Consider the following 72089-nt stretch of genomic DNA (forward strand, 5'->3'; position numbering starts at 1 on the left):
CTCGATCCGGTCCTAATAGGCATATGAAGCAGCGTTGGTAATCCTGGGTGGTGCCGTCGAATCACGAATAAGAGTGGTCTTTTAGCAGACATGGAAATAGATAAGTAGCGCACGTATTTGAAAGCATACTTGCACCCGAACGTGGTGCAAGTTAGGGTATCGTGGTTGTACGTGGGCTGGGATATTGCCAAGATTTCCGGACCTAGACTGGAGGACGATCAGAGTCCTCAGTGAAAGCCGTGAGGTTGTGGCTTTTGGCGAAAATGCCATACATTTTTAAGGAACAAGTCGCCACACATCCAACCGCCAGTCTTGGGGATTAGGAGACGGTATTGTTCAGGCCTCTAACTATTGACCTACCTGACCTGAGAGACTGCTGGTGTCGCACGGGCACTTCACAGTATGGCTCAGCGGGTCAGGTAGGCACACACCCTCACATCACTGTAAAGTCCAGTCTCATGACGGCAAATTGGCATACCCATGAATCTTAAGGGACATGTGTATCCGGCCATAGTACGGGCTGTTTTGTACGGCTGTGAGAATTGTCATCTGTAGGCGGCGGACCTCAGACGTCCTCAGGTTTTTCAACAACTGGTCTCTCAAAGCCATAGCTTGGGTGATCTGGTGCCGGATATCCCACAAAGATACAGTTTGGAAGCGAGTGTTCGGTTATTCAACGTGGACTTCAGTCGTAGTGTGTGACCAGCATCAAAGGCTGCTATGGTTTTTGGCTGCGTATTGCGCTTGCCAGTTCAGTGTTCGCCGGAAACAGCGCTGTCTTCCATTCCCATTTCAGACTGGTGCGAGCAGAGAGGGAATCAACTTTTTACCTGGAAAAGAAATATAAAAAGATTACGAAAACTGGGTGGTGTCGGTGTGACTGGCACTGTGGGATCTCCAATGTACCTGTTTGGAGACGCTTCTAGTCGGTGAAATGGCGTTCTTGTTGTCAGTTTGTATCCAGGTGGACTGTATGGGTGTAGGCATTTCGAAATGATTGTTGCAGGGGGACTGGAGGACACTGACCTCACCTCAATCAGGATTGGAGGCTATCCTTCTACAAACAGTCAATTTGAGTGGAGGACATCAGAACCTCATCGTCATCAGCATCATTGTCAACTGTAAGAACCGCGTACTTGTAGTGGTTGTAGCTGCCACAGCTTCGTTCACCGATGGTTTAGGGGGGTGGGGTAGATAGCTGCGCATTGGAGGCGGGAGTTGATAAATTGGTGCGTAAATACAGCACTGTCAGTGGACTGCCAAGTGGGGGAAGTGTGAAGGGAGCTATCCACTGAAGCCAATAGCTTGGATGCACGAGCGCCATTGAGGGCGCAACTGGGCCTTGTCTGACAATGTCTCCAGCCATTAATGTGCCCCGTCTCGGGGTACCCATCCAGGAAGACGGCAATGTACAGCGCAGCTGAGTTTGCTGACAATGGCTTTTATACTTCTTTGACCGCCTCTGGCTCGTTTCCACCCCTCGTGGTTGTGCGAAGATAGCCCTTGAAGGAAGTCGGCCGACTGGCATACGCAGCACGTGGCCAAGCCAGTGCAACCTATGCGGTGTGATCAGTTCGTCAGTCGAGCCTGAGTTGTTTCTCCTAGATACCATTTCATGTTTCCACCGGACTCGGGCAATGCTCCGAAGACATCGATGGAAAACCAATGGAAGTCTTTTGACGTCAAAGCGCGCAATAGCCAGGTTTCTGATCCGTATCGTAGTATGGAGCGCACCGCAACATTGTAAACTCGAACCTTGACGGATAAGCTGATATCACGCCTACGCCACAGGTGACGCAGATCCACAAAAGCTGCTCTGGTTTTCTCAATCCGGATGGAAATATCATCTTTCGCGAGACCACTGATACAGCTGCCCAGGTAAACATATTTGTCTACTACCTCAATTGGTTCATCCGCAAGCATGAGGCTAGGGTTCGAGCCCACCCAGTCTTGCAGTAGCACTTTACACTTTGCAAGTGTGAAGCGCATGCAAAACATGAGGCGGAATTATTCATTATTTAATGTTTGAATTACCGCTGGGTCAGCTCCGAGAAGAGCTATGTCCTCTGTGTACTCGACATCTGAGAGCACTTCGGTCCCACAGGCATTAAAGTCTTCCATGATCGTATCAGTGACGAAGTTAAAGAGGAACAGCCCTGTCTATCACCTTTTGATCTGGTGAACTCAGGTGAGAGCTTCCTGTAGACCGGGAATTGGCGTACAGTGCCTTAAGGGGGGTCAAGAATTTATGATGGACTGCTCCGCAGACACTGCCATAGTGACTGACGGTCCACAGAGTCAAAGACAATTTTCAGTTTAAGAAACACAACCATTGTTGGTTGCTGGAATCAGTGTCGTTCCAGAATTTGCCGGAGGGTAAAGATATGATCGATTCATCCTCTTGCAGGACGGAACCCAGCTTGGTTTTCACGGAGCTGCCTCTCCCTATGTTCAGTCAACCTTTGAAGGATAAGACCAGAGAGCACCTTAGATGCCACAGCTAATAGCCTGATGCCACGGTGGTTTTTACACAGCGTCCGCGTACTCTTTTTGAAGATTGGGACAACTGTTGGCACGCCCCATTTTGCAGGCAATTCCTCTTCGTTCCAAATAGGACCAATAAGCTTTGTCAGATAGATCGCCGAGGATTCTCCGACTTTGAAGAAGGCCGGCTATATACCGTCCGGTCCTGGTGCCTTCTCACGTTTTAGTACGAATATTTCGTACTTTATTAATTCTTACGAAGGGCGATCAATGTTTACATTCCATTCGTCTGTATGCACTATCTCTACAGGCTGTGTTGCAGAAGACCAGCTGAACTGTTCTTCGAAGTGCTCGGCCCATCTTTCCAGTCGACGTTTTTGCGAGTGAATTAATGAGCCATCTTTTTCACTTATCGTTTCGCTGACCGTTGCTTTCCTAGGGCCAGTCGATCGTATCACTTGATATAGGACACGGCTGTCTCCCGAAGCGGAAGCTTTCTCCATCTCCCGATCTTTCGATGTCCACCATAGCTCTCGGTCTTTCCTTAGACTCTTCACTATTAGGCGTTTAAGGGATTTGCGCGCACTGTCGTACTCGTTGCCTCCTGGTATGGCTTTCGTTACATCAACCATGCATAACAATCTCGTCGACATCCAGTGGTTATGTGGTCGAATCAGGGAGTTTGGACAGATAGCATGGAACGCCGAAACTTCGTCTCCATTTGCTGGCTCATGATAGACAAAGGCACGGAACACCTTCCTAGACCGTGTCATTATGTTGAAATGTTGATGCTTTTCGGAACTAATCAAGAAGCCGACTGCCTTGTGTCTTGGCTCTCACCGTCACTGGTACTTTAGAGTGACTAATTCCTGAGCGCCACCAGCTCAACCCAGTTAGTTTTCCTCCCAACTGCATGGCACAAGTTCCGGTTATCTGTGCTTGATTTATCCTATCCACCCTACCGGCGAACCAACTGTCGTACTGCATACGTTACTCATGGATTAGACAGTTCCAAACCCATTGGCCGTTTGACTACGCTTGTCATACGTTTCTTTCCCAGTGACGCTACTGTTCTTCAGATCCGATAACCAACAGGTCGAATGTAAACTTCCTCAGATCACACATTTGGCACCTCTTTTTCGCCAATTCCAGGGGAAGTCCGAACTCACGCCGCTCTCGTTTTTTATCAGTTCATGTCAACTGTAATTCACTTGTCAGGATCCCACTAGTGTGCCTCAAAATCGCCAATCATCACCATCATCTTCAGCTGTAAAAACCTCGTACATGTTGTACAATCGCTATAGCTGCCATGGTTTCGCCACCATCCTATCGTTCATTCAGTGCCTAGCTACCATGCCACCAGAAGGAAGCAGGAGGACGGGGGCGAGATGATTGGAAGTGGTTGGAGCGCAAATTTACTGACGGGAAGGTCCGTGGTTCGAACCCGACCTCTGCCTCTCGACTTCCCCTGTCTAGGCTTGGGCGACCTGGTAGTATCTCAGCCCTCGTGCTTCCTTCCTTCCAGCAGGAGGGCTGGGATACTGCCAGGTTGCCCAAGCCTAGCGGAAGTCGGGCTTGGGCGACCTGGTAGTATCTCAGCCCTCGTGCTTCCTTCCTTCCAGCAGGAGGGCTGGGATACTGCCAGGTTGCCCAAGCCTAGACGGAAGTCGGGAGGCAGAGGTCCGGTTCGAACCGCGGACCTTCCGGCCAGTGAATTCACGCCCTAAACACTGAGCCATCTCACTCAACCACCCTATATATTTCCGAAATTTGACCACCGTCGTAGCGTGACCCTTATTATCTTCCAGCTTCGACGGCATCCATCCCAAAGTCGCTGCCCTTAGCCTCCTTTATCAATCTCCTTTCCGTTCACTCTTCACATCCGGTGCTATTTCTTTATTCTGAAAACAGACCATTGTCCACCCCATGTATAAAAGGATATGTCAATACGACTCATCCGACTAGCATCCTATCGGCCCTTCCCAGGCTGGCGCAGAGAGCCCTCTGTAAGACTCTCCTCCCACCAAACAGCCTACTCCCTGCTTTTCATGGTTTCCGCCTATCGCACTGCCTTATAGCCAATCGACCTCGCGAACATGGCTGAATCAAATACACAGCATCCATTATATCATCAACTCTCCGAGGTCCCAAAGTTTTGAATAGCGTGACCGCTGGTTGTCAGCCTCCCCCACTTACCGGACTTCGCAAGTTCGAGTTGCTACTTCACTCCTTTTACCCCTTCTTTGTTCATGAATTTGATCAACTTCTTACACCTCTGTTGCCGCATGGGTGCTTAGCATTGTTGAATGCCGGTCATATCGGAATTTGGTGCATCAAGCCAGTCTTACAAAAAAGCCGTTAATGGCTGTTCAATTTGGGCTTCTGTCTTAGTTAACAAAGGTAATGCTGTATACATAGCGACCCTTCTGGACTAATTTAAATGGAAACAGGTTATATCCTAATCTGTGTAGCATTACGGCAACTAAAATCGTTCCATTCTCCCGGCGCTTTTCTTACCCAAGACGGCTGCCCCAGTTTAATTGCCCTCGCTATTCACATACCGGCACTTTTTTTAGCTGGCTCACGTATACTTTACGTGCCTTCCAGTACAGGTTCAACGGATTTCCCCGCCGTTCGTAATACCAATCTCCGTAGCCATAAGTTTAGTATTCCAGATTGGTCGCAGTTTTGTCTTGTCGGTTACAATCCCCTCTGAAACAGGTATCCTTGGTCGCTTGTCTATGCCACGAACACCCATACCCTAAAACAAACCTCGAATGGGCTGTTTCCCGAACCTTTCAACAAGAAAATGACCTCCAGTCGTTGCCGTAGGTCAAGTCTGTTTGGCTGCTCTTCTCAAACTCCACTCCAATATCTACATCCATTAGTCCATCGCCGCTCTTCAGTGCTTCCACACGTGTTATTTCTGTACCGGTATGCCATCAAAGTCCCGTAAACATATCTTGTATATCCTCGGTTAACACCTCTATTGTAGCCTGCCATAGTCCCATCGACCCGGAATGCATACACTTACACACACTTTTCTTGCATCTCAATTCTTCATAGTGTTTGTTCCCACTGTAACAGTCTTGAAAGTCGCAGTGTGACCGGTTTATTTGCCTCCCAGTACTGTTTCCCATGACACGACGTACCCGCCTACCCAACGTCATAGAAAGTTGGCTCATACTCTCTCACGTTTCCAGCGCCCATCCAATTCTAGACAGTTTTTTCTCTTATTCAGGTGCACTTCCATAATGTTCTCTCCGATATGTACCATAACACCGCTAATCTCGCTGCACCCGCTGCATCTAGTGGTGGGGACAATTGATCTACTTTCAGCTACGCATTCCGGAACGGCGAGCAATATCAAATACCTTGCAGTCCTAGTCTACGACTCTTCTACTTCCTAGTCGTGTGCACATCTGCCGAACTTACTAACTAGTTGGTTCACAAACTTCTTACCCCCGCGGACACAGACACCAGTTTACACGTGGACTAGCTCTTGTACTTGGAAATGATGGTAAGTCATAGTGCTTCCTCGGACTTTTCGAGGGCAATATCTAATGTATTTATTGTATCCTTCGAATACTCACTGCACAGCAGTCAGCTCAAGTCTAGCATTTGCATTGTGAATTCTTTTTTCGACAGACACTGAATATCACTGCGGAGATGATCCAACGTACGAGCACAAGCAGCCTGTATTCCTGCTGGCTTCAGGTTTTAACTATTGAAGATATCTTAGTCAACCGACTTTCGGGGTTATAAAATTGGTATAGAGGTTTAGGGCTGCTACCGAAGACGGACGCACAGAAGTTGCCTCTGAAGATAGTGCAAAGCGATCAATGCTGGGTCCTGTAGAGACAGGGAATACTCACAGTGAACTAGGTGAGATGCACTACTTGCAAGTGTAAAATTTTCACCCTGCATTGACTTCTGGAACACCGCGCTAAGTTCCAGCAGCGAACTACTGCCTGCTTCACCAACGGCGAACCAACCAAAAACTATTAAGTTATCTATGGTAGAAAGGCAGTTGGGGGGTATCTAATGGTCCTCCAGGCGTTTTCTTTCTAGAGGGTGCCAACTCACGAATCTTCCAACTCGGAGGCGGTGGGCTGCTCAGGGTACACCAGCACCTCCTTTCCAAACGAAGAACGATAGTAGAACTTCGTAAAGACTTTAGCAATCAGTAGCAAACACCCTTAATAAGCTACCAGTTGTCATAGAATTCCATTCGGACCGAGCCTTCAATGCCCGACGTAATGTTAAATGGGATTAACTATTGCTGGATCTAATATAGGAATGGTGCGCGCACGCCAAACTGTTAGGTACAATGCTCAGAATGTGGCTACAAACTCTTCTGCAGCCACCTGCCGGTTCTATCCGCGCTGGGATTCGTCAAATAAGCGTAGTCATCGAGGCTCCATCAACCTTGTCTTCTGCTTGAACACCAGATTTTACGCATAATTGACAAAACACTCGTTTGAAAACTAGTGTTTACGAGACAATTGCGTGAATTTCTCGTCTATGTTATCGTTTGTGAATAGTGTGCCAACTCGTATTTGAGGCGATCTTTGCGAAGCACATCAAGATGAAGAATAGTATCAACAAGAGGTTTATTTATCCCTCTTGGGCGTTTTGTTTGCAGCCGGCACCGGAATTCGTACTCAGCTAGTATACCTTCAGCTATCGGAACTGTATGGTGACTGGTGTTGATGAATTTCTGAATCCTTTGGTTATTGTCACTATGATTGGCAATATGAGATAAAACCTTCATTTTGCTTAACTCTGGACAAGTGGTTTGTCTGCCCCATGTGGAACATTTTGTTATCGGCACATCCGTTTGTTATACCCGATTTTCGCTTCTCCCTTTTAGTCTAGGGCACGCAGTAGCCAGTGTATGACTCATTCAGGGGCTATAAGTATACCAAGTGGGCGTGGCTCGCACTAAAGCTCTTCGATCTCCTACTATTCTTCATCTGAATGTTATGCACGATTTCTTTCATTCCCCACTTATCGTCCCATTTCTGACACAGCTCTAGTCTTCCAATGTTAGAATTAGACGATTATTCAGGTGCCCATTCCTCCACAATCGGGATACCATTGAATTTAATTAGATAACTGCAGGTACTGGGAACAACGGAAGCCTAACAAATCTCACGGTATTGTTGTGTTCGGTTGGTAACGAAAATACTAGTCGTTTAGATATAGAACCCTCCAGTGCCTAGTTGCCATGTCAAGCACGAGGGCAGAGTTCCTACCAGGTTGCCCAAGGCTAAACAGAAACAGTCAATACGCCGGGCTTGGGTTCGAGCCCCGGAACTTCCGTCAGTAAACCTGTGCCTTCGCTACTGGGCCATCTCGGTCGATTGTCCACCATAAGACAGAACTTTGTTTCCGACCTGAGTTGCAGTAATGGTGGCGAAGTGTTTGAACGATTTGCGGGACCGAAAACACACAAGGTGTTGTTAATATCAGTGATATGGAATTGGCACATGATCTGTCCTTCTTTGCAATCACGGAAACGTGCTCGCATATTGAAATCATCGATGAAACACTTCTCAATGTGTTTGTTGTGCGATGCAACCGCGGATCCCTTGGCGACAAGCTAACGCATTGCTATGCATCTCAATGTTTAATTCATAATCTCCGCTCTCCTGCCTTCAGTCACCCCCCAGCTCGCTCTTACCGATGCCTGTTTAACTATCGTCCTCCTGGCAAACTCCGTTTTGGACCGTGAACTTCCATTTCATCGGCGTGAAGGATTTTAATTCTCCGTTTTTATACTTGATTGCTCTCACGCTAGTGGTAGTTTTCAGTCAAAGTTGTTCTAGAGGGCTCTTTCACAACCATAACTCCAACCGGATATCGATCGAATGCTTCATTTCCCACATCCTGTTGGAACTGATCAATCCTGTTTATGGTTCCGTTATGTATAGTTTGTTTTTGCTCCGAAGCGGGACACGCCCCACTCTCGGGAGCATACCATCAATTGCCTCCATATCTCGGTAATGGCTAACGATTCCTCACCCATGATTTCTTCACCTCAAAATTTAACACAACATCACTCCTGTGATGTCATCACAGCGTCTTGCAGTACATTGAGCACTATACTATCTTTATGCTTTCTTCGGCGGATTCCACGTGATTCACCTTGCGCAGGACATGACACGTAGCCGGTCCCCGTAATGGGCTTGTTGTCACTCCGTAGCCGAGTTGCGTAGCTAACTCTGGTCTGCGGTGGTGCGTGCTATTTGTGTCGGATGAGGATGCTGTGCCCATCCCACTGAGCTGTCTATTTCGCCGGTTTCGGAAGGCGTTCTCTACCGTTTTGGCTAGGAATGTTTTTTTTACAGTGAATACCTCTTTTCATCCTTCTATTATTCTATGACGGTTGAGCACCAGTTTCCATTACTGGTGTATTGCTGTCCGTGGTGTCAGTAGTTCTGGTAATGATGATAATAAAGAGCACGAGAAACGAGAATGAGCTTACCGAACAGTTCATTAGATGGCAAATTACTTGTTCAACAACCCTCATTTGTTAGTTTCAGAAACTCTTGTCATGTTTTATTTAAATCTTGTCCTTTGACAACTATGGACTACACACGTGCAATTCGTGATTGTTTAGATTGGAAAAGATGTATTTCTGGTAGATAGGATGAACTGCTTTAACTGCGTGCGCTCAAGTTAGCTATGTCATCCGAAGATTCCAGCTGGAGGTTTACTCAATGTTCTCCTAGAAATTCCCACCTGCCGGTTGTTAATTCACTCTGTATCTGGCTCCTAGGACTACGTGGATGAAAACTCGACTAGTATCTATCACGATACGGTATCAATAGGTGGAGGCTCCGCGTTTCCCCAGATACAACCAACTTCCAGACCGAGAACCGAGTCGCTAGATATGAGTCCTGAATCATCACTGGTCGTCGATATTTCTGGTGCAATGAGCGACAAGGACAAAGTACTCTTCACTGTTCACACAAAGGTATGTTGCTTCATGTTTTCTTCCACGTCCTAAACGATATTCTCCATCGCATGATCCATAACTTGTCCTGTTGTTTTTAAGATTGTGCGACAAGTCAAGTGTATGATTTATACCATCACTTCTCTGAGTTTTATCCCAAGCAAATAATGAGATGGCTTCTGTAGTCTTTTGTTTGCTGTTTTATGAGTGAAAATTTTGACCATTTTGTGTGGCTGATGATTCATTTGGTTGATGACCCTTCCCCACCTATGTAGTTTGTACTGGAACAGATGCCGTGAGCATATCCCAGCCACCGCTTACCAGGTTTGTGTGTATTCCATATTGTTCAAGTCATAAATACCCACGCTATTTCCCCCCGTCTCTGATGTCTGCCTTCACGAAGGAAGCAAAACGCATCTGCCGAATCTGGACTGGTAAGCTATCCTTTAATTCAAGGTCAGATGGAAAATTGCACTTTTCCAGGGATTTACGATTTGTGCTCGTCCAACTCCAACACACAGTGCAACTAACGATAATCACTGGCTACTGCATTACAACAGTCCTCCCGAACAAAGGCCACTTACATGAAGCAGTTCAACTTATCTTGCTTGAGGGAGTGGCCTTTCTTGAAAGAGTCCCATTTACCGACGTCACGAGCAAGTGATAATACACGTGACTCAGTTTTCGATAACCAAGTCAAGACAAAACGGGTACTCTGTAGATCGAGCACTTCTTCGTAAACGCTACTTGTGCAACCCGGGGCAATCAGTACCAGGTAAATGAAAAGGCTGCTTAAGCTGAAACATCGTTGCTGATTTGGGTTCGGGTTAAATTTGATGGAATCCAATGATTGCTCTCAACGGGTATGTTTTCAGTATCTCAGAACCATAGCTCGTGTGGGTTTGTGTCGGCAAATCCATAGGAAAGCGCGTTTTCGGTTGTGCAACGGGTACTTCCATTGAAGAATGTGTCCAGCACTAGAAGCTGCGTTGGTTTGACATGTGTCGCGTCTGCCGAACTATCGTTTGCCAAAGAGAGTGCAGTTTTCCATGCCCAATTCAGAGTGGCGTAAACAGAGAGGTGGCCAACCCTTGACTTGGCAGAGGAGTATGAAGGAGATCAAGGAACGCTTGGGTGCTGTCGGTGCTACTCGCCTTCCAGGATGGGGACCGCGTGATCCTCACTGTGCCTGGTTGGTGACACTACAAGATATGGCTGCCAACCGATGTCGGTGGCGTTCTTGTTGTCAGTTTCTATCCAGATTGCCTAAGTGAATGTTTGGAGGTGTAGGCACCTCATAGTGATTGTGTTAAGCTATCACTAAGTCCCTTCCCCGTCCACCCTTACTCTTCTCCTTAAAACAAAGCTTTCAAATAAATGATGGTTGTACGGCATTGAAGCATCGATGTTGAACACTGATGTCATGTTGTCGATGATGCACAGCTTTGCAGCAATGCTAATCACAGTCCATATACCCTGGAATATACATTTGTGCACCAGTGACCTGACAATGTCATTTTGGCCCGTCCTAATGGCTATCTGGATACGTGCAACGTCCCAGAAAATAATGCTAGCCTTCGGGAACTTGGGGTACGCCAATCCATTTATATAGTTGTCTTCAGCACCCGTAAAACAACCGAGTGCGTTCATCTTGAGAGGTCTTTGTGGGTGAAAGGCTGTTGTATTTTAAATGGCCCGTCCTGAATGAAAAATACTCAGTCGCTGCAACTGAGCACATGAACCGATCACCCACAAATGGTTTTTTAAGTGATATCTTCCGGAAGGTGCTTAAATATCTGAACGCTGTCTCTGTAGAGAGTAAAAATGTATGCTAGCCAGTTGAAAAGTTGATGTGAGGCCTGTAAATATTTCGGAAGCACTATCCCGATATCCTCTCAGTGTTGGAATACACGAAAGCCTAGTGTGTGAATTTTGCATTCTGACTCTGTGAACCACTATGATACCTAGTATGGTCTTTGTTGGGAGTTGGACGCGTTCAGCTGTAACACCCTTTCGGTGCCGAACTGCCATGCCATCCGAAGGAATCACTAGGACTGGGATACTACCAGGTTGCCCAAGTTTGAACAGAAGTTGAGAGGCGGAGGTCGGGTTCGAATCATGGACCTTCCGGTCAGTAAATTTGCGCTCCTAACCACTGAGCCATCTCGGAGTTGGACACGTCACCTTAAAAAGGTTTAAATCTCATGGGATCGGAGTGAAGTATTTTTAGTGAAAGGGTTATCCCCTCTTTCGATGGAGCTTACTTGAAGGACTTTACTGTGTTCGACGGTCTGGTATAGATGACCGCGTAAGGCATTATTACTCATGGGATCGGAGTGAAGTATTTTTAGTGGAAGGGTTATCCCCTCTTTCGATGGAGCTTTATTGAAGGACTCTACTGTGTTCGACGGTCAGGTATAGATGGCCGCGTAAGGCATTATTACTCCGACAGACGAGTGGTATTTTAAAAAACGGGTGGATCGATATACGTAGGCCTGATATATAATAAAGGAATCTCAGTAGATCGCTGGCCACGCGTTTCAGTAAACGGGGTATCGTGAAAGATTTCCTAGTGTCTAATTACTTCACAGACATAGCTTTATAGCTGATGGCTTCAGAAGTTGATCTCTTCAGGCATCAGGTATCTTGCTTAGTTCCTACCATTACTTGGAGTCCTAGTGAATACCGCTTCCGCGTTCGATAATACCAATGGCTACTTTCTGCTTTGCGCCATTTTTATGGGATATTCGGCAAAGTGACATAATCATCTATAGTGGACTCGCACTGGTATATTCCAAGAATATAGGTGCATGTTGGCAACCTTTTGGAATATAGGTAGCTCGGGTGCACTGCTTGGTTGTTGGTCTGCCAAGCTCGGCGAACAGACCAACAACCAATAAGTGCATGTTTTGGGAATATTCGCACCCTATTCATGACGATCAGATTGTGAGTTGGGTTTGTCATGTGCTGCTTTGGTTACTAGTGCACAAAAACAATATGAACGAGAGATTCAGCTGGGCTACGGGCGAGTCCTGTCGTCGAAACCAAGTTGGTATGCAACTGGGTGTAGTTCACTAACGTTAGTCAACGTTTCGATCACTATGGATGAATGAATGAGTCGTTCAACTGTAGCACCCTTTCGGCACCTAACTGTCATGCCACCCGATGGAAGCACCAGGGCTTGGATACTGTCAAGTTGCCCAAGCCTAGACTGGGGAAGTCTAGAGGCAGAGGTCGGGTTCGAACCACGGACCTTCCAAGACAGTGAATTGGCGCTCTAACCACTGAGCGATCTCGCCCCCATCCATTACGGTGGATGGCCGTCGACAACCCAGTAATCGAGATCATAACAGAGACGAAGGAAGCAATGGCATTACTGGTGTCGGATAAAGATGTAAGATGTAAGAAAGTCACATGTGTAGGTTAAGCTGTGGGTCAGCTGCTCAGGCTATCACTTAAATGTTCATAAGCGCTAACCACACTGCAGATATGGACTGGCGATAGTTCCGATTGAGACTGGCTCCCCATATGACATGCGAAAGCTTCCGCGTGTGTGTTTGCATTGACAGGCCTGAACCCGGTCAAATAAGACGTGGTTCTGTCTATTAATGAATGTAGCATAATGGTTGAGTGTCTATCCAGTTTTTGGTATCTAGACTGATTTTAGGGTGGAGGATGTTTTTCCCATTTCGTAACGTGGATTTGCAGTTACTTGCTCGTCCCTGCTATGTGCACGAGGTCTGTACACGCAATCAGTTTGATCATCTGAATGTACCAAGTGTCTTCCAATGGTATTGTCAATTTTGAGCATGCTGCGTATGTTAGAGATTCTGGTGGAGTCGAACTAATTCGCATAGCTTTTTGTGTCCCTTAGGGATCTGAAAAACTGATAAGACGCTTCCGGTTTTTGAGTTCCGTCTTACCTGTGACTGATCGAGCGACTTCTCAACGAAAGATAATGGGTAGTTAGCTTTCTGTAGCGTCTTTTTGGTATTAACAGTCTCTGTAGGTTTCATCAAAACGTATCCTGTTAGTTCTATACGCCGGACAGTTTAAACTAACTCGTTCCGCGTTCAAGGAATCGCATACAGTCCAGAATGAGTCAGCTTATGATGCAAAGTTACATCAAGACCTGGTTCTTTGGCGATCACAGAACGGTTCAGAAGAAGTCAAATAACACAAGCTCACAAGTGAAGCTTACACCTTTGTATTGCAAGATTAGGAGATGTAACAAATCATCTGAAGTTTCTTGTCACCATCAACAAATGATGATGACAGTGGTGTTAGTGGTCTTTTGGGTTGACATTCCAGTTGTGTGGACGCCTGCAGGACCAAGTTTGACTTCTGGTAACCTGATGAAATGTTTCATTCACTCCCATTGTCTATGAAGGAGCTCGAGATAGCTAAGGCGCGAACTCACTGATCCGAAAGTCCGTGGTTCGAACTCAACCTCAGCATCTCGACTGTTCTTGTCTATGCCTGAGCAACCCGGCAGTATCTCAGCACTCGTGCTTCCTTCGGGTGTCATAGCATCTGAGTACCCAAAGGGCGCTCAACATTTATTATCATTGTCGTTATTGGATTATTCGTCATTATTCGATGAGCTGGTCCTCAGGTCCTGCCATCTGGGTCCTTACAAAGGAGCATTTCTTCCTGTCATATACTGGACACAAATAAACTCACCGAATAGAGATTTACAGGAGGAAGTGTTTAGAATTCAGTTCCTCTTAGTGTTTAAAGCCGTCGTTAATTTGCCCGAAAAATATAGCTTGGCGCAATGATCGTTCCACAGAAGTCCCGCTGGCAACAAAATTTCCCAACAGTGGACTGCTTAACTTGGTCTACAAACATTGTTCTTTTCGAAGTGCCTTATTTCTTCAATATTTCCTCGAAACTTTCTTGATTTCAATTACTTTCTATCCACATTGTATCGGAGTTGTGATGATCGACAATACTTGTGACTTTTTAGAGCTTCGCATAGCCTCCTATTTCTGTTTCATTGAACGAACGGTGGTATGAACTATCTAAATTTAGCGTTACTTAATATTCCCATACTTCTGGTTATAGTATACCAGCGGGTGGATAGCCGGACACTAGGTTCACTGTCATGGTCCATCCAAAGTATCCAACCATGCCTCGAGTTCCATACGACTGCCCCACCATCTGCGTGCCCTTCCTTGATCTCAATTTGTACACAAATGTCGTGAGGTTAACGGAGTAAAAAAAACCGTCGGAATGGAGCGAATGAATGATGTTGGTTGTCATAATACTCTCAGGTACTGGGAACTTCAGCGTCCTAGCGGTTCGTGGGGCAGTTTTATAATGTCATGTGTTGTCCACCTCGCACTTTGCGAGGTGGACAACGTATGGCTTGACAAAAGGGTGAAAAAGATTACGAAGTGTTTGAGTGTCTTTGGTACGGTGCGCTTTCCAGCATAGGCTCCCCGTCACGTCTCTTCGTTTGGCTGAACGAAATGGCGGCTAATCAATGTCCAGGGGGCATTCTGGCAGTTTCTCTCCACATTGTCTAGCCGATTGCTGGAGACTAGCACTAGGTCCCTCCTTTATCCGCTTTTTCTCTCTCTTTCACTTTTGGTGCTTGTAATATAATTAAATTTATAACCGTAGTTTTTCCTTGCGCTGTTGCACCTGACTTGATCCACTCTCCTGATAAACGACTCTTGATCAGTCACAATGTGTCCGTGGCATTTGTTGGATTGGTATGCATACAGTCACTTCGTTTCGTGTTCGACCGATGTAGGTTACACTGTTTGTTAGGCGGATGTTGTTTTCAACACGCCACGCGTGTTTTGTACTAAACGTGTGTTGTCACACCACTTGGGGTCATGACGCACGCAGGTGGGCAGACTATGTGCAGGTCTCGAGACGCCTGATCATATGATCGGCGCACAGCTTTGGCCATATTGGAGCCTATATTAGCATCTCTCTGGGCTGTCGTCAGGGCCTGAGTGTTTACTCCTCACGTTCGGTTTCTGAAGGCCAGGGATCCCCCGAATTCATGTACACTCTGTCCATCACGAGATGGCTCAGTGCTTAGAGCGCAAATTTACTGACCAGAAGGTCCGTGATTCGAACCATCCATCGCTTTTACCAGCATTCACGGTCTTCGCTATGTGCTCACTACTCACGTGACTGCAGCACACTTGTGTCAAATATCGTCAGCATTTTTCTGTTCCTCGTCCTGCAAGTTAAGGACAACAACGAGACCATCGATCGCGTTAAGTACCCCTCTTCTGCCAAAACATAGCTAACTAACGTAGCTTCCTTTGGAAAACACGAGTCCACACAGGACAGCTGTCCAAATACCACCCCCGTTGTCTGTATTATGTGAATATGGACGTCGCTTTATTGATACCAACCATGGTAACCGTCGCCTTGGACCATACCACTGTCTGACTGCCGCAACCGCGCAAGATCCTTGTTAAAAGTGCCGACAGTATCTGTTTTTGTACTTCAAATTTTCGTGGTTATTCAAACTGGCTAGTGGTCGTTGTTCTGACCGCTGTTATCAGGCATATTTGTTTCCTTTGTCAAGGTGCGCACATGTGGACGTATCAGTGTATAATTACCAAACCACTTTGTCCCCAAATCTCCTACATATATTGTCTAAATCGTGTAGGCTGACTGTCACTCATCTTCAATGAGTATCAGTGTGATCTACAGATCCACCGATTATTTGCCAAACCCTTTTTTAAAACTAACAATACTTCTTTTTCCGACAACCGAAGCGCATCTTGGCCACATTTGTAAGTGACTGGTAAATTTGTACGGGGTGTTAACAAACTTCAGTTGGAATATGTTTTGGAGTTTAACTCACCTCTTTCACTTGTTTCCGTGGGATCACCCGGTTTTGCTGCGTTCAATCACTCAACTATTTTCGAATAAGACCTCTACCAGTTCTACCGATCATTTGTAAAGCTTACCTCCTCCTACACTAAGGCTTGTCCATATTTGGGTAGGTAGATGAACTACGACGGTATGGTTTCGCTTGTATTCCGCGCACCGGCTTTGTTGGCCACACTGTACCAACTAATGTTTTATTGACGTGGCCCAGCGCTTGAAATTAGTGACTGAAGAACCGCATGGACAAGTTACGGAGCTGAAACAGAGTTTCCAGACACATTGAACGGGATTTTCAGTTGTTTTCAACTCTATTCCCCTCGTTCGTTTTTTTTGGAGCGTCGGTTCGAAATGGACCCTCTTCATTCGGATCTTACTATCCACTCAACTCTGGGTCGCCAGTTCATCCAGTTAGATAAGATCCATCCAACGTACACCTCCCCAGTTACGGTTATGTATATGAAGTGACGTGCTTGACTGTATACAGTACAAGATCCAGTGCCTGCTTTACCTGGGCAGGCAAATAATGCTTACGTCGGTCTCTTAACACCAGAACGCCGAAGTCGATTTTTTAAAAGTTAATTCACCATTCCGGTACCTGTTGTGATTGGTAGCCGGTGGTCCAACTTCCATGTTGGCGCTTGGTTTCCTGTTCTGTCCACTATGGTACATCGAAAGGCACGAGAGCTCAAAACAGTCCTTCATGGTGACAAACGGGAAATTATTAAAACTCTATTTCTTAGGTTCCGCAATGTCACGCTAAAATCCCCGTGAACATGCGAGAAGCGCTGTGCTAAAAATGTTCGGTTCTGATTGGCCCCTATTCTGACCAATCAGCGCATAACTTCGTATGGTCCGTAGCCAGCTCGTGACGTGTGTTCGATTATTTAGAGCAGCTTGCCTTCGGACAGTAGCTGTGTTCTCACACTAATGTGTTAGTCATCCCAAACTAGCTAATTTGCCGTTCTCTGAGCTCCTCGATTGTCGTTAGACTTGGTTCATAGACGAAAGCACAGCAACGATGGTACCCCGTCGCCAGTCACACAAACTGCCACAGAAGTGACATACAATCCTGCTTCGCAATATATGTTTAGACGTATCCGTTTAGGGTTGTAAAACGGGTCGCTTACTCGCAAGTTGATGCCGGGTTACAAATTGACTGTAGATCAAACGGGCCTCCGTCTCTCTGCTTGGTAGTACACTAGTTCGGAAATGTCAGTAAGCTAGCCAGACTTAGCTGTTGTTTCACCTCACAACTGTGTTTATTTCGGATGAGTCCACAGCATTGCGTAAGTGTATAGTATGTTCCAACTGTAGGGGAACTCACACATCATGAGCCAGTGGCTTGATGATCATAGCTGATTACGCACATGATAGCTCCGATTGAAATGCAGCGGGAATTCCTCTAGTCCCCGTTCAGCTGCCGCGGTAGGCTTCAGTTTGTTAATCCGGTACGTCAATGTGGAACGTACAATCGTTGATGCTCGTTCGATTAACACTCAAACTGGCAATGACTCTAAGTAGTAGTGGCAACTAGTGTGACGACCTGTTCATCTCCCTTTGGTGACACACGGAATTCGTATTCCGGCAGCTCATCTGCAGCCAACGTCTTCCCCATGTCACTCAGTGTGTAGAAGGACCATAGATTATCACATCACTAGAAGCGGAATAGAGCTGATCTCTATTGACATAGAGTCCGTTATCTGACATCAACAAAAGTTCATGTGACGAATAGCTGGGAGAATTTTTTTTGGATAGGGACACATTAGTCATTAGATGGGAGCCAATGATCTATGAGTAGCTCACGAGGAGTACAATTCACCCGATGCGTGAAACTTCCATCCGAGAAACCGCCGCATGAAAAGATAGTCAGCTCACATGACAACTTGATAGATATAGATGAGTGGCGCTGTGTCCTCTCTGACTGCGAGTTGATCACGATGCTGATTAGCCACTGGTAACAGAACGGTTAAGTGTTCACAGTACTAGCCGGGAGGTTGTGTATTCAAAACTCCTCGGACGTTCGTGAAGTGCGGAGGATTGATGATTCCCCATAGAGTTTAAAAAGTACAGTGTTTCCCGGCTTTTCAGCATAAAGACACTTCACTTGTGGGACGAGATCATCATTATGGAATCTTAGTTTTCGTGTCCCCGTTGAGTTGCGCAGCACCTATGCACAGAAAGGGTGCCCCTAGTGGACAATTATTATCATGTTTACACCAGTTCTGGAGTACAAGTCACCTGATAACTTGGTATTCCCCATTTTACAGTCCAGTCACTAGGTTGTTCATCAACAGCCATGTTTTGACGAGTGATACCAATGTACAGTTGCACCAAATAGTGAAAAGATGACCCCTTGCTTCCTTTTTACTAATTGATACGGCAAAGTTCAGTACCGAGTTTCGGAAATTCTCTTTCAAGCTAGAAACACGAAAGATCTCATACCTGGTACTGTTTATGGGCTTTCAAATGCGTTCTATCCCTGCAAGCCTTTGCCATCATGATTTATGGTACAGGTCAAGGAAAAAATTGAAGTGAGTCCTCATAGGGTATCTCTTCTTCGGCGTTCCAGTGCTCAGATTCTCTGCTTACCGTACATATCAGCGGCCAAGACACATTTTTGTATGTAAAATCTGTGGTGTTTTCGTGTCAGAGGACCGATACAATTGTGTTCCGTCTTATTAGAATCTGATGGTTTATCTTGTTGATAGATCATGTACTAGGCAGAATTCCGCACCAAAACCGCTTCACCGCTCGCAATAAGGCGCTGCTACGGCCCAGACGCTTGTCGCGCATTCCATTAGCCAAAAGATCGAGGCGCTTGCTGGTCCAGCATCAAGGCGAGCTCTCATTGGCCGATAGTGCGAACCCAACGGCCAATGATTATCCGGTGTCCACCGAATACCGGTTGCCGATGCAGCATCCAGAAGGCGCCAGAATGTTGTCTCCACACACTCCATATACGAGGCGTTGACCTGGTTTTAGCCGTTAATACACGTTGCGCACCTTTGGTGGCTATTTTGACGAGAACGCTAGCTTAGAATGAATGTTCCTATGGCTGAGCTTTCGCCATCTGGTCACTATGAGCTGACTTAAAAACTGAATCGGCGCGGCGTCATCTCCTTTGAAATATCGGTTCTCTTATCTCATTTGCGTACCTGCTCACGTTTTTCCAGGGGCCATCAGCAGGTGTTACTAATATCTAAGTCTTATAAATAGTCCCATTTGACGTCAGAGTTGCGAGCATGAAATGTACCTTATCTGATGGGATTTTGTCGGAAACCCTGGGCGCAACGATTACGTCCTTCCTTGTGTTCTCTATCTGACGACTCGTTCTAGAGTGTGTGTGTGTGTGTGTGAGTTACGATCCTCACATAAATTCTTCCACCTCCTCAGAGGGACTGAACCTAATCGTGATGTAGCGTTTTGTGTACCTCTATGGTCTGCTAACTTACGCCAGGTGGTTTCACTTTGACATCCACAGAATTTCTCCTATCAGGTCAGTCGATCGCTCGAAGTGATGTGACAAACTCAGTCTCCTGATCACCTAGGTTAGGAATCGGCTTATTCAATAGAACGCCGTACTACTGTGTCAATGTGGCGACTTTGGTTGAGAGTCTTGTTCGTTGTCCCCTCTAGAGTTGTTTTTACGTTAACAATGTAGTGGATCTCTACCAACCTACCATTTTATTTCATCGTCAAATCACCTTCCGAGGTAGTGGGGTTGGTTTCCTCAAGCTTTTTGAATGCCACACTGCCTAACCTACTCAGTCTTTTATTGAATTTGCGTCTAACCCTGTGGGTGTTATTCTTTTTTAATTTGCGATGCAGAAACAATTCCTTTTTTCGTGGTGCTTACCCTTTCCGTTGTTTCCATTCCGACAGACCACACTTCCGGAGTTCAAACAGACTGATTTCACTGTCAAACGGATGCACGAGGAGTTTGTGTGGTTGCATGACTACTTGGTGGAGCATGAGCCGTACGCAGGTCACATTGTGAGTGCCACTCATCACTAACGTTTCTCGTTTCTCCCGGGTAGTCCTGCTTTTGTGTTCAGTTGTTGCGCACAGTTTGAACTTTTTGTGACTGTGTTGATCAACAGCCGCGGATTGCGGCATAACAAGTTGAATTTACCCAAGACCTGAAATAAACTCTTACCATCCAAAGTTGGAAATGAGTACTACTTACTACGGAACAGAAGAAAGCAGAATCGGTTGCCGATAACGGAATATTTGAAAGTTGAAGTATGGGGCGAGATGGCTCGGCATTTGGAGACCAGATGTACTGACCGAAAGGTCGGTGGTTCGAACCCGACCTGTGCCCTTGATTTCCGACCAGATGTACTGACCGAAAGGTCGGTGGTTCGAACCCGACCTGTGCCTCTTGATTTCCCCTGTCTAGGCTTGGGCAACCTGGCAGTATCTCAGCCATCGGGCTTCCTTCGGGTAGCATGTCAGTTAGGCACCGAAAGGTTACTACAGCTGAACGATTGCGACTCTGTAAGTTGGTGCAGTTTCACCTCTAATTATGACGAACAAACCGCTTCTACAAACCGGCCATTTAGCCTTAGTCCAAAAGCATATCCATGCAGTTGCGCGACTATTCGGAACCAATGAAATAGAGAAAACCTTTACCTTAAAGAAATGCATCAAATCCTGGCAGTCATAAATTCACGGGCATTGTCTTGGGCGGACAATTAGTTTTGCTGCTTTACTTGTCCTTCCGAAGTTCGTCGTTTTTATCCGTTTTTTTTCCGTAGCTTCTTGAACTTTCTAGCGACGTTTGTAAATCCCTTTAAATGCATATGGCCATACATCGCAACAGAGAAACCGAAGACATGATCAATGTCTCTCGACTCAGTTTGACCTCACCGCGATTCCAGCCATGATTACTTTTGCTTGCCACATGTGACTATGACGCGACTAAACCTCGAATTGTGGTTTAACCTGGGGTATTATCTGATCTCCTGGTAATGATGATAGCTTAATGATTCCCCTCGAGTAACTCAGTCGTAGATTTGTGGTTGTCTCAGTCATCGGTTCGTTGTCACTCGTTGTCCAGAAGACTGCAATCGCACTTGAAGACCGTGTTTCCATTTTGGATGAATATCTCCGTTCAGTTACAGGAATCTATTCTCTGTCGCGAATATTCATGTTGTCTGGAAAGTTCATTACCCTTCAGGAAGACTGGTGTCTCTCACATTGCTGTATTTTATATTAAGAACTTGCCATTTGTATGAAAGAACGGAACCCGTCATCGATCGTTTACCTCCAGGAGGATTTTGGACGGCAACTGATGAGACGGTCATATGTCCTGCAAAATACTAAACGCTATCCGAACATATTGGACCGGATACAGGCCTCTGTCCTAGAAGTACTACTTAACAAGCCCCCAAAATGAGTGACCTAAATCATTTCATCCAACTGGAAAGGCCAGAAAACACCTAAAAGAACCGTCTGATTCTAATTGAGTGAGATTCCGGCCTTCGGTCTGTTGCCGGTTAGTCGTTCGTTTTCCTAATTGGTGCGAGTTGTGATCATTCCGTACGGTCTGTCTTTTGACAACTTGCTGGAGACATTACAAGATATGGCTGCCAACCGATGTCAGTGGAGTTCTTGTTGTCAGTTTCTATCCAGATTGCCTGAGTGAGTGTCTGGAGGTGTAGGCACCTCGGAATGATTGTGGCAAGCTAGCACCAAGTCCCTTCCCCGTCCACTCTTACTCTTTTCCTTACAATAAGGCTTTCAAGCAAATGATGGTTGTACGGCAGTGAAGCATCTGTGTTGAACACTGATGTCATGATGTCGATGATGATGATGATGACAACCGGCAGATAAATGCCGATCGGTCCGAAGATGCCATATTAGATGTGGAAACTATGGCAACTGCAGTTGCCGTGATCCGTCCTTGTGTAACATCTTCACGTACACATCTTTGAATTCGACCCCTCAGCTTGCTGGCTACCAAACTAATCACGTCCCTTATTTTGATTTGGTTATTCATCCTTGCATACAGAGCAGATGCCCAGCATAAATGATTAAGTTTCGTTGAGGAAATTGAATTTTCACTGTCCATTTTCTTCGTCACACCAGTGTGCGTATGACGCTCATCGTTGGGTGCGGTGCAGTAATTGCATTTATATTTTTACTACTGCTCTCCAGCCCAAACATATATCAACTAGTCCCATTCTGATCAAGCTGTCTACACTGTCTCTTGTTCAATTCCTGTTCTGGTTAGGTCCCCCCAGTTCCGCCCAAGCCAGATTTTGATGCTTCACGGGCGAAACTTCAACGACTTGGTGAGAGTGAGGGATCGATGCCCAAGGAGGATTTGCAAAAAATGAAAGCTGAGCTGGAGGCGTGAGTTCCCATACACCAGTTATTCTCCTATATTGTTTTGTACGTCTAATTATGTGTTGTTTTGAAATTGGTCGGTTCATTTCTATCTGTCAGTAGGCTGATTCTGCTCACTTTTTCTTCTTTTTTGCGGGTGTTTGAACGACGTTGTACCCATATTACTTGACTCAGTTCACTCACCTATAAGGAACATGGGTTTCATCACCAAGCGTTCGCTTCCGCACCACAGGATCAGCTTGTTATGCTAACCTTTTTCCCTTCATTGCTCTCGATCGCTAGTGTCCGAAGGTTCAAATGATGATAACTTCTATTTTGATGCGTGTGTAGTTCACTAGTTCGATTTGTACACCTCGGTTATTCCTATTTTGGTCACCTACAGATCCCGTCATTTTAGGAGCCACTGCTTCCTAGCTAAATCATGTATTTTTCGTACTTGTTACCGATTGTATCTGTATGAAACTGTATGGAAAATCTGAAATTCATGTTTGAATAGTAGAAAATCCACTAGTTGTCCGGCTTCAACATCCTGGCTGCATAGGTGCCATGCAAGCCTAGACTGGAGCAGTTAAGATGCATGGTCCGGGTTCGAACCACAAATGTTCCGTTCAGTAATAAAATTGTGTAGCTGTAGCACCCTTTCGGTGCCATTGCTGCCATGCCACACGAAGCAGGCACGAGGGCCGGGATCCTGCCAGGTTGCCCACGCCCAGACCGGGAAATTCATGAGGCAGAGTTCGGGATCGAACCACGGACTTTTCGGTCAGTGAATTCGCGCTCTAACCAATTGGTCCATCTCACAACTATGGAGCGAATCAGGTTGAGCTGAATAGAATAACTACACTGCGTCTTTGAAATTAGACAAACGAGACGGACAACTGCCGAGTAGTGTAAACTGAGTTTTTTTTCATGAATACGCAGAAAATCTCCGGACAAGGTGATTAGCTCGTATCCACACCAAGGCCTCAGTTGAAAAAAACGCACGTCTCAAACATTCATCCAGTGTGCTTGTGGTTTACTGTTTGAGAAAACCAGGCTGTGGAGCGGAGAATTTATGTTTGTGAGGCACGTGCACCAAACCGACGAACAGGTTAACAGGTTTTCGAGAAATACAGTCATTTGCAAATCAATTTGGTTTTCACGGGAGACTCAATTGAATTTCTCGTTTATGATGTCCTCCAGCTGAATGTGCTGCACACAGGCCGCCTCATGATTCAGTTGGCACGATATTCGAGATATAGCAGTATATCTTCATAAAGGAACCTACTGACAAGTCGAACGGTTTTCAGCGACCTTGTGAGTAGTTTCCCCTATGAGGTTAACAGGTTGTTCACCTTTAACGACAGTGTAGACGTATAGTAGACATAGAGACATACTGGGGCAGACTCTGAGACAACTAGTATGCGACCGGATTCAGCCCGTGGATGAAAGGTGTGGATCAAGAACACGGATAAGACAATGGAGGGGTTCGCGCCTGAACTATCACGAGCTCGATGATTCGAAGCCAGAGTGTGTTTGTGGTCAACCCTAGATTGCCTGAGGTCATTCTGTACCAACTACATCAATTAACCTGACAAAACTGGTTTGCTGAGCAATGCAAGTCCAGTTGTACGCGATACCGAATGGCCAGTTGTGGAAATACAGGATGACGGAACACGATTGTGACAGTATGAATGTGAACATCAGGAGGACGCGGTTGACTCTCCCTAGACATGATTATACCAACGCTATGTCACTTGCCTTGAGGCATTCCACGTAGGCGATTGTTGAACTTCTGAGTTTGATGAAGGGGCGAAATGGCTCAAGTGGTTAGAGTGCGAATTTACTGACCGGAAGGTCCGTGGTTCGAACCCGACCTCTGCCTCTAGACTTCCCCTGTCTAGGCCTGGGCAATCTGGCAGTAGCCCAGTCCTCGTGCTTCCTTCGGGTGGCATGGCATTTAGGCGCCGAAAGGGTGCTACAGCTGAACGATTTGATTTGCTTCGAGTTTGATAAACAGATATTCCTCGATATCATTATTGCAATCGACATCCTTTTGGTTATGGGGTTACTGATCACGGCGCGACAGACTACACGGTGTTATCCTACCAGTCCGCGACCCATGACAGCTAGGTTATGAAACATTAGGAGTAGATTTAACTTCTTCCCAACGGGAGAACACTTAGTGATTTCAAATGTGGGTAGTTGTGGGGCCACCTTGGAAGTGTGGTTGAATCCATATGGGCTGAAAATGGGTTTATGATGTAGTCGCAAATTGCCAGTAGAAAGAACGCCCGACTTCAAGGCCTCCACCAATCGGTCATTGGGCTTGTGATATCCGACCATGCTCTGCTCCTCAGCCTTGCATATGACGCAGAATTGACATGCTGAAGAGTTATGACAGTAGGGGTAAATCTTTAGTTCCGAGCCTCAATTACTGAGCTATCTCGAGCTAGTGACCGGAACATCCGTGGTTCGAACCCAACCCCGGCATCTTGACTGCTCTTGTTTAGACCTGTGCAACCTGGCAGTATCTCAACTCTTGTACTTCCTTTGAGCGGCATGGCTGCTGTGAATCAAAAGGGAACTATAGCTGAACGACTACTTTTACTTACCAGATGCCATCAATAGCATTTTTTATCGTATTTTAGTGAATACCTGGCCACCTTCAAAAAGACGGTTGCAATGCATGAGGTATTCCTCCAGCGTCTAGCCACTCACCCCACATTCCGACTTGATCACAACTTTCGAGTGTTCCTCGAATACGATCAGGAGTTGAGCGTTCGTACAAAAACCAAGAAGGAGAAAGTGAGTCACACCATTGACGGTTCCACTTTGTCAATTTTCTCTCTTTCATGATAGCCTGTGGATATGTTCAGCTCGCGACCAGAATGAAACGTAAGCTCGATTCGCCACGTGGTAAATTTTTTCCTGTGGCGGTATTTTTAGCGCATTTCTACTTCTCAGTTTCACTGTTTTTCTTTTGCTGATTGATTTCTGTTGAATCACGTCCGTCATTCGAACTGTACTAAATTTCACTCAGTACGGCAGTGAAGCATCGGTGGCAACACTGATGTTGCTGTCTTTGATGATGATGATGATGAAATTTCACTCTTTCCTCGTGGGACATCAGTTATCTAAAACATCGCTGTCATACTGATCTCTATGGACCTTCACAGTGCGGAGCATTGGACGCGGTCTTTACGGCAACACTTTTTACCACCTGATCTGTTTCTTGATCAATAGATAGATCGTACAAGGTAACTATGTGGTGCGTCTATTGAACTAGATGCAAATGTTTGATCAGTCAGCTTTATTGATGTGACTGACTGCGCCGTAACTACTCACACCCACTGCGCCGGAATTACCTTTACTTTCTCTTTAATCGATTGCCTGGTACCGGAATAGAAAATTACCAAGAAAATAAGATTTATTTTAGTAAAATGTGCAGCGTATGTACTTTTTACTTCTCAACGATATAGTTTTCAGGTTCTTACTTTTAGTGCACTGCTCTCGTCAGATGCGGGCAGCAATTCGTAAGCGGTTCTCCAGTCGGACAGCGAAGTAGGAAAGCACGGATCAATAAACTTGGTCGGGTCGACAACTGCTGCCTACCTGGATGGGGAACTCCAGGACTCAACTCACCAATGGCCCACTCGCGCAGTCAGTGGCGCTCGTGCATCAAAGCTATCACCCCCAAGGCTTGGTTCTATGTTCCACACTTTTCGGTGATCGAAGCTCCAGTAGCTGGAACCAATGTGCCCATGGTACACGGTCCTATAGCTGATAAATTGAGTGAATTGGATTAATTAATTGAGACTAATTGAGATTAATTAATTGAGACAGCACAGCGCAAACGAGGATGTTGCTCACATATCCTTCCAGTGATAAGTGACGGCAAACTGTGAGAGCTGTGTTGAATCGGCCGGAACGTTTATCTTCAAGAACAGTGGTACTGAGGCAACGATTTCTCCACAGCACGGAAAATGTCCCCACCGAGTTTGAGAATAGATGCAGGGGATGTCCAATCGGTGAATAGCTTCGCGGGGAGGGGTTGAGACCAGTGGTTCCAAATGTTGAGTCGCAAGTCAGAACTTTGGCTTTTACGTGTTCCACATATCTGGGTAGTTTGCCTGGGAATGATTCCACGCTGTTCACTGCTTGGTCCATTTTGTGTTTCATAGTTCATCCGCGTTGAGTAAAAGGTCGACAACGCCAGGTAGAACTTCCGTGAAAGTGTTCAGTCTGCGTAGTTTGTTGCAGTGGCTCTCAATTCCGTTTGTGCCCCTCTGTACATCTCGATGTTTCGTTCTACTACATTTTGTCTCGTAGATACCATCTCCGGAGATATTAAATCTTGGGGGCAAGAGTAATTTTCCCCCTTTCGAAAGAGGCTTCAGTTGACAGAACAGTGGTGATAGTTTTCTGGCTTTTTCGGTGATTCGCCCGGAGTACGTGATATGGTACCAAATCTGCCCCTTTTCTATTCATCACCTTAATCCATGAACGATTAAAAGAAGACCCGTCTCGCAGGGAATCTCCATACGATTGCCAGCAATACCCAGATGACCTTCTTTATTTCTTTCTGATGGGCAGCGCTTATCAAGGATGGAATCACTCGACCCCATGATTCAAAGCCGTGTCATCAAGGGGACCGAGAGAATATGAGTAGTAGTATTAAAACTCAATGGAAATAACCTCACGGCTGTGCCGCTTTTGCCTGGCAATGGTGTTCAAACCAATTTGCGCGCGGCAATTTTGGCGTCAAGTTTGCTGCCACTGCCTGAACTGCGCTGCAGCGTGGTACTCAGTATTCGCACAATGGAATCGAACTTTCGAAAGTTTTGACCTCTCCGTAATGGACTAAAGCAGTCGGACAATTGACTTGAGAGTACCAGCTCAAATTTAGGCATCCCGGGGTCTCAGCGATGCTGGGACACCATCCCACGGGACTTTTCAGCCAGAGGCATGGTTGCTTCAGTGAACAATCAAATTTGGTGAGCTGCAAAAATGTGAACATAGATTAGGACGCTTTTCGGTTTGAGCACATACGAAATAAAATGCAACATTTTGGCGTAGAAAGTTTCACTCCATTTGTAAACATTTTGCAGCTGAGAGCATTGTGCGGATAATGGGCACCCTGCAGCATGCATTAGGGAATAATCTCGTCTACCGTTGTTCTGCTCTGTGGGTGTTGTACTGACGAGAAGTGTTGCATCGGACTTAAATTTCCTCCCTGTTGTTATCCTCTAAAGAACGAGGCGGTTACCACGGTAACGTGCAGTCATGGATGGGACAGATCACGTGGACTTACACTAAGAAGGACCCTGACACTACACCCGTGAACAGCACGGACAGGTGACTCGCAAACAGTCGTCGCGTAGGCGGAGTGATACCGTAGAACGAGGTCGAATACCGCTGCACGACGATCCAAACAAGGGAGACGGTCAGGCCCTGCATCCACACTTCATTTTAGACCCGGCCTGAATAAATGACATGATTCGGTTGTTTTTTGTGGTATCCTCGAGTCTGCCCCGTCTATAGGGGAGATACGATCGATGAGGAATTGTCCTCTCTTTTTGGAGCTTTTTTGCTGGTCCTTTTGACTCCACGAACGTGTCAGAGTTCACACGTTCACCTGTGAATCCCCATATCTGACGAAAACGCAGATAGAACTTTTGCTCCACACTCACAAAGTGCAACCGGTTACTGCCGCGATTTCTTGCCGTCCAATCTCTGATTCGTTTCAATCTGGTTGCAGTTTGTCTTGCATTGCGATCACGACCGTCCTGGCGACACAACTGTCTTCAGTGACATGTGGAAGTAAATAGTGTGTACTCTAATCACACCCTTTGGCCTGAGCTTTTGGACAATTTCGCAAATTAGTTTGTACCTATTTTCCAGTGTTGCTTTCTGCATAGGTTAGCAAATAGGCTAGGTGGCTCAGTGACTAGAGCGCGGATTTCCTACCCGGAAGTCCCGCGGTTCGAACCCAACCTCTCGACTTCCCTCTTCTGGCAGTACCCAGCCCTCGTGTTAGCTTCGGTTAGCGCTGCAGTTAGGCGCACAAGGGGTGCTTCAGCTGAACGAATTTTCGGCAAACAGGTTTTCGATCCTCCAGCGTCCTCTAGCCTATATATATATATATATATATATATATATNNNCTTTCACTCTGTCTTACTGTTCATAAGTTTGGTAATGCATATGCTTCACGTTTTCATCATTCCTCTATTGACCTTAAATATTACATTGTACGTGTATTGGGTAATAACTCCTTTGCACACCCAACTGAAGTCGACCTTAGTTGCTCTATCTTCAAGTTAGATCACTCGTTTGTTAAATGAAGCTCCCAGCTTCTGTCCCGTGTGCACTGGGTCGAGCTGCTAATTGGTGTTGTGACATCTTTCATACTTTCAAGTAGTTCCAAGGAGAAGTGCATTAATGAGTGCTCCTTGAAGGCGATACTGGGAGTGCTTGGCTCAGGACCGAATGGTCTCCCCATCATGTGGCAAAATATATCCGGTTTTCCGGCTTATTCCTTTTCGATAGAAGGGGCTATCCTAAACTGAACTTCATATGTCAGCTCCGCCGTGAACACCCTGTGGGACGCATACTCGGCTGCGTCACATGAAGTCGATAGGATCGCGTTGAAATGTGTTGTGTGACCTCATGGTACTGGAGTCGCATCAAATCACTCGTGTTTAACTGTCTCCCTGCCAATGATTACGGAGGACTGATAGCAATGTGAGTATTTGGTCTATTTCAAGCGCTCCGTTGTCCTGTCCCACTGTCGTCCATTCCCTCACTTTAGGCAGCAGATTTCTTCAAGTCTGTATCTAAGAGTGCAGATGAAGCCCTTCGTCTTGCCAACCAACGAGACGAAGACCAGTTTTTCAGAGAGGAGAAGTGCATTCTCGCCTCGTACCACTCGGCAATCAAAGATGCCACCGCTGCCGCGGACTGTGCGAATCGAAATCGGAGATCAATGGCGGAAAATCTGCTGCGAGTCACCTTGTCCCTGGACAATTTGGTCCCAAAAGAGCGGATGTGCACACCGGAAGCGGAGTGAGTTTGTCACCGCCACGTTCCTTGTTTGAACTTATGTGAACTCTTGGGTTCCGTTGAATTTGAAGTTACTTTGAACAGTCAGATATCATTCTGGGGCGGTGACCGAGATGAATGCGATTCACCAAAAAGTCCTTCCCGAAACTATGTTTGAATGCATGACCTGTGACTCGGCGCTCATTCGACTGTTGAGTTGATTCGTACTGGCTTAACAGGCGAGGAACTATGACCGGTTTGGTAGACAAATTTGGTGGTGATTTGAAAATAGGCGACCAGTTGCTGTCACTTTAATTCAACTGAAGTACGCAGTCGTACACTACTGGATCCCCAGTTTTTTGTTAGAAAGTTAGTCATGGCACGCTCAGCACATGTAGTAGAATATGTTTTAATCCCAGTATTTCTGCGCGCCGTCTCGATGTACTTTTTAAAATGTTCAAATAAAAATTCAAGGCCCACTCAACTTCACATTTAAATGGACACAATCGGAGGGTTTAGATTTAATCTGAGATACTTAAATGCGCCTCCGAATTGACCTAAGAATTGTCATCAATACACCCCACACAGAGTGCCCGAACGTCATAACATGAAAAAAATGTCTTACCAAGTACGAATGCCTCTGCGATTGAGTAATTTCTTTCCTAGATTTTTTGGAAATCTAGTCAGTTAGCGCTGTGATTCCTCAGTTAATCTGCCTGTTCAATGCACTCCCATAGTGAGAAGCTCGTCTTTCACTTACTGCTTGACCAATCGACAGCTCATAATAGGTACTTGTAAATTCTGAAAATTCCACTCCATTTAATAAGGTCTCATCCTTCTGGCTTTATCAAAAAGACACTGCTCCAGTTCCCGTTTCAGTTTACTCCATCCTTTTCTACACACACACACACACGTTACGATAGGTCCCATAGAACTTTATACTTCCTTGTATTGGAGACACCTAACGGGGCTAGCTTTTTGATATTGAATCGCTTTAAGTGATCCTAACTTACACTACCCAGGTTGTGAGGAGTTGACATTTACAGCTTTCCTCTCAGGAGTACCTGCGTCATAACGAATCAATGTTCGGTTATCGTTACTGTTGATGTTGTTGTTGTAGACTTATGAATATATGCTGTACCTGATTTAAGGTAGCTCGATAAATTCGGCCCGAAACTTGAATGCCTTGCCGTACTTTCAATACCATTCATAGTTCCGGCGGAGATTTTAGTCAGTCATCAGCTAGAACTGCTCTCTGCTTTTCCGCCAATCTCATTGGTTACCTGAATACCAGATTGCACTAATTTATCGAAGACTAAGTTGAAACTCACCCGGATCTCTCTTGCTTATACTGCTCCTCTGTCTAGACCGTTCGGTTGGTCGGGGTCACGTTTTATTAATTTTGGTTAATCGGGGTGTAGGTGGGAGCTTCAGTAGTGTGAAAAGGCTCACTTCCAGTTCTTTCAGCATTCAATGCATTCTACTAATGGATGCAGCCTTTCGCTGGTCCTCACCGTACTGTTTTCCCTAACGTTCCACATGTTCTTTGTTCCAGCCTTGTCTCGGTGTTGAGCAGCTTTTTCGAAAACTATCAGGTACGTTCATTCTGAACAGCGCGCATACCCTTTTGAAAATTACGGACGCAAGTTGTGTAAATCTGACCTTTCTACGTATATATTTTACCAGAAAACCCAAGTACGCTTGGCGTCTGATGAGGATTTGAAATTCTCGGATACCCTTCGCTACTATGCAAGCGATGCAGGGGCTGCAAAAGATTTGCTTTATCGACGAAGTCGAGCTCTTGCAGACTACGAGGCAGCTAATCGGGCGCTGGACAAAGCTCGGGCAAAAATGAAAGATATTCAAGCAGCCGAAGATGCTCAATTCGCAGCCAACAATCGTTTCAAGGCCATTTCCGAGTCAGCTAGGCTCGGTAAGCTTCTCTCCTAAACGGTGTTCACGTGACGGCTTTATTCTTATTTCCAGCCTGTTTTATTGTTTCACTTGTCTAGTTCAGCTTTCAAACAGCAGTAGTGTTAAAAGCACGAGTTTGCCTCTCAACTCTGCAGGATCTTTTGTCTGTTACCCGTGGCACAAGAAACATTACATTGGACTTCATGAGGGCAGGAGCTGACTCCTAGTTTCTGGGATTTACTATACGTATCAGTAGAGTAATGCAGTGTATTCGAACGAGATGTTTCACACGCTAGAACGCTTGATGCGCAAAATCGTAGATTGACCTTAAGCCTAAAGATTTCTTTCTATTGCCAATACAGGTTTTGATTGTCGCATTCTGTAGGCCTTTCTCAAGCGTACATAAGGTTTTAACGGCGTTTTTCTTCCACTGTCCACTACGAAATTGTCCACTTGTGACACGTTCCGTATGGATAATTTTCTCAACATGTCGTTTTTCTAGAACAGGTTATGGGAAACCTGATGCCTGCTCTTAACCGCCCTGAACAAAAGTTACTAAGGCAACGCGACGTTTTTTCCGACAGGCTCTCAGCTGAGCCATTTTCAATATACTACTTATTTTTGTAAGTAGCCCATTCACAATGTGAAAATGAATTAGCCCGTATGAGACAGAAGGGGCTAGTCCTGCAATCCTTTGCATTCATGTTTGTTAAGTGCACTGGATTGTGCATGTCATATTCGGACTAAATAATTTTTCTTGATTTTTCTACCCCATGGATAAAACTAGGTTATTATGTGTACTAGTGTTCCCCTGAATGGTACGATAAGATTTCCATGGAAATACGGTCTCCGAAAGTATCCCCTGGACTCGCATGGTCCGTACAAACCTGCAGAAGTCTTTACATTTTCATTCCCATGTTTCTAAATTGTTTGTCTGTTTTGCCAGTGTCCGACAAAGGGTAATTTCGGTCATCCCTCATGACAAGTTGCGTGTTATTATTGCGTTTTTCTTGAATAGGGGAAATGCTGCTGGCTTTTGTAGGCTAGATTCGCAATGCCTCTGCAGCATATTCTCAACGGTCAACTAGAAGAAAATATTTAAAATAGTTCAGCTATAACACCCTTTCGGTGCCTAGCTGCCATGCTACCAGAAGGAAGCACGAGGCCAGGGATACAGCCATGTTGCCCAAGCCTAGACAGGGAAAGTCCAGAGGTAGAGATTGGGTTCGAACCACGCACCTTCCAGTGAGTCAATTCGCGCTCTAACCACTTGCTGCATAGCGCGTTCCGAAATGTGTAGGGACAATATCTAGGTTGTTTGTTCCTCTTTTTGACTAAATTTGACCCGAGTAACACATGTTCCACTGGACCAGTTTTTGACCCCTGTTATCAATTGGGATTCACGAAGTCAAAAGGCTGAACGACGAGACTTCGTGTGGATTGTGGATGATTTAAATGACTTGCAGTTTTTGGTCCAATGTTTTTGGCAATTTTGGAATAAACTCCGGCAATTTCCCAATTCCGCTACCTTTCCAAATTCTTCAATCTCTTTGTCGACCACTTTTTCCTGCGATCCAATCTTCTATTCGAATTTCTTCTTGCTGTTCGACTAGAGCTATTGAGTAGCCCACTGATAAGAGTGCGATTCCGGTCCATTGATTCCTTGCTGTGGCATGAACTCATAACAATATTTAAACCAAACAGATGAAAGTGATATGACTGCAGATTCTGACAGAACCCGGTTAGTCTGAGCTGGTCATTGACATTCGATCAAGCGGAACGTTTTCGGCTCATACTGGACACACTTCGCACACTACTGGGACCACAAGAACCCCGGAAAACAAAAACCTGGGAAAGCATGGTTTGGTCTAAGTTGTGGTAAGAGTTATTTTGGTAGCGGAGCTGTTTGCCAGACGGTGTACATCAGTATTCAGTGAAAAGCGCGTATAAACAAGAGAGGTCTGTCGGTCGACCTACTTGCCGTAGAGTACGGCGTAGAGTACTTGCCGCTACTTTGACGAAATTCCTTGGATTTAGAAGCTAATGTCCAGTTTTTGCTTCCACAAGTATTGGGTTAGGTATGGTGGCATAATTTATAGTGTGAAACAGTCAGAACCAGGAACTGATGACTGAAGGGAATCGCTTGTTTTGCCCACGCTACAAATGTTATTTACCGGCTGACCGGACCTAAGAAGGAGTTTGTTTGAGGTACCCCACCTTGTGACTTTGATTCCCACTTGGCGCAGGACTGAAGTTTTGTCTTTATCAGTAGTGTATACGTGTTATTTGAGCTAGCTTGTTAGCACGCTGGACGCACTTAAATCGAGTGAACAAAAAACCACGCTTTGGCGTTGACCGAGGCTTGTTCGATATTAACTTATTTGCTCTGATTCAGATTGAATCAGGATAATCGCGTCATGTTAGGATATTGACCGCCCAAACACTCCAGGCGTCGGACAGAAATCCGTCCCATACTTGTTTAATGTAGTGACCGTTCCTATCCATCGGTGTTTGTATCAGATCGGCGCAATTTATTCACTCCAGGCGTCGGACAGAAATCCGTCCCATACTTGTTTAATGTAGTGACCGTTCCTATCCATCGGTGTTTGTATCAGATCGGCGCCACGCAATTTATTGTCTTCTAATCACTCGTATCCCTTTACCGCGTTTTTAGAACTCGAGGATTTTAAAGTTCGCCGGATCAAGTACTTTCAAAAGAACCTTATTGAGCTGGCCGAATTGGAAATGAAGCACGCCAAAGTAAGTCGACTTCTTACGTATGCCTCTATACTATAAACCAATGATGTATACATTTCTAACGTCAACCATTTACTGTGTTAATTTTTCGATCACTATCTGTATCACGACTGGATACCCCCAGAATGTGAAGCTACCTTTATTATCAAACATGAAACTCCTATTGGCGGATTCTCCTCGTATTTTTTCTAGCTGTCGTCGAAACGAGTCCACGATCATCTGGTTCTCCAGCTGTTTGTTTGCTATGGAGAGCAACTCATTGGCTATATATGATGTACTAGATGGCCCAAGTGGTTTGGGTGTGAATTTACTGACCGGAAGATCTGTTGTCCGAACCCGATCTCTGTCTCTCGATTTTCCCTGTTTATCCTCGGGCAGCTGGACACTATCCTAGCCTTCGTGCAACTTTCGGGTGGTATGGCAGTTAGCCTCTCGATTTTCCCTGTTTATCCTCGGGCAACTGGACACTACCCTAGCCTTCGTGCAACCTTCGGGTGGTATGACAGTTAGCCACCGTGATTCGAACCCGACCTCTGCCTCTCGACTTCCCCTGTCTAGGCTTGGGCAACCTGGCAGTATGCTTCCTTCGAGCAGCATGGCAGCTGGGCACCGAAAGGGTATTACAGCTGGACGGTTTCGTTTTCTTTGAATGGCTGTTCACATAAGGCAACCTGGAAGCATAAATTATTGAACGAAAAGCGCTTTAGGTGAGGGGGCGCTTGTTTAAGGCTCTCAAGGAAAAAGCTGACCAAGCTTTCTAGGTTTCCCGACCCTGACCATACCACCAGTCATGGGGTCTGTGTGTACGCTTTTTACCCACCCCGTCATCTTCAATGACAGCAATACCAGTGTGAAAACACTTACTTAATGAGGGGGGTAAGAGAAAGGAAAAGGACACGGTGCTAACCCACCGCAAAACTTACATTCAGGCAATGTGGGTAGAGATTGGCAACACAAATGCCATCAACATCGACTAGCGGCCACAGCTTGCTACATCTCTACCCAGTCACAAGACTGATCACGTGAAACTCATTGTGGAAGTCACTCGTAACCTGTCGTACGTGATACTGTGGTCAAATCTCGGTTTGCACCACTCGGGTTTGATACAGAAGAAATTGTTCTTCTCACCAGTTGATAACTTGGCATGCGTAGAGCATGACTAGGTGCCAGAACTCTATGATTTCCGTAAATAAAGGGCCTCGTATTCTACCAACCACCTGTTCCCTGATCCATCGTTGCGAATTTTAATAGCACCAGGTTTACAAATTTTCCGTTACGCATCTCACTACCATATGGCACTTTTCAGGCCTAAACACTAACTGGGGTTGGCATAATTGTTGGAAGCCCGTCAAAGCCCGTATTTCAACAAGCTATCCGGTTTTATTTGGTCAAAGGCAACCTTCAGCGAGGTAGCCTGTCAACTACATGTGTTTTCAAATCCTCGTGAGAATGTGGCACTCACTTCCATCTGTATGCCGTGGTGCATTTTTTTGTTTCTTGCGTTTGGTTGCAAAATACTGAAACTATGCCATACATGAGAAGTTGAAATACGTCACGAATCAGATGTCGTACACTCTTCATCTGATAAACCGTCGGAATACGAAACTTAGCTTACTCTGATTTTCATCAGCTTCTTCAACTCCGGTTTTACCTACCTTTGCTATTTGTCCAAGCTATTTTTTAGGGTCTCTGGTGCGCAGCTTGGCTCCGCAGGACTTCTCTTGTGCATCTGAAGTTGTCTTCCCCAGGTCACCAAATGCGTTCTTCAAAACCACCCAGATCGGTTTTCACGACTACCGAATGCTCGTGCTTATCTGCGCGTCTTCACCGCTTGATCTGTCTGACTGACTCTTCCCTGCATTGATACAGGTGGCTCGCGCTCCACATCTTTTTTATACAAGTTCACTAAGCAGGTTTTGTGGTGTCGATGAACTCATGATAGTTTTCGAAAAAGTTTGGTGACAATCGGTAGGTTTATTGCTGGGCAACGTTTCGCTTTTGACGCAAAAGCTTCGTCAGGCCAAGTGACTAGGTTCCGAGGTTGGTCGAGATTTAAGGCGGAAGGAGAACCAATTTACTAAACCAAGCTCAATCTCTGCTGGGTGTCGGCCGAGGGATTTTAGTGTGTTAGAGTGGTTGAACAAGTGTTGGGTCGGTGGGGAAACCTACATGTGTTTGGGTCCTGCCTAGGGTCTAGTTCTTCTGGTTCGGTTCATTTGATGGTTCCTCTTGAACTTCGTTTGAACCTTCTGTTAGTCTGTGTGGGTGAGCTAGTGCTAAGAAAGTTGTGTAGGAGGGATGCTGTGACCTTTGGTCGGTTGGGGTTTCCACCCCTACCCCCCGGTTTTTTCTAATGATCCTAAGTGGATTGACAACCACACCGTCACGTGTCAACTCGGCTTATCTAAGACCGCTTTCCATACGCTCGCTAGCTCCACACCCTCGATTCTATTCACGCTGTGATGCTTAGTGATTTCCACCGCCTCGGCTATCAGCCGTTGTGGTGTGAATCGCAGTCCCCGTCTTAAGACTTCCACATTCTCCAGATCTATTCTATGTCCCGTGTCTAAGGCATGTACCGCCATCGCTGAGTCTTTGACCAGCGTTTGGTATTCTTCTGCATTCCTTGGTGGCTTGTTAATCCTTCTTTTATGCTCACCAATTCTGGTGTGCAATTCCCTGGCAGTTTGTCCTATATAAACCTTAGCACAATCGTTGCAGTTAATTTTGTACACACAGTCCCTAGTCCTTTCAGCCGGCAGGGGATCTTTCAATTGCACCAAAACTGAGCGTAGCGTTTTTCCCTTCTGAAAAGCTACTCTAATGTTGGCTAAGTTCAACAATCTTCGAATAACCTCCGATGTTCCTGCTTTATATGGAATGACTGCTGTGCCAATCCATTCTTTACTGGGTCTAGATACTGGAACCAATATCTTCCTTAGTTGTCGCCTAATCAAACTCACTGGGTATCCTATTTCTTGAAGTTTGTTGGCAATCTCGATTTGAGCTGCCGTCCGGTCGATCTCTTCTGTGCACAGCGCTCTAACTCGACGAAACATCGATGAGACAATGCTGGCGTACACGGACTTTGGGTGTGCTGATGAATAGCTTAAGACGGTTCCCGTGTCTGTTGGTTTCTGGTAGACAGTCGTTTTCAATTTCCCACCAACCTTATGTGTTATACAGTCCAGAAAGGGTAATGTGCCCGATGTGGACTCTATCTCCATGCTAAACTTAATGTGTGGGTTTAAACTATTGAGATAGTCGTGGAAGCTGTTTACGTTGTCTCGTTTGATCACAACAAACGTGTCGTCAACATAACGCCAAAAACTTTGGGTGGACAATGATATCCGGCCAAAGCTATTTGTTCGAAGTCCTGCATGTAAATACTGGCTAAAACTGGGGATATTGGAGATCCCATTGCAAGGCCTTGTTCTTGTGAGTAAACAGTTGTGTCAAAAACAAACTTATCAAGATTCAAACACACTCTTATGCCCTCAACTATTTCATCCACCGAGAGCTGTGTCCGTTCCCCGAGTGTTGTGTCTGTCAGTAACAACCTCTTAGTTACCTCCAGAGCATCTGCCCTAGGGGTGTTTGTGTACATTTATATTACGTCAAAACTCACGAGGACTTCGTCCATCTCCAAAGGAAGCCCTGCGACCTTGTTGGCAAAGTCATACGAATGCCTAATGAAGGTGCTTGATTTCCCCGTGAGCGGTTTTAGTATACTAGCTAAGAATCTGGCCAGTTCATGCGGCGGCGCGCCTATACCATCCACTATTGGCCTTATCGGTACATCTGCCTTGTGGATTTTTGGCAGTCCGTAGAGTCGCGGTTGAATCGCACTTTTTGGATACAACCGATACCACTTACATTGCCCCAAATGGTTTATTACGCATCTTAAATATCTCCCAACTTCAACCTTACTCTTATTCATTATTGAAGTAATACTGCTACCGGTAGTTTGTCGGTAGGGTCCATCGGCGAGGTGTTGCCTGACCTTTTGAAGATAGTCGCTCTTATTCATCACTACTGTGGCTTTACCCTTATCGGCCGTCGTAATGACAATACTACCTACCTGTCTCAGTGTGTTCAACGCTCTCCGCTCTGATGGTGCAATATTTGGAGCTCCCGGCTGCTGGAATAGTTTAGTTTTATCTTAGTGTTATCATAGTGTTATCTTCATCAGCTTTTCATCGCTTTTTTATTAGTTCACCTGAACCGTGTTTGTCCCTCCTCATATTTGGAGCTCCCGGCTGTTGGGATTTCATAGTTTTATCTTAGTGTTATCATAGTGTTATCTTCATCAGCTTTTCATCGCTTTTTTATTAGTTCACCTGAACCGTGTTTGTTCTCTCCCTCCTCAGACACATATTGATCTGATTAAGTCCACCCTGGATCGGCTTAAAGATGTGCAGCCAGGAACCTGTGGAGGTCTTTCAAAACTATCCGCAAACGTACCATCGGCGCAGTCAATCACGACTTCCTCACCGGACGCTTTCGGCGAGTAGCGTTGCTTATCACACAGCAGTGCATTCGGATTGTCAATGCACAAATAAACTCCCGCGTGATTTTCATGAATTGGCCCCATGTTTACCTCGCTAACACTGAGCATCAATCATCTGTAACCATGTCTGCGTATAGCAACTTAATCTTATGTGATAATTATGCAACTTGTCCGGGCGAACAACGCCGAACGTGTTTTGGGGTCGACCACCCGGTAACCCGTTCCTGCCCCATAAAAACGCCAAAATATCGGTTGATCAATCTGATTACGTTGGAATCTCTTTTGCACTCGCATATGCACACTATCTTACTTCCCTATCCGTATCACAATCATCGGCTGTGTTCAAACCAGGTCTCTTTTCTCCCTTCGTGAGCTCCATTTTTTGATTGCCCTCGCTTCATGATGACGTTCGTGATTTGCCGTCCATTTGTTTTGCGCAGTTCTCGTGTGTGTGTGTGTGTGTGTGTGTGTGTGTGGATTCAATGAAATGTTTCGCCAAACCGATTCAATATTCCAGCTTGAGCTTGTTTTCTGCTGTACAATACAACTTACCATTTTGACCATCCGACTTTTCACTTGGGTTCAAGATTTTTGGGTGCCACTCTTGAATGGGACCTGTACGAGGCTATCAAAAGCACTTACTGAATCCTCTTCGTCACTTACGATCCCTTCATTCAGGATCAGAAAACGTGTCCTATCAGTATGTACGCTACATGTCCCATTAGTTAGGCTAATCGTAGAGTTCGCGACTTCTTGGGGGGATAGTGGCCATGAGTGACCTCGTACATATTCGCTCTTGAGCAGCACCAAGTCTCTTCAAAGCTGATTTATTCATCCAGCATCTGAAACCGAATCTACTCATACCGTTTGTGGGCGTTTAGAAATCGAGGATTCTCAGTCTCTGTGACTAGAACGTCCGTATACGCCTCTCCGTTTAAAAAGGAATTGCTAACAGGACGGAGGTTGTAGAATACTCGTCGCTTGGGATATTGTCGAGTGGATGGAGAAATCTGCCTTCTCTCATGTTGATGGGCTTGAATTCGCTGGTGGTTTACTTGAAAACACACTTGATCCGTTTATCCGATTCCTGTGCTTCAGACCCAGCTTTCGTAGCCCACGATATGAGCAGCGAAGAAACTCTTGAGTGGATAGACTTCCGTCTATTGCGCTTACCATTCGGCGTGAAACAGCTGAGTAAATCATACCATTGAACGGATCTGACGTATTGGACTCAGAACTCCCAAAATCCACAGAGAACATAGATCACCTGAAGCCCTAATGAATACTTGGTGCTTGATAGCCTGATTCCCCTAGCCAAACCAAAACGCCAATGAACATGCGAATCAGCTGATCTATTGAAGATTGATGCGTACAGTCCGAAAACGGGCTGTTTATGAAGCTCACGTGGAAAGTTCTAGAACTCATCTGTCAAGGGCAAATGAGGAACAACCAATCAGATCTACCTCGACGGCAACGGTTATCCCATTGGCAGTTGTGTCCAGTTGCCTTCGGGGCTGGTTTTCCTGATATCTCCCCTTTGAATTTGACTAGTTTAAGTCTCCTGTCTCGGATTAACTTGAATCATTGTCACCGACGTCGGTCTGTGTGTCGTCCTTCGTGATTTTTTATACACAGGCACTTCACTTAGCTGCTCCTCCACCTAGGTGTCTGCTGTCCTTCCTCTGTCCATATCCAAATGTTCTATGAAAATGTTCACAGGCAACGCATTCAACCTCTCGGTCGTGAATAAAGAAGTGAAAAGAATATTGTTGCACAGCACAGAACATGAGAGCACACCGGTCAACTGTAGTTTTCCACCAGAAGCGTTTGGAGAAACACGATTTGTGGGGTAGAAAGGGGGTCTACCCATCATTTTCCAGGTATCTTTTGGGATGATTGTGATGTCGGAGGCGGTATCGAGTTGCACACATACGAGTGTGTCATTTAGGACAACTGACACAGATTTCCTCTGACATTTCCATTCCGGGTTGAAAGTGACCAGTACTGGTTTGGTGTGTGGCTTTAAACGACGCACTGTTCGCTTGAACGGTTTATTGCCTTGTTGAGAGAAGGTTGTGCGGCAACACTCTTCTTTGTGTCCCTTTTTTGTGGCACTTCTGACACTGGTGCTTCTTGAAAGGGCAGAAGCGGACCAAGTGCCATTCATGGCGCTGCCAGAAGGGCGTAGGTGGCTTACTGAACTCCACCGACGGCTTCTTCGCACCTGACCTTTGAATAATGTTCGAAACGGTGTGCACATGGCGGGACTGAGATAGATTATTGCGTTGTATCGTGCTTTAGATAAAACAAGCGTTAACACCCTGTGGTAACCGTTTGGGAGCTCATTAGTGGATCGTGCTCAATCTCGCTTAGCAATCTCGTGGTGACTGTAGCCCACAGATAAAGATGAGACATTTAAATTGATCCTGTCATTTCTTTGGGCTTGCATCTTTTACACTGAGGGTTCACTACGCTTGCATACGTAAGATAGTCATCCCTATTCGATTTGACCAGCTCCAAACTCTTGTGGAGAACGTCCAGTAAAGAAGGCGATTCGAAAAAAATATCATTGAAAAGTTATACAAGTTAATCAGAAGAAAATTCCTTCAGAGATTTCGGGGGAATAAAATTAATCAATTTGTCATTCAACTGTGTAAACTTCGTCCGAAAACGTCTTCGTATCTTCGGAACCATGATTCGAAAGTGGAATTGGATTCTGCATTTTAGTGAAACTCAACTTTACTGTTCGCAACAGCGTCAACAGAAGACTTCTTCGTTTCAGTTGTAGCTGGGCTTCGAATTTCCAATTTGTGAAGGATTGCTTCGACCAACCTCAACTGAGACTCTCGAAATTTTGCCTGCTGTTGCGAAATCAAAATCAGTTTTTAATGTGAAAGTGGCATTGTGGAGTTTGATTTTCAATTGTTCCGTCGCCAACTTGCTGTGGACCACAGTCCCTTAATGCCTTCTTATTATCGTGAACCCCGGTCTGGATAGCCGCTTGATCGCCCGGTTTGCTTGACCAAGTCAGAAACCCAAGTGGCCAAAAAGTGGTGCTAAAAATATAACTCATCTGTCAAGGGTAAGTGAAGGACAACCAATGAAATCTGTCTCGACGGAAATGGTTATTCCACTGACAGTTGTGTAGTCCGGTTACCTACAGAGTTGGTTCTCCTATTAGAGTGCACTGCTAATAGGCCCTTTAATCTTTTAAGCCTTCTTCCGAGAACAGGCAGTTGGAGTAATCAGGGATCTCCGTTGCTCCGAGGTTTCCCCTAACAATACATGATACCGGAATTTCCAGATGAAACTCGACACAACACGCTAGATCATCTGATGTTGGAATACCTAGAAGCACATTAAAACTTTTTCATCTTTGTACATAATCGTCAGCAGGACGCCCCTCGTGGACCTCGGACGATTTCGCCATGGCTAGCCGGTCAGTAGCATCGATTGACTTCACCTTGGGAGTATAATTCCTGTTGAAACTCTGGGATAGTTCCACTGCCTAAAAATCATGAGTGAACAATGTAGGAGAAACCAGTATCTCGTATTGCCTCTCCCAAGGCGAAGTCGTCAACAATGCCATCAAGTTCGTTTGAAGGACAGACGCTCTGTATGTTGTCGAGTTTCCAGGCAACCACGTAGCTGGTCAGAGATCCGTAGCAGAATGGTGTGTGACCCAGTAACCAGTTCGAATCGCCCGGGAAATTCGAGGTTTCGATAGTAGCCACCAACACGTACCAAATAGTTGTAAAGTGTTTCCAAGATTATCATGGTTGGGCCTTAGTTGCACGATGCAGTTTTCTTTGAAACTTCAAAATCTTCTCGCTACCCACGCACTACATCTCCGTGTGTCTGGTGCGGCCAGGCCAACATGATGGCTTCCGCAACAGCAATCGGTTTCAGTGCTTCTTCACTAGTATTCAGTTTTGCTAGGAGACGACGTATTAGGTTAGCCAGTAAGCCATCAAAGGTAAGAACTATGTTTTTGTAGGACTGCATAATTTGCCCTACATCGTTCCTCGGATCGTATTGTGCTGTATTGAATGTCGGCCTCTTCACTATCCTCTTTTTATACACATGCATGAATCCGACCACTGTGGATGAGACAGGGTTCATCGTGGCGGGCTTCCTGCTACTTTTCCTCACAAGGGTGATAGTCGGCGCTCAGTATTCGCACAATGGAACTGAATTTTCAAAAGCTACGATGTGTCCTGTTGGACTAGAAGAGACAGCCAATTGAGTTCAGAGTATGAGTCCATACTTTTGAGCCCCATCTAGGCATCCCTGGTTGTCAGCGATGCCAGGAAGGTATTCCACCAGACTTTTTCTGTCAGAGGTATGATTGCTCAAGTGGACAATGAAATTCGGCGAGCTGAAAAGATATGAACGTAGACTGGGATGGATTTTGGTTTGAGCACAGACGCAACAAAATGCAATATTTTGGCGCAGAAAGTTTTATTTCACTCGCGAAGGTTCTGCAGCTAAGGTCATTGTGCAGCCGATGGGCACCGTGATTGCCCTCGGTTGTCCCTTCACATGAAAAGATCTACCTCGCCCAAAGGCGGTTAAAACAGTCTCGGACAGTGGTTTTTTTACAGAGGGAGTACTGCATGTTATCCACCACAACCCAGAAATCTTCCGAGATGAATGGCAACCTTGCGTTGTAGGCTTGCTATATATGGTCAACGTCAAACTATTCAGCTAGCACTTTCAAACATAAGTGTGCTTCGTGATGCACTACTCATAAGGTTGCTGAAAATTATTCGACAGCCCACGACCGGTTTCGCTCTTCTTGGAGCTCATCAGGTAGTCACAGTCAGAGGGTTTGGGTTTACACCAATGAACTTAGTGGTATCCAACTGAGCTTTGGATAGTTCCCTCCTGCCACTCTACTTTCGGATTGGTGACGAAATCAGAGCATTCAGACATCGGAATCAAAAGAACAGTCTAAGTGTCTTTCAAATTAGGCATAAATTGGGCTATTCAAGAGAAGCGAGTTGGGGAGTCACCGAGCAAGACTGATATTTCACGCTACTGATGCTTGTCTCAGTAGTACATGCTCATCCTACTATTTTCAAAAGTAGGGAAGCACAATTTTCCACTTGGTTCCAGGCAGTTCCAGGCAGCACATATGAATCATTAGTTAGTGAGCACTCAAATATACACACTTTCTTTATTTGTTTAAAACGCCTATCGAAAGGCGCCTACTAGTTTGTGAGATCTGATCAAGAACACCCTGTTTCATGCACTGCGACGTGAGGTTCTTTGGTTCCTGAAGACAGATTATTGGGATGTAATTGGGTGCTGATTGATCGAGAATCGACCATCCATCACTGGTCTTTATCAGTAAAGTCGACAAAACACCTTGACTCAATGAATCGACAGAAGTAAAACCTACCAGACACTACGCAATTTCAAGTAACTGGCAAAAATACAACAAGTGGAGTCATGTGACCCCTGGACTCATTTCGGCCACTATATTTTGCCATACCTAAGTTCTACATGGGTGATACACATCTTCGATTTTTGGGCCTAGAGATCTGAAAAATCGTTGATTGAGCCTCATTGTGGAAAGTGATATAGCTGTACGTATATTCCAGGAAGAAAAGCGCTTCCCAATTTATCCGCGGCCTAACAAATAACACATGGAGTTTATCTCCAAATGAACATCCTTCTAGAGCACAGTTTTTAGTCCGGGAGTCTGGTTTATGGAAACAAACCATCTGGTATGTTTACGACTGTGGAACTTTATGCGCTCTCGGATCTTTCGTGAGTGATTTGGTAGAATACTCAGGCAGAATTTTTCAGTACTTTTATTTTGTCATAAAACACAATGGAATCATCAACTTTTTCTTGTTTTGTACCTCATCATGTCTATTTACATTTAAAAAGTACGATTTTTTGAAAAATTCCATGGTGACTGGTGTGGGGAAGTGAATTCTAGTTCGCAGATTTTAAAATAATCGGGCTCTTCTAGATTCCAGCTGCGTCTGCCGTTGAAGCCAAACCATACCCATGGATTATGTACAGAGTTGTGAAACGCGTCAGGCTCCATCTGTTATCTCCTGATAAAAGAATCAGCCGTTTTCCTTCCTTCTCCCAGCGCACAAGCAGAACCGTTCGACACTGTTGCTGGAAATCCTCAGCTGCGGTCAGACTGAGCGCGGGCGGAATAAAAAGCGCAGCCATTGTAAATTCCATCATTTTATTTACTAAATGTATCCAGTTCAGACGGTCAGTATTTAGCATAATTATTCTGCTTGGTTGCTGCGGTAACCTTGGAAGCCGCTAACTGTTGGATCTTTTCGGCATGTTCTACCTTTTTTCAAAAAGACCGCGCTTCTCTCCTCAGCATGCGTCATAGCGCATCTATCGTTCTCCGAGATCGTTCAAAATATGTATATTCCACGTTGCTCAGACTGTCCTTTGCCCTTGGTTGAGGTAGTAAAAGCCCCCCAGACGTTCCGACCTTCTTTCAGCATGAGGAATGATCGGGCTCGCGTCCTAGATGCAGATCTGTGCGCTCGTTCTCACGTCTCTGATCACGTCCTTCCAGCTCATAACAGCGGTCTCATTCTAATCTGACACCAACATCTAGGGTGGATTATGACAAGAATCGGTACACACACGTCGCATCACTGTAAAAGCTCATAATCATACGCAGTTGTGTACGTTTCTTGTACACCCTTGTTGCATCCAATATTTTCCTTATATTTACTCTAACGTTCTTCTGTCATATATCTTTACGCCCTACAGCAAATGGGATGGATAAAATTAAGCAACCTGTCCCGATCATCATTATGAAAGTTGGCGTGGTTGCATGGCTGTTATAATATTATAATATTATATAATATATTGGCATTATTATATTATATAATGGCATAGTATTATAGTTGCGGGGACTGCGGGGTAGCATCTGAATAACAGTACTACTGTCGGCCAGAGTGATTCGATTAAAAGTACATTGATATTCAGGCAATTAGACAGAGTTTTAGCGAGCCAGCATAGACTTGATGTGATGAGTATTGATTAGTGACCTATCGATCAACTGGTTCATCATGATCATTTGGGCATCATTTCTGGATCCGGGAATACAGCAGTAAGGTAAACAATTTTTACAGAGAAATGTAGCACTTCTTTGTATCTGCAAGTAGACTCCAGGTTCCTCTGAAATGTCAGCGTTTTAGTATACGTTTTCTGCACCGTATGTTTGGAGAGCAGTTTAAGTGCAAACAAATTTATCCTTGGTTTTTGCCTAGTGTTGTGTCTTGCTGTATGGTCGTACAACTCTGTCACGGTCCCTTGGCTTCCTGCACCGACCTTTATGGTAGCTTCAGACAGTCCTTTATGAAGACAAAGAAAAAAATATCACAACTGTGTTTATACGGTAATCACAGTGTTCCACAAGGTCGTGCTAGAATCTCCGTGAGGAAATGAGAAGCTTCGAGCTGAAGATGCTCTAATCAGGTCAATCAGGGCATGCCTTCGTTCGGTCCGTAGCTCGCACGTGACACATCCGTCAGATTGACGTGCTGTTCGATTTGTTAGAGGTGGCTGACCTCCGGACACGCCTAGAATCACATTGGGTTCACTGGTGGTATTCAAATTCAATTTTCTAAAAGTAGTTTTTGCGAAGCACAAAACTAATTTGCCGAACAGAAATTCCATGTTTTAACTACGGAAAGTTCTTTCCTTACAGAAATTTTAAGTTTGTTGTTCTGCGATTGCCTTGTCAATTAGACTGACGTTTCCGCGCTGAATTTCTTGGCTACTTATCAGTTTGTCGGAAACCGCATGCACTTATATCGTACGACCAGCGTGACTATTACGGTTTACGACTTACCGGGACATGACAGTTCCATTTGCAACAATTAACCCACCGTTCTCACAATGAATTTGTGAAGCACATCTTGAACACGTCCCAAACAAGCCTCTCTAAGGAGGCCGGGAACTAGGAGATCCGCACTTTTTTGGAGTGCTTTCTCGAAGACAGCTACCGATATTGAATGTCGAATGAATTAAATACAATCTACTGACAATATTTCAGTAGCCGAGAAAATGAAGCATGCATCGTTGCAAACAAGAGAATTTTACCACAATTACTTTCCGGGGGGAAGGGGGTAGTCTCTCGTCAGTGGAACTTTAACTGCAGCTGAACAAACATCCCGTATTTCGTCGACGTTGTTAAGCTGCGAATAGCCGCCGCTCCACCGTTGTGTTCGAATTTGGTTTATTCTTCAGGTACAGGAAACGAAATGTTTCCTGCTCGAAGAAACCGGCCATATCCAAGTTTTTATTGTGAACATTGTTTTCACGATGATAGTGATGCTCTGTGGTATCTTGGACTACGGTCTCTGGCAACCGGGATAAGGAGGGGGAGATGATAGAATGTGGGAAACTGAGGAGGGGGACGTCAGCAGTAACCCGCTTTCGCCCACCAGTTTTGCGGCATTCAGCAAGTAAGACGACATCATTTATGGCACAGCTCGATGGCCGATGTGACGTAAGATTTTTTATTGTGCGGTTTATGGTTATACACTGGTTGGAATACTATCATGGCGCCCAGGGCCAGACCGGAGGACCATCGAAGGCCTCAATCAAGGATTGTTGACTCAAAAGCCCAGCCGCAAGGTCTCAGTTGTTGGAATGAGAACACCAGAGAGATCCATCCGTATTTTAAAGAACCCCCAATCTGGAGGACTGGGAGACTGTATCATTCAGGTTCATATCCGCTTATCAACCTGGTATGAGAGGCTCTGTGAGCATTACACGTGCACTATCCTGCACATTTTATTGGGTTTTAGACGGGCATAAACCGCCACACTGCGGCAAGATTCGTTTTCCTTGTACAATCCTTTGTCCATGCTGTTATCTTATTAGGCTGTGTATATTATCTTAACACAGCTTTCTAATGCAAAACAGTAGGTGCTTTAATAAGAATCATGGCAGAAAGATAATACCAAGATATATATCGACCAAGAGAGAAAGCATTAGGCATTACTGCCTTACTTTCTACCCACAGAGATATCGCTTTCTAGCCTAAAATCACTGTCAGTGGCATATTGCCTGGATAGAGACACTCAGTAAAGGGTATTTCACTGGCAATACTCGGTTCCAGATGTGAATTTGTAACTGGTATACTTGAGCGTATACAATCTTTGTGTGTAATTCTTTCAAACAAGTATTTGCGTCCAATAATTTCCGACCGAATGTTTACCATGGACAATAAGAAAGTTGTAATTATCATTCTATATCAGAAAGAAAGTTGGGGTGCTTTAATTCTGGGTTTCTCATTGCTGCAGGAAGGTTGAGATAATATCACCAACCCTTTTTCCGATTCAAGGTGTTTTGTGACCTTGAAGATGTTCGCATTTAAACAAATATCTACTAAAGAGAAAACGGCCAAATGCATAGTCGAATTATGCTCAACACATAAAGTTGTTCAAATATGAATATCCATATTTCTGGTTTGCCCTAGCTATCAACCGTGGCTACTCTCATACGGTGCTTTAGGTGTACCGCGCTCAGGAAGTAGACATTCGGACCTCATCCCGGTACTTTGTTTTTTCACGCTAAGAATTCACCGGAGGACCACGTTCAGTAGCTACCAGACTGACATTTCCATCCTTTAAGTTAGAGTTCTCTTACTTGAAGGTGTAGAGAGCGATCGGTTATGCAGCAATGTATACGTATAATAAAACTCCAACTCAGTTTTTGTCTCCACAGTATCTGTTTCCTTGTTGATTGATTGATTTCGGAAAAGTTAGTTCCGCTCTTTCACTAACGGCAATAAATTTGGACGCATAGGCAAATTCCAACATGAATCCACTGGTGAGACCCAGCCAGACACAATCAACCTCTGAACCTCGCTTGCCATATGAACCGTTAGACATTAATCTGTAAATTAAGATGACGTCAACAAAATACTCAAGTGTATCTCCCGTTTTTTCTATTCTTCGTCTGAATGGACTGCATACAGGCCACCTCACTTAGAACGAACGCTAATCGAGAAGATACAGGACAAAGATTATGCTAAGGTTGCATCTACCTGATAGGCCCCAGAAAGTGTGGAACCTTCGTGCAAGACCGAAAAGTGATTGATGAGGATTCAAAAGTTAGATTTTTCTGATTGGTCGACAGTGGGTTGTCAAACAGCCTTGGTAAATCTTACAAATGCTGTCGTATGAGTGTGCGTGATTTAAGTTTCATAATCAACGGAGTGAAAGTAATGATCTTATAGATATTGTTGTAGTTTCGCCTTTCGAGTTGGACAGAGCCTCACCAATCTTGTCACTTAGGCCAGGATGTACAATTCGGTGGCACAACTCAGGGGCCATTATCGATACTTTGTCGTACAGTGATAGGCGCTAAAGTCTCCTAACAAGCCAGGTTCTAGCGTTTCACCAACTAATATCATTCCAACTATCACCATTGAAATAGCGAATCCAACCCGAAGCAAAACTCCAACTATTCCAGCCAGGTTGTCAAGAACGTGTGGTGAGAAAATAGAAAGGAATGGAGAAAGAGAACGTCCATGTCTGCTCGTTAATTTAATCAACTGAATAATATGCCTAATTAGACTTTTTTAGGTCAACCATGGATGGCACTGTACCTCGTTAGTTGAGATCAGATTCCGGTGGGCTCATTAACGCGTCCATAGTGTGATCACGTCTTGTAGGCGAGCGGATCGCCTGAGCAAAGTTTTCGGCCGAAATATGTTGGCATCTATTAGGCACCTTGTTTCCCAACCTTTTTTGCATTCATTGACAGTGCGGAATTTCAATGAAGTTTCACTGAAGCAACCACCGATGTAAGCTACCGACCAACTTATGGTTTGTCTCGCCGATATTGACCATGTCCGGGTTGACGATAAGGATGGAAATTTATCCCACACTATTACTGTGCGCTGAGAAATTCGATTGCAGATGTTTCACTTACAATCGACGCGACCAATTCAGTACGCAGTATCTTAGCTAACCTAAAACGTAATGAAGATATCTTCTTGGTTTGAACGCAAATCACTCACCTGAGCGAACAAAACGATGGTCATCTAGACAAACTGAGAAAATCTCATCCTACGTTGTACTTTTGTGTTCACTACAGAGGCTGAAGACCTCTGTAGTTTGTCACCGTAAATCCTGCGTGTGGAACGCGTTCTATAAATTTCTTGATGTAATCGATTGGAAGCAGCGATGACTCCCAACCTGTGTGTCAAAAAAGGTCTGTTAATGACTGGCGAAAAGTTGTTTACATCATCGTGTGATGAACTGCTCTAGTCTGGCAAGATATCCTTCTTATCGCTAGACCGTTGTATTCGCTTCGTTGGTTGATTCGCTCTGTTGCACCTCTCAGACACTGGTTTCTTGAAATCACGCCCTAAACCCTGCTCAGTGTGTCGCATGAGGGTAAGGAAAAAACCTGGAATAAAATACCCCTCGAGAAGAAGCCCCTTGTCCCGGGCAAAACTTTTAGTTTCATATTTTTGAAATTCTTTTTAAAAAAGTTCCAGGCACTTTAATGAGCTAAACGAGTGACTTTAAACAGATCTGTAAGGTCAAAATGTCGCTCCCAACAGGATACTGGATCACTAAGTGACTGAACTGATTTGTACGACCACCTTAGCTCAATTAGTTAGGGCGTGATTTTACTGGCCGGGAGGTCCGTGGTTCGAACCCGACTTCTGCTTCTCGACTTACCCTGTCTAGGCTTGGGCAACCTGGTAGTATCTCAGCCCTCATACTGCCTTCGGGTTGCATGGCAGATAGGCGCCGAAAGGGTGATACAGCTGAACGCTTTTTTCTGGCTACTCAGACTGGGAAAAGGGCCATCTGGTGAACACCACTCACACTTCCAAAAGGCCCACGTTATCTGAGGTCGGTTGGTTTGGGAAGTCTCAGTAAACTCGCTTTGTGACCAACCGTCAGTACTACAAGAATGAGGTCTGTCTTTGCAGACGAGGACCAGTGCGCGATGCTCCATTACTGAGGTTTGTTTTGTCCTGACCTTTAAGAGCAGACACCCTTTCCGATATCCAGTGCCTAAACTACTCGCCGTATTCCGTGTGTTAGGATATCCACAAAGCAGTGAAGTCAGCAGACGCACAGTCACACGCTTTGGAGGAACCACACATGTTCATATTGGTTACCATACAATAGACGATAAAGAACAATGAGGTTTGAAAAGAAATCTGCTCTCTTGTTAGACAGAAAGCCACACTCATTCTCGCTGTGAATATATATGCGACATTTTCAGAATCAGTAGGTTACTGAAAAATTGCGCACAGCTCATTCATCTGGATCTCTTAGGTGGTGATCGACTCGATACTGACGAAAGTAGATAATTTGTTCGAATGACGGTTGGTACAGGATCCGGTGAATTTCTTGAAACAACTCTTTCACTCTTCATCAGGTATCCCTTGGAAAGAAGCCCGAATATATGGTGATCAAAACTTATTCTGGATGTCAAATGTTCACATGTTTAAAAATCAAGAGCCAAGATTTAATTAACTGGAAGGTCAAAACTTCATTTCTTTTATGCCTTTTGGATTTGTCAGATCGAGTTCGCCTAGAATAAGTGCACTGGATGTCATCGGGAATTTATACGTATGTCCACAGAGCCCATGATTTACTTGGAAAGCTCTGGGTTTTCCAAATGAACGACACTTATTCATGCGTTCCATTGCGCTACTGCAGTTTTGCCTCTATCAATCCGTACCGCTGATTTCGACGCCGCCTACTGACGGCGATGACTGCAGACCGATTAATGGAATAACAATTGGGATAGGATGGTCAAAGATTTAGTCCAATAGGCTTTGTTCCGAATCCCTCGGCTCTCTGTGGACGTTGCTTTATTTTCCGTCAAATAAAACGTGCGGTCAGGTAGTTTTGAGAGCAGGTCTCCGTCCGGATTCGAAGTCACTTCAGCTTGTCCCCTTAACCTGAACACAATTTTGTCATGACGAATAGAGCTGAGATGGCAGACGACGGATACAGTGTTGTCTTTCACAAAAAGTCCAAGAGATTTGGCGTGTTCGTAGAGTTTTTCTGTCTTCATTACGTCGGACAGCAATTGGAATCCGAACACCCACTCAAGCCACGCTAAGTTCCATCGCTTGCGAAATAACCAGGTGGCAAATTGGTATGTCGGCAAATAAGCGGTGTCGATTTGACCGGAATTATCGGGGTTCCTAACTCTGCTTATTGAGATAGAGGGTAGCAAGTAGTATAACCATACAGGGTAAGTGGTTCTACTCTAGGAACTTGCCTAATGAAATCGATTTTACACGGATAAGATATCCTTAAATGTTGGTAAGAATCATTGACAATTTTCAGATGATCCATAGGCTTGTTTGCTGATTGGTTCTTCCAGTAACCCTATTTTCTTCGATGAGATATGTGTGGATGGCTTGAACTCCAAAGGAAGCTTGATCCTCCTGCGCTGTACTCGACAGCTTTTACTGATGTTTAAATACCGATGCACTTGCAGATGGCGGTTTTATTAAGGTGTACTACAAGTCTCTTCGACAGCCCACGACCGGTTTCACCCTTCTTGGGGCTCATCAGGTAGGCGCAGGTGAAAACCAAATTGATTTGAAAATGAGTGTATTTCTCGAAAACAGTGCGGTTTGGGTTCAGGTAGAACATAAGGTTGATGGACACTCGGGGACTGCGCCTACCTGCTGAGCCCCAAGAAGGGTGAAACCAGTCGCGGGCTGTAGAAGAGATTTCAGCAACCTTGTGAGTAGTTTCCCTTATGAAAATATACTGTGATTTTTCGAATATCGTGCTAACAGAATCACGAGGCGGCCTGTGTGCTGTAGAACACCATAAACGAGAGATTCAGTTGAGTCTTTTATGAAAACCAAATCAATTTGCAAATGGGTATATTTCTCATCTCACTATCTTCAGATCAACAGTATCATTGAATACTATAAGAGTGCAATTTAGTGATACCAAGCTGAGTATAAATGTGGGGGGAATAGTTACTCCACCTGTCGATTCGGGTCCGTGTTGCGCAAGGAGGAGAAATGCCTTTGTAACTCTTCCAGCATGTGTTACGCCTTATCTTTGTTGGAACAAAAGGTTGGTCTCCTCCGAATGATAAATTTGGGTGTCAGATTGGCTGTCCACTTAACAACAAAAACGGTTGTGGATAACCTCACTTGACCACCTATCGAGGGCGAAGTTGTAAATCTAATCCTCCACAACTTAGAAAGAACACGCGAGTTTCACACTAACACGTTACTATGGCTGCGAGTACCGGAAAATGAGACAAATTGGAAATAAACAGTATTGGGACTTAGTCGATCTGTTTTGCTGTTCTTTGCCCGTGTATACCAAGGTCTTACAGAGCCTACGTGTGCGAGTATTACAGACCGATCAGTTTGGCTCTCCTAAGGCAAGTTTGTTTAGACCACTTGTCAGAAAATGGTTCGAAAGCGATGACGCTTTCTAGGAATCTGATGACTGAGTTGTACGTCAGGCGTGTGATAAAGTTTTCCTATCTTTCAACAGCGTTGTTGCTGCTGCTGAGTTTCGAGAATAAACATTTGTATGTTAGGCACAGAAAGATTACACAAATACCCAGTTTACCGGTTCAAAGTTTGACTGCACGCCACAATGTGGCATGAAGGTTTCGGCTGAACGTGTTGGCAAAAATAAACTGCAGATGATTGACAAGAATTCCGACCAGGAAGTGTGTTGTGATACTCTGCAGTGTGGACAGTTGGTTTGGTGTTTTCGGTGGTCTTCTTGTCCGGTCGGCTGATATACCAAACCAAATCAGGTGTCATAATATCCGGTTATATCCTGCCATATCAACACTGACAGGAGGTCATCTCATATATCTGACCGCAGTTCCCGCTCCAGCGCCAGAGAAAAAACTCACCAACAAAGAACATAACAGCTTTATTGCAACAAGCAAGTGCGTATTAGTGCAAAGGTTACAACGGCCCGGCGCTATTCAAAGGAAACCTTTTGACATTGATCCAGACTGTCTGATCGTGCGTTTAGTGAACACTGTTCAACATCGACCATGCTCCTATGAACTGCGTGATCACTGATCGTAGTCAGTTGTGCCAGAACACTCATCGGCTTTTGCTGAATGTACTGAATGATTGACTGGCCTGGATTTGCGCCGGTTTCCCTATTGAGATTTTGATGGAGTTTTAGATTCCAAGCATTCTGGATTACGTTCAGGAATCTGACCTTCCTGATATGTCCAAAGGGAACAAAGTGACTTTATTTTAGAGATAGAACTTTTAGAATGTTGGTCTCCCTTCGGCTCAATTAATTTTGCTTTGGAGAGAAAATAATCCACAAAAAATCAACTTGAGTAAATAAGATAGTCTAGTTTAACTGACTAGATGGACCTGTGAGCAGTCCAAGCATCCGCGGCAAATCCAATTCAGCAAAGAACAATGGAGAGTCTCTTGTTATTCAGCAGGGTCGAACCAAATTAGCACCGGTTGGAAGTGACTTCAAAGCACAGTGAATAAGGGCTTTTGTTTATATTGCTTGTTCCTAGAATGCTTTCTCGATGACCTTAGGAGGAAATGAACACTTCAATCCTCAGTCCTGCTGTCTTCACCCACGCAGGCTAGCTTAAGACAGTAAGTGATATCAGGCACTACACGGTAGGCAAAAGTGAACGAAATTTTAATCCACGTGACCAAGGTCCTTAGAAGATAAAACTGGTTGGATCTTATTCCTTCTTTGAAAGGAATGGTTCAGCGGGGTTAATCAAAAACCCATGTACAACCTCTAACATAAGCCTATCGATTGCCCCAGGAGCTGGTGAATACATGCATTTGGCCAGTTCTCACCGGCCGGTATAACTGCGATCGATACGAGAGAGATCGGGTTTCTGGTACATAAGAGCATTTCCTGTTTCGCCCAACCGTCTTTTTCCTATGCCAAACAAAGAATGATGTTCCTATTAGCAGAATAATTTAGTTTTGACAATAGACTCGACCGAATCCAACTGCATCTCCCGTTTATGATGGTCTGCTTCAACTGAATGCGCTGCACGCTACGTGATTTCAACGCGCGCGTACTGGAAAATTCCAGGGCGAACGGCGAATACAACCTGCGCAGGTAAAATAATCGTAAAATCGGTATTCAGGAGCTCTTTAGCCAGCTGTGAACGCGACTGGAAAGAGGTCGTTCCGTTCCAGTGAGGAAATTTTAAATTTTTGTGGGATGAAAAAATACGACTGGTTGAACGAATAGATCCACTGAATCGTAGTGCTCCAAACCTCATAATAAATGATTATTCAATTATAAGTGAACCGTCAGTGAAACTAATTTAAGCTTGACCAATTGTTGTGGACGGATTTCGAAGAGATCGACCACACACAGACCTCTATACTCATAGGCACAGAAGACCGCAGCCTCAGATTCGCTAACAACATTCTGTAAAATGCAGATCCATTGCTTCCGAAGATAAATAACTAAGTTAGACAACGCTTTCCGATTGTAGTAGTCAGCTGATGGTATACCTTATTTAGTTCGTAGTTAAAACAAGTCCCACGCAACTCATCGCTGACTAATTTCACCCCGAACTGAAATCAAGTCTTTTAACTGTTTCTTAATATGGTTCACGGGACAATAAAATGGACATTGGTCACTCGAAAAAGGCATCGATGCGATATCAAGAAATCCGCTCAAGCTCGTAAATGGCAATGAGTGGTAAATATACTCTGCGATTTTTCTGATACTTTTTATTGCTCCATGGGACGGTCAAGATATCCCGAGACCTCTCCGAATCGGCGTGATTCAGAACTTGTCCGAGGGAAACGAAAATTCACCAAGCGGGTTGTGAGCACGCCAGTGGCTGGCCAAACCCTCTTAGGGCTTCCACAGGTTTCACGTGAGAATGTGTCAACCTGATGCAGTTCGGCTATGACTATTTGGTGGACTTCCGTCACGTCCGGGACACACACGCACGCACGCACTCCTAAACTCCCATCGAACAAGCATGTAGATGGAGGTAGAACACGTGAGAAGAGTCCTATGGGCAACTCCATACCAACACTTGGGTCATTTATACGGTGGTCCGATAGACGATTTATTTTCAAATGTGCACTAAAACTGTTCTGGACAAAGCTTGCAGTTTTGTGCTTGCTGGTTAGCTCATCCCCCGCCTGACCGTCCATCTCCTAAACAGTGAACAGAACAGAGAATGGAGCTGCTGACACCTGCCGTTAATTTTGGTAACTGACCTTCTACGCAGTCTGCCCAAGTCATCCACAGTCGTCGCTCTCAAAGTGGCCACTGTTGAAGCCTCGTCACTTCTCCAAGTAAAACAAAACCAAAATCTTGTTGTTCGGACGTAACATACAACTCATAAGTTTTCTGAAGGCAGTCCTTCAGCCCTCCTTCAGGTAGACGCAGTCCCCGACAACGTGTTGGAATATTGGTTGCTCGGATGTACTCATCGTTAATTGATCAGACAGCTGTTGACCTGCTAGCGTAGGTTGACATTTGACTTGCAGACGTTTTGTTACCATTGGCAGACACATTTTCAGTGAGCTGTTGACGATGACGTTGGTGACGAATGGTGACGAAACATCTTCAAGTCAATTGCCAAGCGCGGTAGCAGCCTGCTAAACTAGGAGTAATTCGACAACTACTCTCAGTTGCACGTAGATGTGACTTTTCGACAGGATACTCAACTGAATCTAGCTGAATCTCCCGTTTGTGACTGTCTACTTCAAGTGATGTCCGATGGTATCCAAGGTGACCGAGTGATGTGAAGCGAACACTGAAGGCTCTATACAAGCAGTCCGTCGTGTCTGCCTCCTTCTCGTTTTCATCAGATATTCTCATAGATTCTCAGAATACCTTTCGTTTTTCCTTCCTTAATTCCCGATCGTTTCACTTACAACAGACGGGTTGGCGGACTTTCATTTTATGCGGTTCCATCTCATTGAAAAACTTTTTAAAGTAAGATGGGCGATAAAGTTGGAGGTTTCCCCAGCATATGGGGAAGGAGACCAGCCTGTTTTTCGAAGATTTTTTGATCGCAAAGCTTCTGGATAGCCAGTAAAAGTTTGCTCAATTAATCATCCATCCAAAAACTACATTGTTTTCACATCAAGTGAATAGAAAAGAATAACTTGGCGCAAGACCTCAACGGTGGTGTAAGATGGATATATCGTTCGGCTGTAACACCCTTCTCGTGCCTAGCTGCCATGCCGCCCGAAGGAAGCACGAGGTTAGAGGTACTGCCAGATTGCCCAAGCCTAGACAGGGGAGGTCGGGTTGGAACCACGGATCTTCCGGTCAGTAAACTTGCGCCCTATCTACTTGGGCCACCTTGCCCCAAATATGGATATGTAATTGAAAACGCATAAAAAGAGACAGAAATTAGAAAGGCGGTGACTTTCAACTGGTAATCAGAGAGAGTCTAATGACACCCAGAGCAAACAACCTATAGGGCTGCGGTATTGTTCTCCATTTCTCAAATTTGTCAAACACAAATTACAATCTGCGAGCAACAAAACGCTTTCCGCCGCGCAATGCCACTTTTCTCCCTGCTTCAGGTGTTTTCTATCCGTTCACCTACATTTTCGGTCACATTAAAGTCGGCAGAACTAACAGGAGAGTGTAGCTGAACTGCTGTGAGAAGAGTAATGGAGATGTGTGGCGGAAACAAACTCAACAGTGTCTGCAGACCAGCTTAAGCAATCACAAGTCAAATCCAGGTTTAGCTGGAAAAAAATCTGTCCAAAACTTTATTGCGTAGCAGAAACTGGAAACTTTTTGCGTCGGAGAAAACTGTACCGACATAGCAGAATCGACCGGACCTGTTGACTTAGAATTTCGTAAGACAAAACGCCAATGAATTCAGGCATTCAGTAGGTGTCATCACGCGGTCGACAAGTCGCAGTTAACCCTGTCGCAGTGATCGATACATAAACGTGATGCTTTGACAATTTTCCACATCGGGAAAGAGATATAAACTAAAATTCAACAAAGTGACCAATTCACATTCCTAACAGATGGACCCAATGCAATCAAAAATGCGTCAAAATCCTATCGCTTCACTCTAGGAACATTGCAGCAGGTAAAAGAATATAGTCCAAAGACTTGGAAGGATCCCTTAAAACTACTTACAAGCGATGTTGTACACTGCCCCCGTTGAAGTATAAAGTCCAAATTGTCCAAATTGTTAATTTAGCTCACACGTACATGGTCCGAAACATCCTGACCACTTAGGTTTTAAGATATGAACTGTAATCTCCAGTTCAGTTCATCGAACCTGATAACCGAATTGCAAGTTCCACTTAGTCGACCGATAAAGTAAACCTTAGAAGAAGGAGAATCGAACAAGGAGAATCGAACAATGCACTTGACGTAACGGTCCACATTGTACAAGTTGTTCCAGGATAACCGAGTGAATAAGCCAATCGCTTGAATGGTCCTGATCGGAACCGCACATGGGACATACAAATTGGCTGACCGGGCCAATTCGGATGTTCTCTTACAGAACTGAAAAAGTAAAAAAGCTTTTTCTCATATGTATTTCTGTTACTAAATTCAGACATTAAAGTTGAGTTAACTACTCAGATCAGTGGGAAAGGATTGAGCCACCACGACCAGGACCTGGAGGCAGAAGACCGAAGAACATGAGATCCTCACTGGTCTTGCGGTTATTAGGGACGGCTGGACCCCGAACATCTTGCTAGACTGTATGAAAGAACCACAAGAGCACAGAGTTGTAAAAAGTTTTAGCCAATAAAACCAAAAAACCACAAGATATCTCGCGAATTCCTGATGAATGTCGGTGGACCAAAATTGCAAGTCTCACTGCCAGTACAAGTCATCAGTATTTAGTCCGGAGAGTTCGCCTGTAGTGAAAACGGGCCAACCAACAACAACATTCACACAGAAGCAGTACTTTGATGGGTCTACCCAAAACAAGGCAATCAAAACCGCAATGAGCAACCTTTAAAAAACATAGAAATCTGGTTAATCTGGATGCTAAAATATCTTCCAGAATGGCCGCAAGCAGACAAACTCTGGTATGTCAGGGGGTCCACAAAATCCGTCTCTTCTAGAGGGTAGCCCTTCCTGGAAATGGTTCGCTCAGAATGGAAAAACCGCACTGGGTTAATGAAACAACATGAAACGGTTTTCTCTGAACGTGATCTTGGAAGATAGCGGATGATGTATTCAGTCAAGTCAGTTTGCGCGGAACTATCCACGGCACGGTGGAAGTAACCACGTTTAGGGCAGATGCAACCTGAGCCCTGGCTGATCAGTACGTACCAAGTATGTCTTGCTTCACTGTGAGTATTGACGTCATAAATCCTTTTGACTGCCTTGGTGGCACTCTGGCTGCAATTGTGCAAGTCATGTTCCAACTCTGCACCTATCGAATCCCTAGACCTATTCAGAAGAAATAACTCACCCTCTGTAAATGAACTGATCATATTGCTAGGTTACGCCAACTCTGCACCTATCGAATCCCTAGACCTATTCAGAAGAAATAACTCACCCTCTGTAAATGAACTGATCATATTGCATAGGTTACGCTGGCTTGGCCACGTGATGCGTATGCCAGTCGACCGAATTCCTCAAACGGCGCTTTTCGCACAACCACGTGAATGGTGGAAACGAGTCACGGAGATCAAAAAATGACTTGGCAGCGAAGTGTGAAAGCCATTACCAGCAAACTCAGCTGCGCTGGTCATTGCCGTCTTCCTGGATGGGGACCCCGAGATGGGCCACATTAATGGTTAGAGACATTGTCAAACATGGTCCAGTCGCACCCTTAATAACACTCATACATCCCAGCTACTGCCTTCAGTGCATAGCTCCCTTCCCAATTCCCCCACTTGACAGTCCACCTAAAGTGCTCTAGTTGTCATCTCCCGCCTCCAATGCGCAGCTACCTACCCAACCTCCCCAAATCATCGGTGAACGAAACTGTGGCGGCTACAACCATTGTACGACGAGTACGCGGTTATTACAGCTGATGACGATGACACATATGGCAATACTAATAATAATGACAATACAAAGCCCCAAAACGCTTGAAGATGAGAATGAAACCTGGGCTATCAGTTAGTTGGTTCCCAGACCTCCAGCTATTTCACAATGATGAGTAATGATTTTTTCCTGCAGGCCAAATGAACAATACTCGATGTCTCTGACCTGTTTCTAATATATACCTGCGAGATTTGAGTGTGGTGACCTCACCAAGAGGACAGCGATGTGAAACGAGTGACGCGGAGACACATGTTAAACATGGCGCAATTGTGCATATATACTCAAAAGAAATTGCTTATCAGATTTGGGGTTTTATTGGTGCTACCCGTCTGACTAGCAAAACCAGGATGGTTAAATTTCTCCTTGTTCAAGGTGGTGGTCAGGAAAGTCACAATGCTCAAAACACAGATTTATTCTCTCATTATGGCACAAAAATGCATGCCTTCCCTTCGATTTCTGGTCGAATAGTAACGAAGTGTTCATCTCGGTTTTAGGGGGTCCATATTTGAATTCCCGACGTGGTCAAGAATATGCACAAAGGACCTAGGAATTTCAAGTCTATTGCTTCTCCATCTGAGTATAACTAACCCAGGTAGTCGAGGTAGAAACTGATAGGTGCAGCAGTGAACAAGTAAGAAGCATGAGGATTATTCCAGAGCGGTTTATTCAAGTCCTGGGAGAAGATGGAGTGTGCCGCTCGACAAGAGACCGCTGTATCTGAAGTCGACCAGTCCGGTTAAGTGGCTAGAACGCGGAAAATTTCGGAGAGAAGAGAACTTTATTTCCGTCGCAACAAGCTCACCGTGAATGGTAGGCTGAACGTTTTAGAACGCATCTCAGCAGGCGCATATTGACAGAATAACTAGAGGAACCACATGGACCTCAACTGGATCACCAATATCATCTCTGCTTCGACAGATGCAATTTCATCCTTTCCGGGCACCAGTTCACCTTGTCTACACGGTTTCTGTCCCGTAGTCTTCAGAAAAGGTGACAAGACCGCTTCAAAATAGCCTAAATGATGGCGAAGATACCAACGGACTGAATCAATTTGATGGCGAATTTAGTCTGAAAAGAGTGAAGGAACGTTGTACAAAAGCCATCGAGTCAGCATTCCTGTGGATTGATATCTCGAGGCTCTCTCCGAGAGCGCCGTGCATGGTTCAACCCATCGTGGGGAAGATCTAGTAAGAATCATGCTGGGTTTTGCTCTGATCGAGTTTAAATTGGTGGTAGCTTCAATTTGCGACGAGTTTTTGAACCGTTCTCTCCCGTCCGACAAAAACAAGCACTGGTCATTTCTCCTCAGCTCACTACCGCTTTCGATCCTTTCGACCGTCAGTATATGGCAGAAAAATGTGTATACACTTGATTGCCGCTCCATAGGTCCAATTTCGGGGAGAAGCCCTGGTCTGTGACAAACTTCTGCTTGGGTCTCCCTGATTCAGTGTTGTCAGGCCAGACTGTGCACTCCCTCTCCAACTTCATGATTTTTTTTTCATCTACATCTCCAACTTCCTGGATCGGAATATTCTCGGGGAATTTCGCTTACCATCAGTAAATAACGTGCATCAGACCTCTCAGAGTTACAACCCGAATAATTCTGCCTCGTGTTTCCATACACTCGGTCTGTAGAATGCTCACGTAACTCAGAACTAATAGCCTGTGATAGACCATGTGATGTGGCAGACTTATGGAATCTGCATACGTCCAGGACAAAATGCGAACTCACCTCTGAATTATGGAAGGTCACTGCTGTTCCACTGGTCTCACAAACCGAATGTTGCTGCGGAGAACTGATTTGTTTGATATGCGGTAAGCAGGACACGTGAATTCATTGTGTATCCTTGCAGATATAACCATGGTAATGCTCCCTTTATGTCGCGGTTTGCATAACAACCAAGGTGGGTCTCTAAAGCAGGCTGATGACATTGCGTTTTATATGATCAGCCACCGTATGCATGCAGTTGACCATGTTAGGTTTCCAACCTTACTTGCACGCCGCCGCTGAAAGGAAGAAAACGACTATCAGGCAACTAATAGGAGTCCGGCTAGTTTGCTCGCCAGGTTCATCTGAGGTGTATAGTAGAAGCTTCATTTTAAGAGTATTTTCATTCCATCCATGACGCAGAACAACATTGTCCGTGTTGGTCAGAACGATCGATTGACCAGTGATACTCTGAAAAAGTCTTTCCACACACCCAAGGAATACCAATACTTTCTGAATGGTATGTTAGATCGTACACGCAGCCAACGTGGGAACATTTGGATTTGGGTCTTAGCGAGAGACGACTCTCTCAGCAATGTTTTTTTGGATAAATTATCTTACTTATTTCCATTCAGTAGTGACAATTGTCGATGAAAATCGGGGGTTGTAGACAATCGGCTCAGATTTAGGCGCGAGATGCTCCGAAGATTTATTTTACGTAGTTTCGGCAATTCTATCGACAACAGGGGTTTCACTACTCTAAAATTCGCTGATAACTGAAGTGAGACCGGCTGTGAGATGGACCGAGATGTCTTCAGTTCTTCCACAGCCGTTTTCTTGGTGCCGTAGCTCATATAGGATGGTGCCAGCGAATTCGCAACGAGACCATTCAGGCTTTTGGTTGTGTAGTAGGGACCTCAATCGATAACTGTATCCAGCAGCAAAGGCTGTGGTGCTTAGGTCATGTTTTGCGCACGCTGAATCATCCTCTGCCCGAGAGAGTGTGCTTTTTTTCATGCCTGATCCCGAGTGGTGTAAGCACAGAGATAGTCAAAATTTGACTCAGCTGAGGGCAGTGAAATCTATTACGAATTGTCTGGGTGATTTCTGTGTGGCTCGCCTTTCAAGAAAGAGTCCACCTAATCCCCCTCTGTACTTGGTTGAAGATGCCGCGAGATATGTCTGCTAACAGATGTCGATGGGGTTCTAGTCGTTCTTTTCTATGCAGATTGCCCGAATGGGTATCTGGCGGTGTAGGCAACTCGGTGTGATTGTGGTAGGCCTGCACCAAGCCCCTTGCTCATATAATCATTCTTTCCTTCACAATAAAGCGTTCCTGTAGTCAACGGCTGTTGGGCAGCGAAGCATCGGTACTGAACATTGATGTTTTCATGTTGATGATGATGATGATGATGATGATGATGATGATGATGATGATAAAGGGGAACGTGATCCTGTTTGTTCTTTGCTTAAAGATCACATCACAAACTCACCACTTGAATGACTGATCAGCTGAGTTGGATTTTCGAACAAAAGATTACGAATTTTTTCCATGAAACATAAATTCTGAAACGATGTGCATGATACTAGTTGACAAACTATCTCATCATCAGTACCAGCTGTAAGAACGTCGTACGTGTCGTATAATGGTTCTGGCAGCCACATTTTCGTTCACCGATGATTTGAGGAGTTGAGATAGGTAGCTGCAGATCGGATGCGTGAGACGATAAATTGGTACGTAAATGCAGCACTGTCAGTGGACTGGTCAAGTGGGGAATTGAAGGCAACTGAAGACAATAGCTTGGATGCACGAGCGCCACTGAGGGCGTGACTGGGCCATGTTTGACACTGTCTCTAACCGTTGATGTGGCCTGTCTCGGGTTCCCTCACAACTAGCGCAATAATCAATGGAAAAAGATCACCATTCAGCATTCCATCCTGACTTTGGCGGAAAACTTCAGATAACCTAGTAAGGAAAAATAAACGCTCGCGAGTAGCATGGAGCTTTACCTAGAAAGTTGTCACACAAAGAGACAGTCAACACTGGTTCACACGACCTTAACCGTGTAAGTGACGACTGGCGAGATCCAAACGAAAAGTAATAGCACAACAGCTGAATCACTCATGACGAAACGATTTCGCGTTTTTCCGGACTTTCTTGACACTTGTAATTCTGTTTATTCCAAACACACGGGGAGCAGGTTACTAGTGCCCCTTGGTTTTTGGGGGCAAAGATTTATTCTGATTCTGAGTGAAATTTCACAGTTGAAACTTGAGAACGTGATCATTGCTTATAGACAATGAATAATTTGGTAGGTCTTCTTCGACTCCCGAACTTTTGCAAAATAGACCAACCTGTAACCCCAAAAAAATTTTGGTTTAATAACGAACTGTTAATGATAAGATTCTGACCCAGGTGTCGATATTTTCTCAGCATAATTAGGCATGCATGAGCGACAGAGAGAGAGAGAGAGATGTTTCTTGATTCGATATTACGCATGTTACCACAGGGGACAAGACGGCTCAGTGGTCAGCGCGCGAATTTCTAACCGGAATGTCCGTGGTTCGATCTCGACATCCGCCTCTCGACTTCCCTTGACTAGGCTTGGGCAACCTGGTAGTATCCTAGCTCTCTTGCTTCCTCCGGGTGGCATGGCAGCTAGGCAACGAAAAAGTGTCACGGCCGAACGATTATCTTAGCTAATGAACTGTGCTAATAACATGGTAGGATAACCTCATATTTACCATTCTTTACTCAGATGAATTGATTTCCTATAAACGCCTCTTACACTAGGGATGCTTTTTGTCCTTATCATAAAAGTGATCAATATTAATTGTGCGATGGAGATCTTTGTTCCGTTCAAAAACATCTGGGAGGATACGTTCATTACACTGACGAGATGGCAAGCATCCTGAAAGACCACTTACCACCGGCAATTGCGATGGTTATCACAAGAGGTCAGTTTGACAGTAAATTTTGCATTTCTGTGCCCCAGGATCTCAGGCTGTTTAGTATAGCTTTGCCAACACAAATAAATACGTCAAACGCCGCAGGTTTAACACACTCCAATAGCTGTTCAACTGGCCTACTGTCCACAAAACTGCATTGATGCTGATAAGCCCAGACACGTAGCTTCTGTTTGGACAAAGATGGTTTTTTCGCCGTAAAACGTATGTTCAACGGCTCAACCTGGTACTGTGTGGTCTATGACATGTCAGGTGCCCATGTCTACTCCCTGCAATCACGGGCACGTACCGTTGAAGCACACAATCACTAGTCATCCACCTATCATTAAGTGACTGATACGTGCAATAAGACTGATTTTAGCGAATATACACTCATCTGCAAACCAATTTTGTTCTTTAGAGAGACTCAACTGGAACCCAGCTGAATCTCTCTTTTATGATGTTCTCAGGCAACCGAATGTGCTGCACCAGGCCGCCTCATGTTGCCTGAGAACATCATAAACAAGAGATTAAGCTGGGTTCCAGGTGAGTCTCTCGAAAGAACCAAATTAGTGTGCAGATGAGTGTATATTCGCCAACTTCGTGCAATTTGGTTTCAAGTAGAACATAAGGTTGACGGAAACTCGGGGACTGCGCCTACCTGATGAGCCCCAAGAAGGGCGAAACCGGTCGTGGGCTGTCGATGGATTTTCAGCAACCTTATGAGTAGTACATTACAAATAAGACTGATTCTATTTCAGTCTGGAAGCGTAAGAAAGTATAATTGCCATTAAAACGAATAACAAAATAAGTAGAGCTCGCCAGTATCAGAGGTCTTTGAGTGTTTACTTGCCAGTGTGGGCTATCTGCTTACTTACAACACTTATGCTTGGCACATGGCATTTAGTGTACATTTTTGCCGTTTAAGCTCACACCAGACCCAGTATGACGGACACTTTGCGCCCGATGTGCGAGTCCTGATTGTGATAGCGCTTGTACGATTCTGTGCTAAGGCGGTGATCTCAAAGCAAGGAATTGGTTAGTTAGTCTAAACGCACGATCTAGGTGTCTTATCTGACAAGTACTGTGTAGTGTAATTGCCGGACGGACAGTTGGTAATAACTGCGGCGAAACCGAATTCTACGAACTTAACCTGCGTTTTTCCGTAGTCGCAAGTGGGCAGTGAACAATACATTGACTGTATAGATAGGTAGACCGTGGTTCTATAGGGGATTAACAGTAAATCGTGAGGAGAATTGAAGAAAGGCTTACGACTAGATTGAACCTTGGGCAGTTAGCAACACAGGATGGCATACGAAGGGCAGCATGCTATCGGACAAATTAAACGGGAAAAATGGTGTTCAGTTCAAGGTGGGACAAATTTTTGACAACAAGCCCAGAAATAAATATAAACAAATCGTCTATAGAAAAACGGTTGAGGTAGAGTCAACTCTGTATGAAATAGAACGGTTCAGTCTTGAAACTTAAGCAGTCACGGAAGGGTGATGAACTAGTCTGAGGAATAGGGAAACATTACGTCACGTCACGTAATTAACAATGTGCATGATACTAGTTGACAAACTATCTCATCATCAGTACCAGCTGTAAGAACGTCGTACGTATAATGGTTCCAAATAATTACGTCACGTAATTAACAATGTGCATGATACTAGTTGACAAACTATCTCATCATCAGTACCAGCTGTAAGAACGTCGTACGTGTCGTATAATGGTTCTGGCAGCCACATTTTCGTTCACCGATGATTTGAGGAGTTGAGATAGGTAGCTGCAGATCGGATGCGTGAGACGATAAATTGGTACGTAAATGCAGCACTGTCAGTGGACTGGTCAAGTGGGGAATTGAAGGCAACTGAAGACAATAGCTTGGATGCACGAGCGCCACTGAGGGCGTGACTGGGCCATGTTTGACACTGTCTCTAACCGTTGATGTGGCCTGTCTCGGGTTCCCTCACAACTAGCGCAATAATCAATGGAAAAAGATCACCATTCAGCATTCCATCCTGACTTTGGCGGAAAACTTCAGATAACCTAGTAAGGAAAAATAAACGCTCGCGAGTAGCATGGAGCTTTACCTAGAAAGTTGTCACACAAAGAGACAGTCAACACTGGTTCACACGACCTTAACCGTGTAAGTGACGACTGGCGAGATCCAAACGAAAAGTAATAGCACAACAGCTGAATCACTCATGACGAAACGATTTCGCGTTTTTCCGGACTTTCTTGACACTTGTAATTCTGTTTATTCCAAACACACGGGGAGCAGGTTACTAGTGCCCCTTGGTTTTTGGGGGCAAAGATTTATTCTGATTCTGAGTGAAATTTCACAGTTGAAACTTGAGAACGTGATCATTGCTTATAGACAATGAATAATTTGGTAGGTCTTCTTCGACTCCCGAACTTTTGCAAAATAGACCAACCTGTAACCCCAAAAAAATTTTGGTTTAATAACGAACTGTTAATGATAAGATTCTGACCCAGGTGTCGATATTTTCTCAGCATAATTAGGCATGCATGAGCGACAGAGAGAGAGAGAGAGTCACATAGTTCAGTGGTTAATGAATTTGGTGGAATCTCACCGAACGCAGCGAGTTGGACAACTTAGTGCAAGTTGCAGAAAATGCACGTTTTTCCTACAGTACTAATAAGGAGTACGAATTAATGAGACTGGTATTTCGGTGTGATGACGTGGACTAACAGAGTACCTTCATATTTCACGGGCCAGCGATTACAGGTGGGTGAACTCTGATAAAAAAAAATATGAGGACTTTCGAGTGGCCATGAAAAATCACGAGTACCTACAATGCGGTAGAACAACCTTCCTCCTTTTGTGAATGAAGTTGCAACCGCCGACATTTATTGTCCGCATATACGAGATAGCTCAGCGGTTAGGGAGCGAAATTACTGACCTGAAAGTCCGCAGTTCGAATGCAATCGCACCGCCTCGATTGCTCTTGTCTAGGCTTGGGATACCTGGCACAATCTCAGCTCTTGTGCTTCCTTCAGATAGCATGGAAGCTTGGCACGGAGATGATGTTTTTGCAGCCGAACGATCATCGTCAATCAACAAAACAGCTACGTTGTCACGGAGCTTGGATGTGAATTCGAGGTCAAGAACTCTTTGGATTCTGTTTCGAGTACGATAACGCAGTGCGCTTCGCCAATCTCCCTAAGCATTTATTGGTAACTACCGAATTAGACTTCCTAGATCAGCCCTCTTTGTTACGTACTTGTGTGCAATCCAGACAAAAAACTAAACAAAATTGTCATGAGGGAAACTACTCACAAGTTTGCTGAAAAATCTTCGACCTCCTTTTATAGAAACTCGGGGGCTGCGCCTATCTGATTAGCCTTAAGAAGGGCGAAACCGTTCGTGGGCTGTCGAAAAGTTTTCAGTCACCCTGTGAGTAGTTTCCTTTATGAAAATATACTGCAATATCTCGAATATCGTGCCAACTGAATCATGAGGCGGCCTGTGTGCAACACATTCAGTTGTAGAACATCATAAACGAGAAATTCAGTTGAGTCTCTTGTGAAAACCAAGTTGGTTTACAAATGAGTGTAGTTCTCGTAAACAAGTCTGTATTACAAGTACCCTTCGAAAATATCTGATGATGCAATTTGAAGCACACAGTAGATCCGCGTCAGTCGCAAGGGAGATGAATCAGTATGTGTTACAACTTCTTCAGACATTTCCTCAGAGAATGCAGCACAGAAACCTGGGTTTTATGAGTACCACGAGGCCAAAACTCATGGGCATTTTACTGTGATCACTTGCGTTCTAATCCAGTGCAAATTTCTACGAGTAAGAGCTTAGATTTCATTCATAGGCTTGTGTTGCTCACGCAAACGACGGCTGTGTTCTGGAGAAACTTTCGCAACTCCGAACTTGTTTGCTGTTCGAGGCAACTCAGGTCATACGATGAGCCCAAAATCTCAGAAATCTGTAGAGTTTGGACACGATTTGGAATAACGACATCACTTCGGTTCCGCCAAAATCATGCTTGCTTTCGGACGACCTTGAGATCTGGCGTTACGCAGACTTCCGGAAGATGAACCCAAACACAACTCTGATTGTGACTGGTCATTGCTGGTCTAACAAAGATGGAAACTCTCGGACAAACGCGGCCGTTGAATTCGAGTTCTACAACCTGAGGAACCTGAGGATTCCAGACTTCAAAAAATAAACCGATCAAGCCAGTGGGCGTCTTTGACATCTGGGAATAAGTAAAACCAAAAGCATCAGTCTGGCCAAAACACGCATCACATTCACTCTTCTGTGAGCAATAGCTCGTGGCCAATCAGTCATCCCATCCTCTTTGATTCATACATTATTTACACCAAGGTTCCTAGTCTCATTTGTGACTTACTCTTACAACAACGTAACATGAATGAATTCAAGAAATACACTCATTCAATTTGGATTTCGCGAGAGACTCAACTGAAACTCTGGTTTATGATATCCCACAACTGAATGTGCTGCACACAGGCCGCCTCATGTTTCAGTTGGCACGATATTCGAGATATCCCAGTATATCTTCATAAAGGAAACTACTCACAAGGTTGCTGAAAGTCCGTTGACAGCCCACGACCGGTTTTGCTCTTCATGGGGCTCAGCACGTAGGCGCAGTCCCCGAGTTTCCGTCAACCTTATGTTCTACTTGAACCCAAATTGCACTGTGTTCGAGGAACACACTCATTTGCAAATCAATTTGGCTTTTACGAGAGACCCAACTGAAATATGAGGCGGCCTGTGTGAAGTACATTCAGTAGTAGAATATCATAAACGAGAGATTCAGTTGAGTCATGCGTGAAAACCAAATTGATTTGCAAATGAGTGTATTTCTCGGAAACCATTTTATGCTTTTTTTGAAAAGTTTGGTAAAAATCGGTAGATTTACTGCTGAGTAACTTTTCGCTTTTGACACAAAAGTTTCGTCAGACAAAGTGATGAGGTTACGAGGTTACTCGAGATTTAAGGCGGAGGGGGAACCAAACGGCCAATTTAAGCTAAATCTGTCGTAGGTTTCGGCCAATGGAAATTGCGTATTGGGGTGGGTCACCTGATGAGCCCCAAGAAGGGCGAAACCGGTCGTGGGCTGTCGACGGATTTTCAGCAACCTTGTGAGTAGTTTCCTTTATGAATGAATTCACTTTTTATATCTGATCTCATGTCTTTCACTGAAAAACCGAGTATGTGGTTTCAGTCACACTGTATCGTTAATCTTTCCAAGCCTTTCCACTTCCGAGATCATATATGCCGCTTAAATCATGTCCCCACCGACGCCAACCTTAGATTGCACACGCTCATCTTAAGTTAATTCTCGTCTCGACTTTTAACTCTGGTGATCAGTACTCGACAGTTCACTCCGGCTCAGGCGAGTGAATTAGATTTGTTGCAGCTCCCACCTGTATGATTATTTCGGACCCCGTTCGAACCTTAGACTGATCACTAAAGTGACCTGATATGACGGAATTCGCATCCACCTTCCGGCTTTTTCGGTAATATGTGTTTGATGGTTCTTCGTTTATTCGTTTTTCCAGTAATGGAGGCCTTCCGAATTGTACGCCTGGCCACTAGCTTTGCAATGTGGGTTGAACATTGGTTCTAACTATTCAAGTAACCTAGCTGGTCAGAGTTTTTAACTAGACTAGGCATAGATGGCTTCGATACACCTGGCGCTAAACAAGGTGATATATCTGCTGATTCGTCAGTCTGTGGTATCTGCTGCTGACCCGCTCCAGTGCCTAATGCCGGAGAAAAAAGACTCACAGTAGGGAACACAACCGCCATATTCCGAACAAACGAGCTCGAGAGCGTGAGTGCGTGCGAGTGCGAGAGCAAAAGATAAAACGGCCCCACGCTATTTAAACGGGACTTTCTGACATTGATCCAGGCTGTCTGATAGGCGTTAGTGAACACTCATCAACATCGATCGTTCATCTATGAATTGCCTGAACGCTGATCACATTCGGTCGTGCTTCTGTGGCGTGTAAGAACACTCATCAGGTTTTGCTGAATTGATTGAATGATTGACTGGCCTGGATGCTTGCCGGCTTTCCTGTTGAGTTTTTGGTGGAGCAGTAGGTTCCGGGCGTTCTGAGGTGGCTTTCAGGAATCTGACCTTCCTGATACAAGGCACGAACTTGGGATCTACCGAACGCTTGTAGTAAAGATGTGCTTGGATCGCGAAACTGTTAAGATGACATGACAGCTCATCTTTATTGAGAAACAAGTGAAATATCGACAGATGGTCTCAAGTTTTGGTGTGCACGACCAGCCACCATCCATCTGGGGAGTTCTGAGGAGGATGGAGTGTCACGTGTAGCACAGCCCTTTGGATACTACGGAATTTTCTTACCCCGGACTTGTTGTGACTTTTGCTGACGAAATTAGAAAACTATGGGAAGGAAAAGCTCGTCTTTATACCCCGGTTTTAAGTCTTTGGTACCCTGTCGGGGAGTCCTTAACGAAGCAACGAGAAAGCGAGTGTTCGGCTGTGAAAAGGGGATTTCTATCGAATCAAGTGTCCAGCGCCAGAGGCTGCGTTAGTTAGGCCATGTATTGCGCATGTTGGTCTGTCGTTTCCCGCTATTTTCCCTACCTAATTCAGAGTGGCGGAAGCACAGAGGTGGCCGGTCATTGACTTGGCACTGGGGTACGAAAGAGATCACGAAAATTCTGGGTGCCTTCTGTGAGGCCACGATATGAAACACGTGATCTCCAATGCGCCTGGTTGGAGACATTGTACGACCTGACTGCTGCCAAGTGTACCTAGCAGTCTTGTTGTCAGACGTAACACACTCTTCACAAACTACACTTATTTTTACATTAATTTGGTCTTAACGGATGACTCAACCAAACCTCTGCTGTATCTCTCGTTTACGACTTCCATCAACTGAATATGCTGCAAAAGTGCTCACTCATATTTCAGTCAGAATAAAAATTTCAGTCAGACTAAGTAAACGGAAACTATTTGACTGCACGGCTCCAAGGTAAAGCGAAACCTGTCGTACGCCATCGAATAGTTTTCAGCGACCTTATGAATAGTGTCCCGTCAAGTGACATTATCTTATTTCCTCTCTACAAGAAAGTGTTTGGTTAGAAAATGCACTTTCGATAATATCAACCTGGGATTTTCATATCATGGTACGCTTTTCCTTTAGACAAGATCCAACAAATATTTCAGTCAAATCGTTCCAATCAGCGTGGCTGGAAGGGACCGGATGCAGACCTCAGCAGTTTACGCCCATGGATTGCAAGGAACAACATGTCTACCAGGCTTGTCAACGCCATTTACAAGCAACTCAAAGATACATTATACGGACAGTGGGCTAACCATGATTGGATTATTGATCTGATCTGGGTGTTCACAGGTCAAGCTTGTAACACCGCAGCAAATTGTCAGAGTGGAATGCACAAACATACCTAGAAGTGAGCCTTGATTGTTTCTAGTCGCTTGACTTATCTAAACTACCATTCACATAATAGGCAAAGCTTCATTTATGTATAAACTGTACGGTTTTTCCTTGCGACATCAAACAGTAAATTC

At 44.9% G+C, this 72089-nt stretch overlaps 1 protein-coding gene across 1 annotated transcript; it reads left to right on the forward strand.

Annotated features, from left to right (window-relative positions):
- Positions 1-5747: 5747 nt before the first annotated feature.
- T265_03775 (hypothetical protein) lies at positions 5748-39396 on the forward strand (the record flags this gene model as incomplete). The annotated part of the gene is made up of 9 exons (XM_009168328.1): positions 5748-6004; positions 9269-9466; positions 20192-20302; positions 22545-22666; positions 25291-25447; positions 29452-29705; positions 31277-31614; positions 34270-34355; positions 38723-39396. The coding sequence occupies 9 exons, from the start codon at positions 5999-6001 to the stop codon at positions 38864-38866; spliced, it is 1416 nt and encodes a 471-aa protein (XP_009166592.1).
- Positions 39397-72089: the final 32693 nt, after the last annotated feature.

Source organism: Opisthorchis viverrini (genome assembly GCF_000715545.1).
Source record: "Opisthorchis viverrini unplaced genomic scaffold opera_v5_60, whole genome shotgun sequence".
Classification (NCBI taxonomy): domain Eukaryota; kingdom Metazoa; phylum Platyhelminthes; class Trematoda; order Opisthorchiida; family Opisthorchiidae; genus Opisthorchis; species Opisthorchis viverrini.